The 72,089-nt window shown below is 38.4% G+C and overlaps 3 protein-coding genes across 4 annotated transcripts; 2 read left to right on the top strand and 1 right to left on the bottom strand.

Moving 5' to 3' along the window:
* Positions 1-22,135: 22,135 nt before the first annotated feature.
* Positions 22,136-37,388, bottom strand: adamts15a (ADAM metallopeptidase with thrombospondin type 1 motif, 15a). Its single transcript, XM_060862665.1, has 8 exons — positions 36,138-37,388; positions 30,624-30,756; positions 30,046-30,213; positions 27,641-27,927; positions 26,045-26,222; positions 25,641-25,816; positions 24,746-24,921; positions 22,136-24,334 (listed from the first exon to the last, which is right to left on the bottom strand). The coding sequence occupies exons 1-8, from the start codon at positions 37,086-37,088 to the stop codon at positions 23,527-23,529; spliced, it is 2,877 nt and encodes a 958-aa protein (XP_060718648.1). The 5' UTR covers positions 37,089-37,388; the 3' UTR covers positions 22,136-23,526.
* A 2,786-nt stretch (positions 37,389-40,174) lies between these two features.
* On the top strand, positions 40,175-52,791 carry adamts8a (ADAM metallopeptidase with thrombospondin type 1 motif, 8a). Its single transcript, XM_060863108.1, has 9 exons — positions 40,175-41,135; positions 42,799-43,038; positions 44,210-44,342; positions 44,852-45,019; positions 46,737-47,032; positions 48,808-48,994; positions 49,120-49,292; positions 49,497-49,672; positions 50,163-52,791. The coding sequence occupies exons 1-9, from the start codon at positions 40,419-40,421 to the stop codon at positions 50,896-50,898; spliced, it is 2,826 nt and encodes a 941-aa protein (XP_060719091.1). The 5' UTR covers positions 40,175-40,418; the 3' UTR covers positions 50,899-52,791.
* A 245-nt stretch (positions 52,792-53,036) lies between these two features.
* On the top strand, positions 53,037-68,241 carry zbtb44 (zinc finger and BTB domain containing 44). 2 transcript variants are annotated; one of them, XM_060862567.1, is made up of 6 exons: positions 53,037-53,366; positions 56,705-57,791; positions 58,556-58,640; positions 59,404-59,555; positions 59,864-59,947; positions 65,449-65,624. In XM_060862567.1, exons 2-6 carry the CDS (start codon positions 56,726-56,728, stop codon positions 65,472-65,474), a joined length of 1,413 nt encoding a protein of 470 aa, XP_060718550.1. In that variant the 5' UTR covers positions 53,037-53,366; positions 56,705-56,725; the 3' UTR covers positions 65,475-65,624. The 2 variants fall into 2 exon arrangements, with proteins under 2 accessions (XP_060718550.1, XP_060718549.1); XM_060862566.1 differs by having other exon boundaries at positions 53,040-53,366; positions 59,864-60,164; positions 65,449-68,241.
* Positions 68,242-72,089: the final 3,848 nt, after the last annotated feature.

Genomic DNA, 72,089 nt, shown 5'->3' with positions numbered 1-72,089 from the left:
ATTTAGTCTCAAGGCCAATGTAACAAAAAATAGCTGGTGTTTTGCCATGAATCCTTTTGTGTAGCTAACTATCTTTTCATAACTTTAAAGTACCTTGTCTAACATTCCATCCAGAAAGAACATTTTAGCTTTCATGCAAGATTACGGAAAAGATGTACAGTATCTTATCAGAATACATGCTTATTCTGTGTGAAATTATAAAATTAAATTGAATGATTTTTCCTTGGTCTAAACTAAAGAGACAAATAAATAAAAGCACAACATACAATGTTATCTGTATACAGAATGAAACAGAAAGGAATATAATAAATATACATATAGATATGGAAGGCATGGTGGCTTGTTGGCATATTTGCCCTACTCCTCAGAGTTGGGGGTTCAATTCCTGGCATGTTTGTACAGTTTGCATGTTCTCCCTGTGCCTCTGGGGTTTCCTACAGGTACTATGGTTTCCTACTCCAGTCTAAAGTTATGCATTGTAGGTTGATTGGCATCTCTAAATTGTCTGAAGTGTGTGAGTGTGTGTACCATGCTATAATCTGGCATTCCCAAGTTTCCTGGGATGGGGTTCAGTTTTCCTGAAGCAGTAGGATAAGCAGTGTAGAGAATGGACGGATGGATGGATGGATGGATGGATGGATGGATGGATAGATACTGTATACTGTAGATCTCCCTGCTCTCCATTGATCTTTGTATGGGGGATTATCCTTCACACAGGCTCAGGGTTAGTATATAATAGTTTTATACTTATTTATAGTGTGTGTGTACAGTATATATAGCCACTGGTCACCTTAATAAGAACATCTGCTCATTCATGTTATTATGCATTTAACCAATTATGTAGCATCATTGCAGTGCATAAAATCATTGAGACACAGGTGAAGAGCCATTGTTAATGTTTACCTCATAAATAAGTGGAGATATGAGATCTCAGTGATTGATATCTGTTTATGCTAAACTCTGTGCTGAAATTCAGTCAGTTCTGTTATAAAACAGACAGCTAAAATTCTTGTTATTGATGTCATTCTCTTAGGTCATTTAAATATTTTTAAAGGCTTGTCTGCTGTCATATGTACAAAGTGTGTAACTGCTTTGCTCTGTTTTGATAAAGTGAAGGCGCAGGACATTTTGACAGCCAGTATCTGATCACAAACTGAACTGATTGGGCTTACGTTCATTTTGCTGTAGCATGTAATCCCTATGGCATGTTCTACAGGCATGCTCATGTTTTTGCACATGCACGTACCCCTATGCAACACCCAGACATAATATAGAACAAAAACGGACTTCCATATACAGTACAGACATATTCTTTCTTTCTCTTACACAATCCTTTAAGCACACATGCATATACATCATCCACTAGCTAAAGAAAATAATCATACCGCACGTCACAGTTTAATGCAGCGTGGCTTGAGGCATTCCAGTGACAGGACAGCCATCTGTAACACATACACGCAGTACAAGTGCCAGTTTATAGGACTCATTGATTGCAGTATTGTGTGGTAGGTCTTGAAATGCTACAAGTAGCATGAAATATGGACCAAATCAACAGCATGTGAGGTCAATGTACTGTTTCAGGTTTTTTAATTGATGCTGTGACGGTTAAACTGTTAAAGACAAATAGTTAGTTTTAAAAGAAAAATACAGCCTAAAACCCTCACATGTTATGTGATATTCAGTAGAATCTTTTATTTTAAGTTTTATTTATTTTGGATTGAATTTCATAGGTTTTCACCATGACCTTGTTGGTCTATATGAACATTTCCTACATTACCCACAATGCTGTTTGACTTCCTGCTGATAGTAGCATCAATAAGATTTAGCTGAATTGATAAAGCTCAGATGTAGAGTGGTGGTTTTCCTTAAGGACTTAATAGGTATTACTACTGTATATACATGAAAAATATCAGAATTCACTGACCTGTCATGAGTAACATTCAGTTACAGATAATATACTTAAGAAAGGCTTTTACCTGGAAAAGTGATGTAGCAACATTCCAACTTTCTTAAAACTCATCTCTATCTACGGACAATACAACAGTCTGTGGATAAATAAAAAGTCATGAAAAAGAAGAACCTGCATACAGTATAATGAAAGTCTAAAGAACCCGATTTGTTGGGAACTCTTCAATTAAAGGTATTTGTAAATCAAGCTGAGAAAGCTGTCCATGGCCATGGGAATTACATATTACAGTACACTATAAATGTCGTGGCGACAGGGCTGGAAAAAAGTTGCTCAACGAAGAAAAAGAGTGCCTTAAACAGATGAAATTTGTGCCACAATATTGCCTGTACACATGTGGTCACAATTTCTTTTAGACATATCTGTAATGTTTCCGAGCCACGTATCTGACTTGCTATCGATTAAAAGAGAATTATATATATTTATGTACTACTAGGCCATACTTGGTCATACTTGGAGATGAAAACTTCTACGTTCACAGCTTTTGAAAGTACCATTATTTTATGCTTGTAACTAATCTATCCCAGGTGATGATACAGTGAGACAATGAGGTCATGGAATGTCCTAAGCATGATGAAGCAGTTAGTTAATGCGTTCCATGTAGCATCACTAATCTTCCAGAAAAAGTTCCCATGAGAAAGAACCGTATAGTATTACAACAGGCACCTGCAATCTCCGCAAGGCAAACAATCTTACATGAAACAGCATTTGGGAATGGTCTGGTCAAGTCCAAGTGTCAGAGGTGGAAAAATGTTATTAAGCAATTTACCTAAACTCTCAAAATGTCCTAGTTTGCACTGCAAAATTGTGGTTTTAATAATGTTTTCCTGTCAGTGTTTAATAACTCACTCCATCAAAATGTGTCTTAATGTGTACAGTAATCAAACAAAATAGCTAAATTAGTTGAGTCCAAGAAGCCAAAATTGCATCATAAAAATGACTCAAAGTATTGCCTGACGTTATGAGAATAAAATAACAGTGTGTTCCATTTCAAAATTGACATATCCAACAGTGCGTTTGTTTCATTTGTGATTTAATGTGTACAATGCAGCAGCTCTCCATAGTTCGGATCCAGGCGTGCTGTCGTCACAGACATTGTTTCCACATTACGCTTCACAATTCTCTGATTTTCTCATCTTCGATTTACATCCCACTCTGCCTCTCTTTCTGCATTATGCACATTTAACATCCGAGCATTTTCCATTCAGAAGCATTTGTCCTTGTTTGACATCCTTGCTATTTATGGGACTTTATTGGAATTTTCACTAGGTCATGGTTTAATTGATTCATTCTATGTAAACAAATGCATAAAAGTGGAACAGCATGGACAGGAATTTTGGGATAAATCATAGAAAGGGCTTTGGTTCAGGTAAGTTGTTATGTTGTGTAAAATATTATTAAAATGTATCTTTGACATGTATGTAATTAAGGGGAGGAAAAAGAATTGTCCCTCTGGTACTTTAAGTTAACACATGACATGTGACATTTACTGTATGACAATTTTAGTGCTTAATATTGATGAACCTGTTCTTGGCTGACAGTAGTGGATCCTGCTGTGAGTGAACAGGTGTGCATGAGTTCCTATAAAAGTAGGTGGTCAGTGTATACATATGTTATAGCTAGAAGCTAATTTGATACATACCAAGAAAAGAAAGAGGATAAGGGTCAAGAGAAGAAATGCTCTGCTGGCCTCAGTGTCTTTGGACCATCGTGGTAAAGTCAGTTTGGTAAAGATGGTGGCAGGAACCTGTTAAGAACCTCCTACGTGTCCTTCCTGTGGATGAATATACTTTTTTACAGTACTGTAGGTGAGGACCCTGGGACGGTAACAAAACAGTAGGTGAGGTTCTAAGGAAACTTAATGTCAGCAAGAGTTCGGTTTATGAAAAGAATCTGAGTTAGGGATTGTATTTACTTTCAAATGTTGACCTACTTGTAAAGTGATCTGTGGAAACTTAAACCCAAGTTGACCCAATCATATTTACAACTGTGTCATTTATTTCCATTTTGCCATGTGTGCATCATGACAATATATAAATTACCCCTCTGCAGTAGATATAATTTATCATTGTTGCAGATAAAACCTGTCATGAACCAGCAAATGTCAACAATTTGACCCCTGGGTCACTGCAACAGCAGTCATTAGTGTCTAACAAACACAGGAGGGGTAACATGCAGCCTAGAGGGATGCCTGTGCTTATAAACAAGGGGTTAGCGATTTTAGGCCCTGGTCCAAATGGAGTCCTTGGAGTCCTCAGTTTTCTGTCATCTACTGTAAGTCCACAAGGCCGTAGGGTGTCTATTTTTTTTCTTCATAAACCGTAAGTGAAGCCGTCTATTAAGGTAGACAGAGCAGTTGTCAATTAGAAAAAAAAGCACTGCTTTGCCATTATTTGCAAGGACCAGGTTTGTGTACAGCAAGGCAAGAAGGATGCAGTAATATTAAAAGATAAATGTTTGTTGTTTATTTAAATTGTTGTCCAGCAGCCATAGTTAATAGCTTAGAAATACTGTAAAAAGCTTCAAAAAATAAACAAATAAATACATTAATTAATTAATTGATTAATTAATTAAGCAATTAATTAATTACTTGATTTTTTAATTAACTTGGTCAATGTTTTTTTTTTTCTTTCTTTTTTTTATTGAGATTGATTTGTCTATGAAATTCTTTTGTTTCTGAAAACAAGTCTAAAATTCTTATGGGCAAAATGTAATATCCATAATTAATATGTACTACGCAGTGTACACACATAATTGATCCCACATGGCTGTGGGTATCTTGGATAGTAGCATATTCCTTTTAACGGTAATTTACATGGAAATAAGCTCTCGGAATGGCATGGATATAAATGCCAAATCCACTAAAGACATAATCCAAAGCCAGTCCTCTGTGTCGTCTTCTGAGAATTTGGAGCTCCAAAAGTGCCATAAACCCGTAACAAGGAAAACATCATAAAGCACAAGATCACTGTTTCAAACATTATAACGAATTAATTACACAGTTAGTGCCTTGTCAACAGATTCTTATATTTATGCAGTCAATTTATAGACAGTGGACAAGTTCCCATTACCATTCAATTTCATTAAATCATTTTAATTCTCATTTTAATTTAATTGAGCTCATTTTGATTTGTATAGCACTTTTAACAATAAACACTGTCACAAAGCAGATTTATAGAAATATTTAAATTCAGGATATGTGAGTTTTTGTCTCTCTATGAAAGAAATATTGAACATGTATTTGTGAGATATAGATACAGATATAAGAAAAATGTTTTGAAAGCTTGAAAAAAGTGTTAGGGAAGGTGATTGCTTGCTTGGTGATTTTTTTGTTTTCTCTTGACCATTTCCTTTTGAATTACTTCTCACGTTTTCTAACCCCTTAGATTCCTTTAACTTGCTCTGTCTTCTCCCACCATCATGTACATAGTTAGATCATTTATGTAAGAAAGAGACAGAGGACAGAATACATTTATCATAGCTGACTATTTGTTGCCTTTGCATTATATGCTAATTATACAGTAAAATGTATATTTACCATCGTTACCTAGTGCTGTATCCTTTCCTTTCCATGGGTTAGTTGGGAGTCAAAGGTTTTTAGTGCTTTACTGCAAATCAATGTATTCATTCATTCATTCATTCATTCATTCATTCATTCCTTGACACAATGACAATGATGACAATGACAATTTATTTATATAGCACAATTACTTACAACTTCTGTCGACCAATGTGCTTTCCATTAGGTAATTAAAAACAGAAAAACACACAACAAAACAAACAGAAAAATCATACAGATAACCCATCAACCATATGCTTTTGAAAATAAAAATGTCTTTAGCCTGGACTTGGACTTTAGCCTGGACCTGGACTAGGCTTGGCTAATGGACAGTGGCAAGACGTTCCAGAGCCTGGGGGCAGCAATCCAAAAACACGATCTCCCCTGCACTTACGCCTCGACTTTGGGGTAAACAATAGATCCTGGTTGGAAGACCAAAGGGATCTAGTGGGTTGATACGCAATCAATAACTCACTGAGATGGGGGGGGCAAACCATTTAGAGATGTATAAACGAGGAGCAAAACTTTAAAATCCACTCTGAAACAAACAGGCAACCAGTGTAGTGAGCGTAGAATAGGAGTAATATGATAGGAGTAATATGCTCCCTCTTTTATACCCCACAATGAATGAATCAATTCATTCATTCATTCATAATCTTTATGCTGGTTAGGATCACGATCCTCATGATCACAATCACAATCACGATCCCCAAATTAATATCCTAAACCACACTATTTCACATCCAAGCTCAAATACTCTCAATCTACCCCTTTTTGAGATATTTTGGTGTCAACCCAAAGTACACACAACATAGCTTAATTGTCTTTTGTTTTTTACAAAAATAATGTACAAAAATAACAGAATATTTTAAACAGACAAACTTTGCAGGCCTGATTCGATGCTTGGGGTCGTTGAGATGTTTGGAGTTTATCCAACGAACTTTCTGTCCGTCTGAAATTCACTGTCCGTGAATTTTTTACTTGTCTCCAGTAACAATATGACAGAAACAATACAACGTTGCTCCGTTCCTCTCGCTGTAGTAACAAGGGAGCCTCCAGAATATACACCAATTCAACGAATTTTGATTTGAAATTCTCATTCTCTCACAAAAGTACCATGTCAGATTATCTTGCTGACAATCTAAAAACCTGAGACTTTACAAAATTTTAAGTTAACCGAATTCAGATTTTTCACATCACAACTGCTCCATTAGCCCCCTAGCATCTCGCCTTGTGCTTCTCTCCCTTTTTTGGCACATGGGCTCTCTCTCATTGTACCCAGAGCATCTGGTTGTAACAGAAAATAATACATGAAAATAAACAAAAGCCTGCTTAATCAAATAAATTTTTCCAGAAAATGGCCACTCTGAAAGTAACAGTTTAGAAACGAAACAAAACACATGAACTTGACATTTTAAAAATATATATTTTAACCTTCCTGGAAAAGGCATAACAAAGCTGCCTGCACCTTCTGCACATTAAAATTTTCAACACTGTTTTCCTTCATCCTTCTGATCCATGTGGTTTTATGAAAAACCTGTATGTCGTCGTGAGCCTTTTTGCTCGCAAGACTGATAACAGTGTGACAAATCACTGTAACTTTTTATTAGAAACCATTATTTGCCCCTGAAGAGTTTGGTCTAATGAAAACCACCCCTGACCTGTACTTCCTTCAAAGGTCCAACTTTCCTGTACTATCAGGAGGCCTACTCGGGAGTTTCTAAGAACTTAAGAGCAAAGGGCAACAGTGAAAAAGTGACAGGGATTTGAGGAAAGTCAGAGCTTGTTGTTCATTGTACCATCTGATATTTCTGCCTTCTTAGAAGACCAAGATCTAACTGTATTCCTGTCATTCCAGTGTTAGTGTAAACCTGACCACTGAGTTTTTACACCACTTTTGCAGGATTATGGGTAAACATTTGGGAAGAGGTATGGTAGAGAAATTACTGGACACTACTGGACAATTAAAAGTTAATTTGCCATTCCTAAACAAATAATTTACTGCCTTATTTAACATTAACTTCTAATCAACTTCATTAATAAACTTAAGTATCACTTTATGTTATCACTTACTTTGTGACTGAAATAATAAGGTCACCAGTACAAGCTACTGAAATGAGGTTCAGATGAAGGTTTACTCTTCTTGATAAGGTAAAGGAGCCCAATCAAAGAGAACCACAATGTGGAACTGAGGCTTATTTGAATATTCCCTTGTCAGCCACCGGTGGAGCTGTTTGAGGTTAAACAAAGACCCTGAACAGACCCTGGACAGACCCAGGACCCATGGAGGTAAATCTCACAAATGACTTTGAAACAACAGGGGATCTTTTAGATGGAACCAGAATTTATGAGTGAGGATAAATAAGACAATTTCTCAGGCTTAAAACGGAAAAGGAAAGGATTGATAGTATTGGTGTATATGTTGATTATTTAGCATATTTTATTTATTATTAGAAAAGACATCAGTTAATGGGTGTTACTTTGTTAGTCTTAATTAATGTGCATAAATTGTGATGTACATTGTTTGTTCATGATAACTAATATTCAAAAGGTTAAGGGAACCATAAGGCAAATCATTATTAGCAATTCATAAGCTGTAACACTTTTTGCCATATTTGGAAATCCTTTTAACTCTTTAAAAGTGTATGTCGGGTTGTGCACTTCTGTACATGGTCATAGAAATGTAATGGTACCACTTGTGTCAGAAATAGTGTTGTGTTTCACATATCCCTTCTTGCTACCAAGGAAATGTCAGATCCTTACAGGTTAAATATACCATTTGTTATGCTCTGGTTTTCATAAATCAATGTCTATTTCTTTTTCAAGAATAAAACTACACCAAAATACTACTGAATATTAAATAATTATAAAAGTGTTTACATATTGTGTCGATTTATCGTTGCAGAATCTGTAGGCATGTTAGTTCATAGGAAAATGTGGAAATGAAAATCAAAGAAAACAAAGATCAGAATATTAATGAAATAACAGGAGGTACAATGAGACATAGACAAACTGAACTTCTGGCATAACTAGTACTAAGTATAACAAACCAGCCATTGCTAGGATGTCTGTTATGGTGCAAACGTAAGCACATGGTAAAGTGCATGTCCTCCCAGCGACACCAAAGGCAGGCCCCTTCTTTGGTCTATTTAAAGAGTTCGTGATTGGTTTTGCTGATAGGACGCAGGTGTCGGTAATCAGTGGAGACAGGGCGTTGGGTGCATGCTGCCAGGAACACATTTGTGATACATATGGAGCATTCAAAACTTCCATTGACTTCACTCACTTTTTCCATAACCGCTTTAGGTGAGGTGGGAATACACGCTGGTTGGACACCATGTACATACATATTTACACCTTTTATCCTTGTCCATCCACTTACTGGCAATTATTTGAGAGATGTCAGGAAACTGGAGAGCCTGGATGAAATCCACAAGAACAGTGGTTGATAATGTGAAATTCAGATAGACAGTCACCCAAGCGCAGGACTGAACTCAGGAGCCAGGAACTGTTAGGCGGCAACACTACCCACTGCGTCACCGAACCACCTTCAAAGCTTCCAGTATTTGTTTGAATGTTGGCCTGAATCCTCTTCATTGTCATAAAGCAGTGATGAATTGGCTACGTTCCCGAAGGGAGCCGTGATAGCCATATTGGGTGCTCTTACATAAGTTGGCTGTTCTAAAAGTGGAAAGGAACACAAACATGTTGGTTCAAAACACACGTCAGTATTTGAGACCATCCAAGAATGCTTGGCTTATTTCATCCTAAAACTATTGCAAAAGAGTTCTGTGTGTGTAATAAATTGAAACATAACTACAACACAAGGCAGTAATTGCATAACATTCTTTCTTTTTGGCACAAAAGTGAGGAATTAAGAAGATTATCTGTAGTGTTATGTTCGAAATTTATAGAATGATCCAGAACTTAGTGCCAATCATGTGCTTACTGGACTAAACCCTACAGAGCAACATGGTCACATTATAGGCAGCAGGGACAGGGATTTACTGATCATTTATGGCTGACTATAATTGAAGTTTACAATCAGGGAGGTGAAGGTTTTCAAAGTCCACAGGTGGTTTTGATAAAACTGAGAAATTTGCAGTGAGAATATTTTTCGTGTTTCCAAAACATCATTTCCTCAATAGCTGTTGTTTTATGATTTCAAATATTAAAAGTAATGTTTTAAATATTATTTTTATAAAGGCATTTCTAGAACACCTGCTACAAAAGGGCAAAAGTGTACTTTTGAGCGGTCATTAATGCACTGTGACAAACTGAACTGCTAAGAATTCTGTTTTGGAATAGTACCTTTTTAGAAGAACCACATATAATATGGTAAATAGTAATTATGCTACATATTTATGTATGATTTTATATAAATATATGGATATTATTGTGGCTCTGATTGACAGGCAAGACAGTAATACCATTCCCAGCCTGTACTATCACTGGGATTCAAATCTACAATCTCCTGGCAATAAGAACAGTGTGAAAAGTTTCTGCTGTGCTACACTTTAGCCAATTTGTAATAACTTTAAACCGTCTTTTTAAAATTTCTAGTTTTGAAATAACACCAGCAATGTTGAATAAGCTCTTATGGGGCTCAAATCTATAACTGAATAAACACTGGTAATAATTTATTAGTCTATTTAGCTACTCGAATGTGGTTTCATGTCATATTCACAAACAAACAAATAATTAATATTTAAAACAAAATAATTATGATTCAATTTGTATGAAATGGTAATCATTTGAAGGTTAAAATAACTCTCATGCGTTTTGTTTGTTTAAACTCCACTTACCTTTATATGGATAAACTTCATTCGAATAGCATCACCCTCACCTCACTTTGCATTCGCCCACTTTTTTTTTTTTTCGAAAGATCAAATTCATTCATCATTCATTCAACTGCGTGTGTAAATTCAACCTCAAGCACTCAATCTCTTTGTTGCACCATTACTGAGTAAAAGTGCTAATTTAACTGTTAGATATAGCTTGGCTTCTTCTTGCTTGCTTTAAATGATGAATCTGTGGTAAGTGAACAGCTGGAAGACACTAAGCACTGGGTGTTGGTTTACTTAAAGAGGGGAGGCCATGTAATTTAAGATTTTGATCGTTACAGTGAGGTTGTTTGGGTTTAAAAGAAGTTTGCATGCAAGTTCACAAGGGAATGTTTAAGGTTAAACCCGAACAGGGTGGGGTGTGTCCTAAATATGACTTTCTCTCTTTTAGCTGGATGAGTTCCATGTGTCTAACTGATTTACTGCCGTTACTTGTTTTGCTCTAATGTTAAAATGGCTACATGTTCTACATGGCCCTTTAACACCTTTTTGCTTATATGAAATACAGCAATCAGTTATTTGCTCAGTTATATTTACACTAGCTGGAATTCAAAGCTGTCAGATGCATTTAAAATTATTACCTGCTTTTGGCTATACATCTCAGAATAAGACGTGAATCTGACTCAAATTTACTGCCCGAAGTCTTTTCCGTTCTTTAGCAGCAGACTCTGCCAAGGTCTTATCAGCCAAATGAGGTGAGATTGAATGCAATCAGACCATATAGCTAGTATTATGATTGTTCCTTTTACATACAAGATAGTGAAGCTCAATCTTGGCTTCATTTTTAATATTTATGTTAACATCACTATTGCTTTTCATAATAATTTAGTCTATAATAAGTTAAACCATATCATATATTATGTAATCACTGATTTAGAACTAGTTGAAATGTGATACAACAGACAATGGTCCAGCTATGCACTTACAAGGCTAAAGGGATTTCAGCAAATGGATGTAATAGGGAAGAACCCACATTTTATCTTCTGCTACAAAGGTTTTGGGAGGTCCAATGGACAGAACATGATATCATAGTCCACAATAAAAATCTAGAGTGAGTATGCCAACATGAAAAGCAAGAACATTAGTGATAAAATGTGAAATACAGTACACAACCAGTATTTTTTTTTTTTTATCAGTTATGTGCAGAAAACATAAAGAAAGCTTTCATTGCTTTGCTTAAGATGTTTTATGGAAAACAATCAGCAGTGCATTGCTTTGTTAAGAATAAAGAGAATGTGAGCCATTGTTAAACGCAATCTACACTGCACCACTGCATTGCATTTCATGGTTTCCATTTTAATATTCATTTATGAGCAATCGTAACAGTAAAAGAATTAGCTGAATATAAGAATTAAATATTGTCTTTGCGTCAGCATTGCATTTCATGGTGAAGTGTGTTGTAGTTGTGGCACAAATGCAATGACTGTTCGATCACAGCCTTAATCTTAACTCGTATAAGTGTTCACCACCATTGATATGATTAATCTAAATTAGTTCTGGCGCAAGTTACCATCAGAAGTTACATTTGAATGGCATCCTCCTGTGTGCAATTTTAATTTGGAAAGACCCAGAGATTGTTATAGGACATACATAGACAAAAGGTCTGGGACAAAGTTCTGGATAAATATTAATCAGAGTGTGATTCTAAAAAATATTCAAACTTTGAACATCCAACAGAGAAGCATTGAATCTAATAACAAAAAAAATGGAAAGAAAATGATAAACCTCTGTCTAGATAAGGCCTTCCAACTCACTGGAGGTCAATAGAGGAACAACCAAGTGGCGAAGAGTAACTTTGTAGGAGATGGCGAAATCCACAGCTCAGATTTGTGAAGCTGTTCACATAACCATAACGTGCACACTCCACAAAGCTGGGTTATGGAAGAGTGGTGAGTCATATGAAATTCCATTTTGAAATTGCCAAAAAAGTAGATTGGAGACTCAGCAAACATGTGGGAAAAGGTTCTCTGGTCTGATGGCACCAAAACGGTTTGGCCTTTGCACACAGTGCAATGTTTAGTGGAAATCCAACACTGCTCATCTCCCTGAGAACATGATTCCCACAGTGAAGCATATTGGTGGTAGAATGATTTTAAACATTATCCTTGGCCTCTTGGTTAATTCTCTGACTAATGCCCTTCTAACCAAGTCTTGCTGCTCTGTGTAGTGGAGTGGTACCCATTTTTAATAGTAGATTTAATGGTGTAATTCATTCATTCATTCATTTTCTACCGCTTATCCGACCTACCTCGGGTCACGGGGAGCCTGTGCCTATCTCAGGCGTCATCGGGCATCAAGGCAGGATACACCCTGGACGGTGTGCCAACCCATCGCAGGGCACACACACACTCTCATTCACACACTACGGACAATTTTTCCAGAGATGCCAATCAACCTACCATGCATCTCTTTGGACCGGGGGAGGAAACCGGAGTACCCGGAGGAAACCCCCGAGGCACGGGGAGAACATGCAAACTCCACACACACAAGGCGGAGGCGGGAATCGAACCCCCAACCCTGGAGGTGTGAGGCGAACGTGCTAACCACTAAGCCACCGTGCCCCCTTAATGGTGTAATATTTAATGTTATATATTTATAACCCTGATTGATATTGAACAAAAGGATGTTTATTTGTTTTGATACCATCATGGTCTTCATAATGTTGTTCACTAGCAACAGGTATGAATTCCTACATAATCATAACTTTTCCATTTTTAAATAATTTTACAAACTATATCGAAGACACAATTGTGTAGTGTTACAAGTTGACATATTTTTTTCTTAATTAAACAATTACGTCCCGATTTTATTTACCGTTCAACTCATTTTATATTTTAACAGAAAAGAGCTGGATGCACCTATACAGTCCAATTTGCTGTTTACAAGTCACAGGGTTCATTAACTTTCCATACCGCAGGCTAATACTGTATGTGTGATGGAGCACAGTCCATGTCTGTTTGGCTTAGATGACCAAGCATAAACTGAACATTGTATAAAACATTTCTTTGTAAAAGTAAAGTCAAATGGTTTATTTGCATCTATAGTCATCTGGAAACAATAATATCTCTAGCCAAGAAAATTCTATGCAAATAAAGCCTGTGAGTTCTTTGGCGCAACATGAGAGACTCAGTGTCCTAACAAATGATTAATAGTTTTGCTTACCAAGCCTCCGTTTTTTTAGTTTCATACAATGAAGGATTTCCTGATGTTTTTAGTGTTTTTAATGCTGATATTCACAATCCTGTATTAAATGTTTCTTTGTTTTTTATAAGAAGTGCCCATAAAAATAATTATATTGTCCTTACTTACTCTTCTCTCCCGTCATTCAGTCAGAATTTGTTTAGTGCCTCCTGATTGTCTTGTGCTCCATTCAGAAGTAATAAATTGTGCATTACACTACTTGATTAAACACACATTAAGATGAATGGAGGATGAAAATACACACAGATGACAACATGTGTTTTGAATATGTGTGGATTGGCAACATAGCAGGAATTTTTTGGTTATTTTAATTGATGGCATTTGATATTCATCAGTTAAAAAAACCACCACAGAATCATCGCTGACATGGAGGTATTTTATCAGGCCGAGCAATTATGTTGTGTACTGCTATAGGTCCCTTTATCAAAAAAGAACATTAAATAATAGCTCTCAAAAAATAGACCTATACTAAACCGTAATCCATTATGTTGGTGTATAGTAGCTATAACTCACACATTCATACCTGGGCAACAATGTCATGTCATGTCATGTCGCTGCAGTTCTGGGAATGATCTACCACCCAAATATATGGTAGAGACCAGGGAGGTTAGCTATAAGTTAGGTGCAGATACAGACAGATAAATAACAAGATAACTTACCTACAGTAGGTCTTGCATTTGATTGTATTTTGATTATTATTAAAGAAACAGTATAAACTAAAGAAACAGCTCATTTAAGTATGACACAGTTCAAAATCTGTGTTTCAAAATGTTTAAAAATAAAACACCAAATTAAAGATAAAATCTCCAAAAAAAATAGGGATACAATATTTTAAAATACTGGTAAATATGGTTTATGCAGCAAATCTGATTCTTTCCTCTAAACAAATCTGACTTCAAGCACATTTTTAAACAAATCCAAGTTTATGATCTGTAATGTATTGGCATTTTATCTGGAGTGTATTTTGACCCAATCCAGAATAAAGTGGCTAATTAAGACAAATGAATGAATGAATGAATGAATGAATGAATGAATTAATTAATTAATTAAGTAATTAAGTAATTAATTAATTAATTAATTAATGAATATGCTGTTAAATCTATCTACATTAATTTATTTATAATACTGTCTTTCTTTTTTGACATGAATTATGATTGTATTATTGTGATCATTCTGGCTGTTAATTTTTCATTTCATGCTCCTTATTGGTCTGATCAAGATGGAAAAGAGTAGTATATTTTCCACAGCTTTTTGATGTTTGTACAGCAGACTTACATTAATCCATTCTTCATCTTGATTTATTATGTTCTTGAAAATCTGACTTCAAGGACACTTGCTTGTAGACAACCTAGCATTAATTCTTATAATTAGATAGCTGGTTTGAGAAGGAATTTCCATAACATCTCTGTTCATCTTTTTTATGCTTAAATCTCCCTGCATTCCTTTTTCATTTTGGGCATTTGTTTTATTACATATAGATTTTAGAACTGACTTTTAGAACTTTAGATTTTAGTCTGTATAAGGCATTGATGATATTCTTTAAATCTTGGAGCAATGCAGCTCTGCTGTTTATATGAGTATTGCTACAGTTAGAGGATATATTCCCAACCCACATCCCCCAAAAACCATCTCTATTCTCCTTCAAGATTTTTTTTTCCCTTGGTAATAAAAATTTCAGGCTTTGTGGACTGATGTGGCCAAAGCTCAGGCTGTCTCAACCCACAATCTGCAGAGAGAGATGTGATCCACGGAAAAACCCCAAACGCAAGCTTGCAAACTGACACAGCTGAAAGACATTTAATCAACATTTAATGGCTTTTAATGGCTGAGGGGTAGCATGTCCTGAATCTATAAACACAAATATACATATTAATGACAGTTTATTTGGGATGTTTATTGATCATATGACACTGCTTCTTATTCTGAATCGTTAATTTACTGTAAAATGTTGAGATGTTTTTAGGCTGGCCAATGTTTGTAACTGCAGGTGAGAGCCAAGAGCAAAACCATATCTCTTACATGGTTTCTCTCTAGCTTTGTCTAAGACGCATCTCTGTTCTTGGTAAACAAGTCTTATAGAATATTTATACAGCTAAAATGGGTTCAGTTTCATATAGTACTCGACTCGTTTGAAAATGTCCACATAAGCAACTAACCAGATTGATTTGTTTATGACTATAAATAACACAATTCAAAGTAGTTCACAATTCAATTTAAGTTCAATTCGATTCGATTCAATTTTAATTGTCTAGCACTTTGAACAAGGGGTATTGTCTCACTTAATTTACAAATCCACTCTTTAGCTCTGTTTAAGTGCACGCACTAGATTTTGGAGACTTTTGAACATTCAGCCACCAGAGCATTAGTGAGGTCAGGATCTGATATCAGGAAAGGTCAATATTCATCCCAAAGGTGTTCATTGAGGTTTAGGACATGGCTCTGTTCAGGACACTCAGGTTCTCCTTGGCAAAGCCTGTCTTCATGTGTTCACTTTGTGCACAGGGTGTTTTGTCATCCTGGAACAGTTTTGTGTATTTTAGTTCCAGTGAAGCAACAGTTTGAGGAAGATCCACATATGTGTTTAATGGTCAGTGGTCCAAAAAATGACTAACAATTCTTTACACATTTGCCTTTAAACAGTCTGATTTAATCATCTTATGGTATTATTTTATGTTTTTGGTTTACTAATTAGATTAAAAATGTTAGATAAAACACTCCCTTTTCAAGATAGCTCCCTATTGTCTAACACACTGGGATCAGACAATTGCAAGAGGCCGAAAACTACAGAATAGCTTATGTTTAGAAAATTACTACCATTTATTTCCTATAAGTTGATTAGATCTTCTGTAGTATTTTGTCAAGTACTTGGTATGGTCCATTGTAATACTGTGCTTGGCTGAATCTCCATCTAGACCAAGATCTACCAGCTGATGACTCCTTCCATATATTTAAGTCCTTCTACAACATGTTTTGGTTTCCAACTGTGGGTTCACAAACCCTTAGGGAATTGTGGTGGCATTGCAGATGTTTTGTGAGACCAGCAATGTTAAGCATTTGAAATATAGCACTTTTCTCTGCCTTACATGATTTGACTTGATAATGGTTACATTTTGCCAAAATGCTAACACATTCATTAATTATGTAGCTTTCTTGTTAGTTTCAATGTAGTTACTAAATAATAAGCAAAAATTACTAAGGGAGTTCAATGATGTAGGATAATGTCAGTCCAGTCTCTGTGTATTGAGTCTGATGGCTTGGGGGAAGAACACAGTCTTATCGTGAGGGCCTGGATGCTTCTGTGCCTTTTATCCAGACAGCAGGAAGGTGAAGAGTTTGTGTGAGAGGTGCATGGGGTCATCCACATTGCTTATAATTTTGTGGATGCAACATGTGGTGTAACCCAGTGATCATAACTTAAAGCACATTATACTGATTTTTTTCTTTTCAGCAAAGAGGCCAGCAACCCACAGTTCGAACTCCCTTGCAACATCTCTGTAAAGCAGGAAGTGGAAGGTCCTCAGCATACTAGGGAGTATACTGCACATTGCCGCCTGGAGACATACCAGATCACTCACTTATCGGTCACTTACTACATCACTAAATAAAGTGCTGCAATTTGAATGCAGTGCCACTGGCTGTCCTCATTTTATACAACCTGGAGATTTACAAATTAAACTGCTTGTGTACAGCTTGATAAATGAGATATAAGTAAAAATAAATAAATAAATAAAAAAAAGAACATATTATAAAGTGAAAAGAATCATGGCATAATAACGTGGGATTTATTGATAGGTTTGTTTTAATTTGAACTTGAAAAGAAAAGAAAAAAATTTGGTTTGAAAGAGCTGATAAAAATGGTTGGGAACCCATGCGGAGGAGCACCAGAGCCACCCAGCTGTTGGCAGATGATAGAGTCATTAGCTGTGTGTTTCTTCAGTGCCACTTTAACTCCTAATATGGATAGCATTCATTCTATCATATACACCAATCTCTCTCTCTCTCTCTCTCTCTCTCTCTCTCTCTCTCTCTTTCTCTCTCTCTCTCTCACTCTGTATTCTTTGGACACTGACCAATTTCACCTATACCCTGTTTTCTCAGTAGTCTTGTTAAAGTGTAACATCATCCTCATTCCTCTTTCCCTGACCTGCCTGACACTAAGCTTTCTTTACTGACCTTTTTCCAGAGCAGATTGAGTGAGTAAACTAGATTTAAGGTGTAAAACAGCACCATTTATTATAAAAGTGATGGGAACACATAGAACTTCAAATCTTTAGGTAAGCCCTGGCTTACTTTATCTATCTCCTGTAGCGAAGCAGGGAACATCAGCATACAGGTATGTGTGTATGTGTGGATTATTTGCTATCTTGTACCTTTACTGAACACTGTACATGTGTTTCCCTCATTTCCTGTAAAGAAAAAGAAAAGGGAAATGGGAATAAATACAAACACATTTAAATATATCTAATATTAATCTTGAATTTTTGTATTATATTAATCATTAAATTAACTTTTTGTTTTAGGTTTATGTTCTGTAAAGCTGCTTTGAGACAATGACCATTGTTAAAAGCACTATACAAATAAATTTGAATTTGAATACTGCACATCAATGGTCATTTTTTTCTACATGATATCTTTTTTTTTTTTTATCTTTATTGATTAATGACCAAAGGAAGGCTTCCAATAATAAACCAATGAAGATTTGTGAGAAGTTTGAGTGGACATGTCTAAAAAAAAAAGCACACATCTTGCACACATAGTTATCAAGCACGGCTTTGACGCATGATGTTATTATCATGGTGTTATGGATACCACACACTAGAGGACAACTAAAAATGAAACAGGACAGAACATGCTGTTGTTAATGGAAAAGAACAGCTTGCTATAACCCATGGTGTTTAATTGGCTGTTGTTTTACAGAATGTTCTTTTTGTGGTATTAGTTGAAATGTATATTAGAAGTACACTGGAAGGCTGTGAGTTCTCTGTTATTATGTCATGCATTATTACAATAATACGGCTACTTACGAAATTCAATAGAAAGTCCAAAGTCATACCCTATGATGTCGGATTTGGCACTTGATATAAGATTAAGTAAGATTAATATGTTGATCAACATGAACAAGAAATCTTATCTTAGTGGTTTTGACAAACATTTTCTGTCATAATTTTAGCATGTCACAAAACACTGCACAAGTTTTATATTCTTTAGTAGCCACAAAGACAGTAAAACCAAGCCTAGGGCCATTAATACAGGTTGATGATTATAGAGACTCCATAGTAAATTATTAGATCTGCTTCATTTAACAAACTGCCAATGCTAACATGTTATTATGGGAATATACAAAGCAGAAACAGAATTACAAAAACTATGTGACAAACCGTAGTCTAATTGTAAATGGAGTGTACTTTTCCTAAACACATCTTTGGCATAAGCCATGGTCATAAACACTCGCAGAACAGAAAATAATTATAGTACCAGTCAGCCATGAACCAAGAAGCTCATTGAAACCATGCCTGGTAAATGAAAAACACTACTGATGTTTTAGTATTTCCACTAAGATTTTCATCATGGCCATCTAGGCAGAATGTATGCACACTTTTGCAAGCACCAAACATCAAACCTAGTACCTTGAAACAATTTATCCTGAATTGAGTATTTAAACTAATTTCCCTAAAAACATGTATTGCATCAAAACCATTTTCTGTAGACCACCTTTCATTTGCAGGCCACCTTTGTTGTGGAACTTCTGAGGCATCCATATCTTATTATTTTGCGCAATAATTCAGAACCAGATGTAGACATGTGTGGATGTTGTGTATGGTACAGTACACCAGTTTTTGGCTTTGTGTTGTTTTCCGTTTCTTGTGGACCACACATGTGAAATTTCAAAGTGAGGGTTGTGACTCTGTGCCGAGGGATTTTCCTGCAGGTCAGCCATGTTGCTGGGCCAAAAGAAAACATAAATCTGGAAAACCCAAGAACAGAGTAGAAGACAGCCAGAGAAACTGAGTTGGACTTTGTGGTGCCTGCTGAATTGTTTCAGTTTGTGTTGAGGTTACTTTATTGGATGGGAATAATTCTCCTTTTGGGTTTGTGAGTTTATTTTTCTAAAGCCTCCCTCCAGGTAAAGCTTCAAACTGTATGTGTGCCATCATAAACCACATGGTAAAGAAACGTATTCTTGGCACACACTTTTAAGATGTAATGTAATTTACAATGTAATTTATATATGCACAGTCAAATCAAAGAACCCAAGGGGAAATCCCTCATCAAAATAGCACATAATATAAAGAAATACTAGAAAGGAAAGTTTTAAATAAAGGAAATGACCATATCAAGTGTTTTTGGGAATGGTGAGGCATTTCCTATATATGTGAGTCATACCTTTCCACCAATTAAGTAATCAAGTGAGTCAAGTGAACTCGTGAGACTTCCGGCTCCTTTGCGTCAAGCTTACTTCCTCTGTGCAATTTTCCAAATCAAATTGTACCAAATACTGCCATTAGAAACCCAGGATTTCTGGACCTGTGATTTGAGCTTCATTAGTAAGCTTATATGCTCCATGTGCTTTATAAAGAGATAGGGTTACAATAAAAGCGAGACGAAATGACAAAAAAATGTCATCAGGGTTTGGCCACCCAAACGGTACCCACATGTAGCACTCTTTGTTAAATGCCCTGGTTGACTTTCAAGAAAGAATAGAAACACACTCTAAATGTTCACCATATTTTAAGGTTTACCATTGCTCTATCTCTGCTAACTGCTCCAGTGGCTGGAGGTTGTACAGTATATATTGGGTACAGATCAATAATTTGTGGTGTTACATAGACAAAATTTGAAATCTCTTGAGGACGTCCAAACTGAATTTAGCATATGGAGGTGTACTTGTTACCCAATATGTAATGTGTTATGTGTTCCTTCTTTAGCATATTGTTATTTAGTATAGTATAATATATAGTAGAATATGGTGGTCTTAACTGGTTGGGAGTATAGACTACTACTGCATCTGATCTTTTAGTCCAGCCTATAGTGGTTATTCTTTTGTCCTTTGACAGAGCTCTTTCCACTTTTTGTACAGTAAACCTTAAAATCTAGGAGGATTAAAAGAAATGTGTGTACAGATAATGGTGAAAGAGGAAATATGACACAAACCAAGAAGAGTGAGCTTGTATTTCCCCTTTATTCCCCTAGCGATTCTCTGCCTTCACACACCACCACCACCAACACCCACCCTTCTATCCTGTCTTCGCTGGCAGGCACATTGGCAATTTCTACCTTGTTTCACATTGTCTCAGGATATGAGTAACATGGCAGGGAAATAAAGAAAGAAAGGGATGTTATGAGAAAGAAGTGAGGCAAATTGCACCAAATGGGGTAAAGAGCACCACCACCCCTACCCTTCATCTTCCTGAGGGAGCCCACAGATGAGATCACAGATGTAAATGACTTACCTGGCTTGTAGCTCTGACTCGCTAGTATTATAAGTTTAGTCTCTAAAACTAGATACAGATTCGAAAATGTGTTCAGTGAGGATCTATGTTTTACATGGGTCTTGTCTTTTAACAGTCTTTTCGAACTGTTTACAGGGGTGCAATGCATTGGGTAGCATTGCTGCTGCACAGCAAGTTGGAACCTAAACTTGGGTTACAGTTTGTGTTGTTCCTGGTTTCAGATTGGCTATTTGCACTGGACTGGCATCCCATTTAGGGTGTTTTTCTGCCACACATCCCTGGATCCATTCTGACCCTCACTAGGATAAAGCAGTCACTAAAGATGGTTCACAGAGAATATCTGCAGTTTATTGATATCAGTTTAAAGCAAACATAGATTACTGTTAGCGCTAGCAATAAAAAGCACTCAGGAAGTATGATAGCATGCGAAAAGCAAAGAAAATCGCAGATACGGTTGAAAGAAAGAAATCCAGCATCTGTTCTAGCTGTATTTTTTCCAATATTTCCATCCAATCTTAAGTATGTTTGCTGATATAAAACATTTTTGGCATCTGATATTACAGTGCTTTTGGTGGATAAGTAATACTTCCAATCCAATAATGTTCCACTACACATAATGTTCAGGCTTAACGCTGTTTTTTTTTTTTCTTTTTTTTCAGCCCAATGGCTATATATACCCTAATGAAGTCTCACTGCCTTATAAGGCCTGAGATAGTGAGCAAAGAGCGGCTGCATTCTATGGCTTGAAATTTGGTCCACATGATCTTTCTCTCACTTTCCATCACTCCCTCCCTTCCTCTTTCCTTCCAGTCAAGGAGTAGCCTTTGAACAGTCTCAGTTCCTGATTCATGGGAATGCTGAAGGAAACTACTGTAAATGGAAAATGATACAGAAAAAAGCACAATGTGTCCCACACAGGGACCCTTAAAGTGATGTGAGTTTTTTCCAGCACATGGCATATAATCTATTGTTCTTGGTGTAAGAAAAGCCACCATACAATTGTGTCAAGATGTTAAGCTGAAGACTCATCACCTAGTAATCGCTTCTGGTTTTGAGCCCATGAGGTAAGTCTTAAAATATATTTCACACAGGAGAAAACACACAGGAAGCAGTGTGATAAAGCATCTCGTTAGTACATGTTTTATTTGGAATAAATACCTTAAAGTCATGACAATTCAAAATGCCAGCGTAAAAAAATACATAAAATAGAAAGGTATTTACAGGATTTATTTGTGCACAGCTAGATGGATGTATACATGGTATACAAGGCAGCCCATGCAGGACGTTGAACTCTTTTGCTGTACTAAAGTGCAAAAGAAAAAAAAATGGATAAAACATTCCAAGTCACATAGGAGCCATCTTTTAGATGGACAATATGGTCACTCCAAAGAACCTCACACGCATCTTGTTATCTTTTCACTGTATTATGCATTACATGAATTTACACTGTGTACAAAAAAAAAAAACAGTTTACCAGGTTGGCATCCGGCACAAAAGTGTGCCTTGTGGCATAAGCCATCAAAAGTCTTTGCTATAATAATAACTTAGTTACTGTACCAGACAGGGCTTGATTATAGCAGCTGCACCTCTGTCTCACTGGAAAGAGAGGATAAAATAAAAACGAATGAGATGTTGACTAAATGAGATAAAAAAAATAAAAAGAAAAACTGTCTTTGAGGCACAGTTTGAAGAATGAACAGAGCTGGACATTATGGGCCTGGACACTAACTGTCTCACCCTGAACTATAGAAAAATAGATGACCTAATTTTGACATTTAGGAGAAAGGTTAATATGCTAATATTGAAATATAACCGATTCAGTTGGAATATTTTTCTTTAGCTTTTCTGTATGTCTATCACCATTTAGTGATCCCATACCTTACTTTAAAAGGCTTGAAAGTTCTAGTCACTAAGAAATAGCTATGAATTGACAGAACAAAATAAGGGCTTGGATAGAATCAACAAATTTCTGCTGCTCCAGTGCTCTGGCATTCTCTCAATGTTTTTTTTTTTTATGCCAGGAATATTTAAATAGACAACAGAAATAATTCATGTTTTCAAATCATAATGGTAAATGATCAAAGAAGTAAACCATACTCTAGATGAAACTTGAACTCAGTCTCTCTCCAGACACTCTGAAACCTTGTGAGGCATTAACACAAGAGGGATCTAAGGAGGACATGCAGTACAAGGGCGATTTCTGTGCTACTTTTTCAACTCTGTGGAATGTTTAAGCCTGAAAGATGATCGCCATTTAAGTTAGCCTATATGGCAATATTGCTTTACAAGGTATTGTTTCTCTCTGTTTTATAAGTTTTTTTTTCTTCATGTCTCTTCCCTTTTGCAGGCAAGACAAAAAAAAAAAACACAAGATGCACCAGAACAAATAAAGTTCCAGATCGTTTAACTTTTAAATGTTCTTCGTTTGTTGAGTATATCATTTATCAAAGTGAAAAGTCCATGAAAGGAGATAACATGAAAGGTAAAGTACTGTGGGAAAAGGAATCATTGGCAGGGTTTTAACGAACAAAAGTCTAACTCTTGTGGCTTTTTAATGCTCCCGCAGTGATCCCTGGGAAGCACCATACCCATCTCTGTGGCACAGCGGAGTGGCCGTCGTTTGAAGCCTTTGCCACAGGTCTTGGAACAGGAGGACCAGTCACCTATATGCCATACTGGGCATGGATCACCACAAGCCCGTAATGCACTGGGCCTTTTGACTGGATCACAGTCCATTCCAGGAGCTCCATCTCCTCTTAGACATTGTACCAATCTCCTCTGGAGACCATTTCCACAGGTCACCGAGCACCCGTCCCACCCAGTAGCCACCCACTTCCCAGGAGGTGGAGCCTCCTTGACATAGGGAGGGGAAATCTTTTTATTGAGGGGATCAGCTTCTTTGCCAAGTTCTCCCTCCTCAATGAGAATGCTGTTTTCTGCCAGAGTCCTGCCCTCCTTCTTTAACACCTTGTCCTCCTTGGATTCTCGTTTGATATAGAAGGAATAGCGGATGCGTGGAGGTGTTAAGTGGCCCACAGACAGCACCTCCACTGTTAAAGCTTCCCCCAGTGGTCTTACAGCCTGCAGTGTCTCTGATTGGCCACTGGTGCCGCTGTAGCGCAAGAGGCTGCCACGCACTAGGATGTCCCGCTCCACCGCTGACACTACGTAGTTACCATTAAGAAGGTACTCGCCTCGGCTGTTCTTGACAGCCAAGTAGTTGTCATCATTTACCATTCCCTTATAGCCACGCTGGCGGATGTCAATATTGGATGCACCCACTGGCAGCATGACGACAAAGTTGTAGCCGTGACTAAGAGAAAAAGGTGGAAGAAAATAAGATTAGGGTTTTAACAAAACTGCTGATTTTACACACTATTTATAAGACTGCACACACAAATTAGTGCTCTTTAGTTTGCTAAGAAATTATGAAATTAAGATAAAGCCAATATGAAGGAATGTGATTTGTCTTTGTTTTGTACCACAATTTCATTTAGGACTTTTAGTTTGGCCTGTATTTTATAAACGTTCCTGTCTAAAATATTTCCTGTCTCAATGTTTGTTGTAAATTGTAAGGACAGAAACATGTGAAGGCATGTTCATGATCTGGACATTTTTTGACCTACATTAACCACATGACATTTGACTTCTAAGGAATATCAGCAAATATGATCGGAACACAGGCTACAAACATAACTTTAAATGCTTCTTTACGGGAACTTACATGGGTTTCGTGAAGAGGCCAGATATCTTCTTGCAGCTCTTATTGTCTCCTCCACAGACGCCACACTTGTCAAACTTCTTGCTGGAGCCAAGTTTACCGTCACAGCCTGCTTTGCTACATTTGCCCTGAACACAGACTCCTGAAGAATCAGGAGAACATGGAGTCCCATCTACAACCTACAAATAAACAGCAGAAAAGACTGTGTGCTTAATGAGTGTTACTATATAGTATAATGCTGATTATACAGTTTCTAAATCTATAAGGAGCAGTAACGTAACATGGAACACGGCTTTTACTTTAATAAATGACTTATTTTCTGCATTCTTTCTCAGGCGCTGTATTTTGTGGTTTATGTTTGTGAGAGAGTAACTGCCTAGTCCTGCTATGCCTCGTGATTCTGTGGAGGCTCAAGCCACACCTCTGTATCTCACCCCCAGATTAACCTCTTGTCTCTTACTATCTTTTCCCTAATTCTTTTTTCTCCATCCACAGTGACAGCTATGAGAAACACAAGGCAATCACTGGACGGTCATAACCTTCAACATTCACCCCAGTCAATGTTTTCTGTCACTTATCTACATTTACAAAATATTCCTGTACTAATTATTTCAATGCTTTCTTACAAAAATAGTTATAGCTCTAGAGTTTTATATGTAAATTTAAAAAAAAACAAAAAACAAAACAAAAAACATTTAAAACACATAAGAGAAAAGTTTCGAATTTTAGAGCCATGAAATGTGTCCTTCAAAACATCTACAATGAAACACAGATGTGGTTTCTTTTGGTTCTTCCACCCACATCCAATGTAGTTCATCTATTTAAGGCTTCCAGACTTTTTACCATGTAAACCAGGGAATGTTAAGAATGAAATTAATAATAAGCCTGTATTTCTCACCTTGGGAGCAAGGACATAGAAGTAGCCTGTGCCATTTGCCCTGCATATCAGTTTACACTGGTCTTTAGGAGAGACGCCCGAGTACTTTGGGACCCACACCACAGAGGGTGCCAGGCGGTTGGTGTTCAGACTGAAGCCATTGAAAGCCTCACACTGCTCCTCTCTGTAACTCTTCCCTGTGTGAAATACATGTAAGAAAAGAAGAGATATAGTTCTTTCTAAAAACCAAACAAATGGCAGTTCCTAAGTGCTGTCTGTTACCAGGCAACTGATCATGACTGGAAAAAATTCAAAGCAAAGAAAACTCAAATGGAATTTATTGCTGGACAGGTACAATCGAAAGACAGAAATATAATATATTGAGAAGATTTAAAGCTGCTTGAGATGCATTAAAAAGTGCTTGCCTGTGTCTGGGCATGGTGTGAGGTTGCAGGACCGGTACTTCACCCTTACTCCTTGGCAGTATTTGCCCCCATTGTCTGGAACCGGATTATTGCACTCTCTCTTTGCCAGCTGCACTCCACCACCACATGTCCTGGAGCAAGGCCCAAATGTCCCCCATTTACCCCACTTTCCATCCACCTAGGGAACAAGACGAGAGAGAGAGAGAGAGAGAGAGAGAGAGAGAGAGAGAGAGAGAGAGAGAAAGAGTCAAATTGTCAGTTGATCAGAATGCGGTGTAAGATGAGAAGTGTTGCTTTGCATCATAAAAGATGCCCATAAAAGTGCATTTAGCCTGCATGTAAACAATGACTAATCCATGTCAACAGAGTATAAAGTGTGATCATAAGGTGTATGAAATCTTCAACATATACACAATATGATAAGATTGTTTCAATCTGTTACAGTATGTTGGTGGGAAAAACATACAGCTGTTTCTGCTGCTAAACATGTAAGAGCAGGCAAAGTCCTTTTTTTGTGCTAAGGTCACATTTATGCACATCAGCATGATTCTCCTTCAAATACACTATATGGCCATGTGTCCAAGGTATGTTGACACATGACCATGACACCTATATGTAGTTCCTCCCCAAAAAGTTGGTATCACACAATTTTCTAAAATGTCTTTGGATACTGTAGCATTACAATTTCTCTTCACTGGAACTAATTTATTTCTGATTTGTCCAAGTCATGATTTGCTAAGGTTGGAGTGGAAGAACTCAACCTCACTGAAAAAGCCATTGGAATGAACTAAAACATTTACTGTGCCCCAGGCCTTTTCACTGACATTAGTGCTTGGCCTCATTAATGGTCTTGTGGCTGAATGGACCAAAAATTCCCACTAAAATCTCTCCCAAATAAATGGAGGGACTAAATGTTCGGTTTGACTGACATCTGAGTCAGGTTTTAATAAACTTCTGGCCATATAGTGTATGCATAATATGTCAACACGCTATTTTACCACGTTCTTATCCATTCTAACATGTTCTTTAAATTCTTTTTCTTATCTTTTCCCAATTTCGACTCTATCAGGTTCCATCACTTTTTAATCTAGCTTTCCCACTCTTTCCCATCTCTTACAGTATATATTACATGATGTCTGCAAACTAACTAACTATTTGGCTAAATTGCATTTTTATCCAAATTGGATTGCGATTTTTCAGGACGAACTTGTCCACGTTCACAGGGGACGAGAGCTCACTGAAAGATTTGGTGAGATGTAAATAACGGCAGTCATGTGTTAGCCATCTTTGAACAGCCACCAGTTCAACATCTATGGGAGATTTTGGACTAATAAAGGGAATAGCTTTTGAGAGAAGGTTTTTTTGTCCCTAGAGTACAGTTCCAGATTTGTAGAAATTCATCCAAGGCATAGTGAAGCTGATCTGGTAGCTTATCATGACCAAACACTGAAGAAACTTTATGTTGTGTGGTTATGTGCAGTATGCAGTGCATTAGTGGGTTGATGTACGGTATACAATGCATTACTATGTTTATATACAGTGTACAGTTCATTACTGTGTGTACAGTATATGTCCGTGTGTTGTCGCTTGACTCACCTTTGGCCTGGTGACCTCGTGTGTCTCTATGCAAACCCCGCGCATACACAGCAAGCCCTCGCCACACGCTGTGCCATCTGCCCAGGGAAAGTGGCGTGTCTGACAGACAGGCTGACCTCGGGTCTTGCCTGTACACCACAGCCGCTGACAGGGTGCCTGCATTAGTGGACATGGCTTCGAACCAGCTCCAAATGACAGTTCACACTGCTTCTCTAGACCATATGACGCTCCAGGAAGAACGTCAGGTAGCGTCAAGGGTTTCTCAGGCTGATCCAATAAGCAATCACCTGTAGGGTTTAATGACAACATGGTGTCATGGATGATTTCTGGAAATGTTATCTGGGCTGTTGAGTTCCATAACTTTTTAAACTTTGTGTTTTATTTCATGTTGTTCTTTTGATTTTTTAATCAAAGTAAACTTTAGGATGGAAAATCCTATTAAGTCATGTCAGAATTCTAAAGTTTATTAAAAAGATTACTTTGTCCTCTCAACATTTAATGGGAAATAAGTATAGCTTTGGATACGTTATACTGTATATGCCCCAATTAACATAAACAGGATTGTGATTTTTTTTTTCATACCAAGCATTATTCACTAACGCTGTTGATATTATCTGAGAGAGAAGTTTGACCAAATGACATAGAACTTTAAGATTTGTTTGACTCATTTTTAGATTCATCACATCTGTATGTGTTTGTTTAAATGATGAAGTCTGAGAGATGTATTAGTCTGTGAGAGTCTGGGGAACCCAAAGCTCCAATTGTAAACTGTCTAATCAGTAAAGCACACAAACACTTCAGCACTGTTTGTATTTTTCCTTTCTATACTTGTAGTGTGTGTGTGTGTGTGTGTGTGTGTGTGTGTGTGTGTGTGTGTGTGTACTCGACAGTGACATCTGCCTCTTTGAGGAAACTCATGCGATCGGAGACTAAACATCAGCATAACATATTGCAACATACATACAAAATCATACGACTGTATATTATTATTAAAATGTCACCGAATTTACTTGGTTTATATGCCTCTTAATAATAGAGAGCTCTGTTTGTTACTTTGTTAACAGGGAAGATTTATTTTAACAGAATTAAAAAAAAGGAAAGGATTAAATCCTCTCATTTTTTTCCATCATCTGTGCTGCTTGTTCTTGGCCACGAACGCCACATTGAACTGTTTTTTACAATGCTGTTTCTCTCTCTGCCTAGTCAAAAGAATATTTCACATCCACACACACGATAGCACCTTGACCATATATCTTATTTTGTGCTTGTGTTATTAACTGTGTATTTGTCTTTGCACCGTGACATTTTTTTTATTTATTTGTTCATCTTCAGTCGGCATTACATCCTGTTCGAATCGAGGTGGATGCAGAGAGTCTCGTAGTCTGTATAAGACACTATAATGCACACACATTCACACTCATTCACACCTAGGAACAATTTAGCATAGCCATTCCATATGCTGGCATGTTTTTAGGAAGGAGGAAGCTACATATTCCCTCTTAATATACTCCTGGGTTTGAAAGAGTGTGTGAAGGATATCCTGCAATGAATAAATGCAAACTAATGCAATTTATTTTTTTTATTATTTCTGTTTCTAACATGCATTGCTGACATCAGAAACCTGTACAGTTATGTCGTATAAAGGTTTTTGCCATTACGGGAGTGAAATCTGACCCAAACATCTGTCTGAACACAGGATCTTGTTTTACCTATAATCCTATGACAGCCAGACCACACTGGGCTGTGTGTTCTAAAGCCTGTCTAATCTCAGTGAAGTGGTCTGGATGTCTGCCTGTAAAACACTTCAACGACTTTGTGGAACATCAACTGCCATTTCCCCAGAGGCAGATTTTGCTTTGGTTAGCATGGCATATATATGCCGCCCTGACCACGTTGTATGCATTAAGGAACACTTTAATGCATATTTCTGTATGATACGAGTATGTGCACTTTACCAATTTGGAACGTGTAGATTAATGTAAACATCATCCATCACTATTAATGTAAACATAGGCTGCAAATAGCTACAGTAGAAGGACATGAACTTTGGATTTTCTTTTTTTTTTTTACTGTATACATGGTTTTATGGTAACCACCAGGCTCAGTGATTTCTAACTTTGGCAAAGTTACAATTATAGTCAAATGTCCAATAAGCCAAATGTCCCAAACTCTAGTTATTCCTGTATATTCAAATTCACTGAATATGTTAAATGGGTACTGACATGTATGTAGCTTTTATAAACACACGTATATCAGGACTAATTACAGAAGGTTTGGGTCACCATTAGCAACATCCAAATTTTTGTGTTTTATGTCCATTTATGTCCAGGAATATTACTACAGAGGTCTATAAATGTTTCTGTAAATAGATATATGAACAGATAACCTGTGCTGTTCTGACTTACCGTGTCCACTGTCCAGGAAGTCTGTTATGATTGCAGCACTGCATGGTGACCATGGGCTGGTGCGGTTTATCCGGATCAGTGTCGGTGACATCATATGATTGTCCTGAAGCTTTCCGAATACATCCTCACATGCCTTCACATTATCATGGGGCATGTTAAATACATGGCCTGTAAAAAAAACAAAAAAAGAGAATTTTGCGTTCCTTTTCCTGTGCCAGTTGAGTCTGAATTATCTGGAAACCTCGAATAAACCAGTTCTGATTTTTTTTCAATAACATTGCTGCTCTCAAGTAATTATCATGTCAATCAAGCCACAGTTATGTGAATCATGCTGCCTCTAGTACTGTACCTCCAGCACATCTAGCAACTCTCCTTCATTTCCTCAACTGGCCTCGTAAACTTTACCGAGTTGGAGCTTCCTGCATGAAAATAATCAACTTCGAAATAGAGCTCATCATCTTACCTTGGCTGTTTCTCAAGTATCTACAGATGAGCCATAAACTTATATATAACTTATATACCTACTTGTTCTTTGGATATTCAGCACACATTTGTAGACAGTAGGCTTGTATACTAACCAAGCTCGTGAGCAGTGGTAAATGCAGATGGCAAGCCATCATCTTCGATCACTGAGCAGCTCCTTTTTGGGTCACACATTGTGCCAACATCCGCCATGCCCAGAGTGTCACACGTGGAAGCTCCACACAGATCCTGCATCACATAATGAGAATCAAATCAACTTGAGAAATTAGATCGAAACCTTGAGCGTGGATAATTGGAAGATTGTTTGTATATCTAAAAGTCAGGTTCCAGAAAATATAAACGTACACTTACAAGCCAGTTTATTAGGAACATCATAAAAATAATGGAAAGGAAACATATCCAATCTGCACCGTGGGGACTCGGGGGAAGTCGTGGCCTAATGGTTAGAGCGTCTGACTCCTAACCCTAAGGTTGTGGGTTCAAGTCTCGTGCCGGCCGTGCCCTTGAGGTTATGAACAAATAAGGTTGTTCTGATAACAAACGATGGTCCTTCCCAGTATTAGTACGGTGTTCCTAATAGTGGCTGGTGAGAGTATATTCAGAGATATTCCAGTGGAATTGTTTTTTTTTTTAAATCTGCACATTCTGTCACATTTAAAATAGAACTTATTTTCTTTAGAATGTTACAGGTGAATGAAACAATGCTTAAAGAAAAACAATATGGGGAAAAGATCTCAAACAAAAAAAAATTGAAGTTAAATGACTGCCTTCTTGTGACTTGCGACCAAACGGTTAGGTATTGAAGCAATATTGAAGTCGCACTCATGTGGTTATGCTGAATGTCGGCACAGCTGTGATTTGCTGCAGACACGAGCCAGCAGGGTGAGTGCTATAGATTTTAAGCCAAATATTATATTCCTGAAAAGTATCATGTCCAATGATGATGTCGTTTGCCATGTCCACTGATGATGTCGTTTGCCATGTCCACTGATGATGGCCGCAAGTGATAAGTCGAAAATATAGAAATATTGGAATTCTGCACAACCAATGAAAATAGTGGACCACACTTACTGTAATTGTTGTATACAAGTGAATAATCACAAACACATAAGTAATGTAATCTTGCATCCCAGTCTGCAGAAAGGCCCCAAGGTCATGCAAATGGGATTACTAAAACGATGAGACTACCAAAAGGGTCATCCTTGATACATGAGTAGCATAGCATTGCTGATGCAATGACCAAAATAATCTTTAAAAAGGCATGCATTTGTTCGTGGATTCTCTTAAGTGCTTTTGATTCACCAGGAGATATTCCAGATGCACAGTTAAAGATTCTCTTGAGTTTCAGGGCTACATGAGGTAACACTTGCAATAAAATGCAGTGCTGTAGGCCAAGGAAAAGACGTTTTCAGCTGACCTATATTTTGCTACCACAAATTTTAGAACACATTTGTATTTTCTGTAGTCACTTTACCACACTGATTATATATCCTGTAGTGATATTCCCAAACTTCAAGGAAAATAACATTTACGATGCATAATAATGTAGACTAGATAAAAATATTATAGTTAGTATTAGCAATGACGCATCTGAAAACAGTAGAAGTCTTTATCCAGAGAAAGTCGGATTTCACAGCATGCTCTAAATTAAAGATAGACAGAGATTTGTTTCACGAGTGCTGATATGTTGCTGGATTAGCAATTTTAAGGTATGGTCAGTCATTAAGGAGTGAGATCCCAAATCAGTGTGACAAACTGTTTGTGAGCTGCAGTTGTTGACCGCTGAAAACCAAAGCATATGTGGGTATGTGAGAGGGACGACGGTTATTACCAAAATCTCAGGACAGAGAGGATTTAAGGAAGGAAAGAAGAAAAGCCTTTTTTTTCCCTTTTATGTAACAAGTGTATGTTTTGTAACTGTAACCCAGTACTTCGTTCTGCTTCCTCGTGTGTGAATGGTGAGGAGCTGCACTGTTAGCTCTGTTAGCACCGTTAGCACCGTTAGCTGTTAACGAAATCAAAAATTCCTTCTGAAAATCAGTGTCTAATGGCTTTGGGGAGTTTTGTAGAAGTTGCATACTGTACCTACACAATAGATGTGGTATAGTAGATATTACTACTATTGTTGTACACCAACAGTGCTGAAACAATTAAGAGCTATATGGCAAACTGGGCTTTATGGGTACATATCAATAAATCTTGTGGAAATGAGGATTTAGATTAATTTTTTGAATTTATTAGGTTATAATTGTCAGCTTATGACGCCATGAAATCCCTTAATGGGTAAAATCATGGCTAGACATCCTTAGAAGGAAGGGTGTAAGTGCCTCTGCGCTTCCCGTATTTTTTCTTCTGCCCACGCCGGAGTATTTCCTTCAATTCTAAATTCATGTCTAAATGAGTCACATTGAGCCTAGTAACAAGTATACACAAAACAGTTCAAAATGGGAACTTAATTCGATTACTAAAGAATATGATGCCTTGCGGCGGTGTGCGGTTAGGGGAGCTGTCAGTGCCATGGAGAAATATGACAGTTTCAGGCTACCCAGAAATGAAATGTTCACTTTCACAGCAGACAAGTGCTTGATGACGTATTACACTCATAAAATAAACTATACACCATCCTATTTAGAAGTGGATGCCTGTCTAGGTTTAACAGGATGTGCTCAAGTTAACATGAAAAGTTTATGCAACAAGTTGTGGGTGAATGCTCCTTTAACCTGTGTGGTTAAGGGCCAGTGAGTAACGCTAAGCTGAGGTCAGTTGAATTCTTGTGGTTTTTTTAATGCCACTCTTCCTCCACCACTTCTCTAAAGGATCTGGTGAAAGCTCGCTATCACCGCTACAACTGAATAGAAGGGATGATTTTTTTCTTTCCTGACCTAATTTAGTGCAAGTGGATTATTTACTATTCAAGAAGCACTAGGGTGTTGAGCCACAAGCAAATGTCGAGATACTGTACCATGGGCACGCTCAGGACATTTTTAGGTGGCTCTGGACTTACCAAGAACCATCTCCCACCCTACCTACCACACAGACAATGCCATTATGGCTTATAGTCACAGTTAAGGTTTATGGTTCTTGGTTTTTGGTCACAGTTTTTTGTTTGTTTTTCGTCCGTTACACAGTGCACTTGCATCTGCCTGAACACGCGTCCAAATAATGCCCCTATTACTCTAATGCTAATAAAAAGACTGCTTAAAAAGGAACATACTCCTGCAAATATGACATAAATTGAGTCCTCTGAGCTCATTGCCTTCTACTTAAATGGGTTCTGGAGCTTAATAAATCTGTTGTGAGTCACCACTGAAATGGTAAGATGACATATTCCCCATGTTTTTTACATCACGCTCCAACAGGGTCAAAGAATCTCTATGGAAATCCCCCTTATTATACAATACTAGTAATAGATTATATGAAGAATGCTGGCAAATCTAAAAGAAAGTGTTTTCTGTGAAAGTGTTTCAATGTGCCAGCTAAGCTTAGTTTACACTGTGCTAATTATTCAGCACTCGGAACTTTTACAAACTTTACAAATATGCGTTTATCTCAGCTATGGAAAAACACTGCTTCTGGAAAATAAACAGTCAGTTTTTTACAAGTCATAACTGTTCCAAGTGCACTACATGCACATGGAGAAATTACTTAAGTATGAATTGTTTGAAAAAAGCATCCACTTTCTGTAGCAGTTATCACTACACTGTTTCTGGAGAGATCCCACCCTACAAAACAGGGATCACCAAGCAGGAATAGTGAGCAGTGCTGTGTTAGATTCTCCCTTAACCACAGACCCAGCTGGGAATGATCAGAGGCCTTCATTCCAGATACACTCACCTCCCTTCGCTCATGTCTTAAATGGATCTAAGTGGTAGCTACAGACAGAAATTGTCACAGTTCATTTTAACCTGATAAAATTTACTAAATTATGTAGAAGTTGCAGTGCTTGCAAACGGCCAATAAAAGAAATCACACTCTACACTGGCTGAAGAGCGTAGACGAATCTGAGAAAGGATGTTGTTCTAAAAGTGCTGGTGGAAAAATGGGAATAACGGAAGAAATGTTGCAGAGCCCCAGAGAGTGACTTTCCCCATGCTGCAGCTGGAAAGGGCTTCTACAGCAGGTGGGCCTTGACAAGGTGGGATTTAGGGGTCTCTCTTCCTCTCTCTTGCTCTTAGGTAATGGAAAACAGGCTTTTTCTAAGGAGATGGGTGAATGGGCAAAGGAGACATAGGAGAGGAGGTATCAGATCATTCCCAGCTGGAAGTGTGGTTCCAAGATGATCCCCTAGAAAGGACATTTCTTCTTATTTTTTATACAAAAGCCAGATTCCCCTACTTGTACACAGTCAATAAGCCAGAAACTTATTTGCTTGACTGTATTATGATCAATATATTTACACTTTTATATAAAGTCTTGATTTCTATGTGGAGAAAATTATGAAAATGTAAATGAAAAAGTTATAACATAAGTTTTCCTTTAACGTCACAGGAATGACATAAGGCATTAACTAGTGTGTGAAAAGTGCAGTGTATCAGATTGCATGTTGGAGTTCTCAGAGGAGCCAAATCTTGGCTCTCGTCAATTTCTGTTTAAGTCGTTCCTGGAGTAATGTCTCACCAGATTGTACAGATTTGAAAGCCTGAACTAGCTAGACTATCCACTGAACTTTGGATCCATGTTTATATACATAAGCTCACACTACTAATCAATAGTGTCTCTCTCCTTTATGGACCAAAAATGATTTCTTGAAACAAAAATGGCTTTGTCTTCAAACGGCAATGAGTGCCACTAATAGAAAAAAGAAGGAAGGAACTATCTGCACCTGGGCTCTGACACTTTGCTGTCTCTCAACGATAAAGAAATCTACTCAGGCCACGTGTGACTCAGGCACTCAGTTAGGGGAAAAACTTTGGTGTGTGAAGGACTGGCTGAGTGCCCGCACATGTGGGCGTTCCTGAGCAACAGCTGACACTGAATGCTGACTCCAGTTTGGGTTTGTTAAGGGTGAATCAGTGCAAAGCATGTGTTTGCTTCAATACAAAAACTGAAGAGATTGACGTCTTGAACACTGCTGTGCATGCAAACAGGCATAGATATGAATGAGCAGCCATATGAACATATGCTTAATGGCTGTCCTGTACACATATCTGAAAAGTGGAGCATGCATAATATATAAAGTACATTCAGTTCTAACACATGATATATTGGTATTTTGTGTCCCTAAAGGTGTACAATCAGTTCAACAGTCAGTTCCCAACAGGGGTACTAACCTGCATTGATAAGTGACCCTTAATAGAATGTCATTAACCTAAAGGTTGACCCTGGAGGACAGGAGATTAGGCTGGTGTTTGTGTCCATTTATACAACATTGTGCAACAGAGAAAATACTCACTTGATTAGACTGGATTTAGTTTTGATGTTTCTTTCTTGACTGAAACTAGATGGACTCAAACTAGATTATTTGTTGGAGTTTTTCACTCAATGTAATGCATGAACTTAAAGAATAGTTCAAAGGTGATATTAAGTCACATATAGGAAGCAAGTTCACAAAATGATTACACACCAACTGACATGACTGCTAGTATCCGTTCAGTACAAATTTGCCTCACCTCTTTGGTGAACAGGATGGCGGTGTCCCAATACTCCGGATGCTTGTCGCTGTTCTTGTTCATCCTCTTTTGCCACGTGCAGAAATTGCGCAAGGTCATGGCTGCGTTACTGGTCACCTTGGGCCCTTTATCCTCGTCGGTAATCACCAGGAACTTGACCACCACGATGTTAATGGGGTTCATAATGCTTGGATGTTTGTAGAGTCGAGACGCGACTGCCATGAGTGTAAGCACGTAATGCCTCAGATCATCAGCGTGGAAATTGGCCATGGATTCGTCAGCCACTACAAGTGTCTCCACGTACCGGGGCACCGATGCGAATCGCTTGAGCCGACTCCTCTGTACGGTGGTTTTATCACCTGCATTGGCTTCTTCGGAGCGTTTAAACTTTTCCAGGAAGCGTGCGACGTCTGGAGTTGGGCCACCGTCCACTCCACATCGCGCCGTGACGTTGAGTCCAAGCTCGGCGTTGGCGCGTCGCCGCAGTAGATGCGCGCTCTCCACGCTCCGGCGCGCACCCAAAGACACTGGATCGTCAGTTGCAGGACTGACAAAATACTCCCAGCCGTCGTAGCCAAACGCGCCACGCAGGCCGTCGCACAGGCTGAGAGCCGCGTAAGAGAGTGGATCCGAATTCACGGTGCCAGCGTAGAAACAGCGCCGCAGGTCCGCGCGCTCGGAGCTAAGTGGCATGCCCAACGTGGAAAACGTGGGTGCGATGAAGCTAGAATCCATGTGCAAGTCGAGCACAAAATCCTGCCCAAACGCACTTATTTGGAAAGCCTCTTTTTTCGGCGGTGCGCTCATTTCAGAGCCGACGAAGTTGTTATTTGCATAGTCATGATTATCCACCCTGACAGGTTCGCACAGCTGACTCTGCATAGAGCGCGCAAGTTTGCAACTCACAAGTAAAACGTTCACAAAAAGCACAACCCTTTTGAATAAAAACATGGCTGCATGCAAAATGCTAGATGTCTTCGGATGGGCAGGATGGACAGGACGCAATATGTATAGGGGAAATGAACCACTTAAAGCTTTTTTTTAATCAGGGCTTTCAAGAATAATCCGAATAACTTAGACGAACTAAAATGTTGCTTGCGAGCGTTCGATCCATTCCCTTCTTTAGCCTGGATGCGCAAGCGTCCTTCCGCGTGCGCCGGCTTTATGCGCGCAGGTCATGTGTAAACAGCGAGTCCCTGTCACCGGAGCTTTTGTGGAAGGTCTTCGGTTGCGCTGATTGGCTACAGCTCTCTGCTCGCGACACCACTGTAACGCGCAACCCGTGAGTAATGATGCGGCTTCCCTCCCACTTCGCGTGTTCGCGCGCTCTTGCAGCCATGTGGAAAGTGGTGAGAATAAAGATAACCTTACTATACACTTGAAACATGCCAAACATTATTCTACCACACTAGTAAGTAAAATAAACGTCACACCATATATGGATATTTTATATTGACATACAATTTAGCACGGCACAATGTGATCTAAGGTTGCAATATTATTTATATTGGTGTTTTTTTGTCATCAGAATGTTTAAAATGAGTTTTGGTGGCTGTTATATAAGCTTTTACATTACTCTGATATCGAAACATGCAGTGGATGAGCTACAACAGCAGAAAACATCAGGCTCCACTCTTGGAAGCCAACAAGAATATGAAGCTATCATGGGCACAGACTCAAGTAAACTGGCCTTTTTCCAGTCTTCAGCTGTACGGTTTTAGTGAGACTGTGCTAGTTGGCTTTTTTTGTTTTTTTTTTATGGTTTTTGATTTGTTTTGTGTTTTGTTGTTGTTGTTGTTGTTTTTTCACACCATTCTGTGCAAACTCTAGAGATTTGCGTGTTAAAACATTAGGAGGTTTCTGAAAAAAACCCAAATTAGCCCTTCTAGTACCAATATCTATACTATGATCAAAGTCACAGAGATCAAGCTTGTGAAAATGAACTGAAGCTCTTGTTCTGCATTTGCATGATTTATTTATCTGTTTGTTTGTTTAAATGCATTAGATGGCTGCCACATGACTGGCTGATACGTTAGTGGTTGGAATGTGTTAGTCAATAGGTTAGTGTATGTGCGCTCCATCCCTTGTCATTCGTTTTTACTGTCTGTGTGATATATAAATGGATTTTCATTTTTCTTCGTCACATAAGATATCTTATTAATATGGTTTTAAATATAATATAGGGTTTGGAAATAGTCAGAGAATTTGTTTTGGTTAATAGGACACTTGAACATATGCATATTGTGATCAACTACTCCAGCTTTGAACTTTACTCACAAACCACTTTCAGGAACCACTTTAAGCTGGTCAGGGTTGCAGATGAACCAGAGCCGATCCCAGGAACACTGTTAATGAGGAAGGAATACACTCTGCATGGAACGCCAGTCTGCAGGCCACAATGCACACACACATCCATATCTAGGAGAAATTTATCCTAGCAAACCCATCTACTAATGATAGGTGGAATAAACACTACAGAACTTGGAGAAAACAAACATGGACGTTGGAAGATCAATCAAGAAATCTCCACACAGAAAGTAACCCAAGCCTGAGTCAGCAATGCTCCCCACTGCACCACCACACCATCTATTTAGTGTTAACCTTCTGTAGACTGCTGTGTATAAAACTTCATATGGTTCACAAACTCTCAATGATCACAATGGCTGAGTGCTTGAGACAACAAGAACAACAAATTAGTAATTCAATCTGGGAAAATGAGCAATATGTCAGAAACAAAGTACAGAAATTATTTTCATGAAAAATGACACTCATAATTAAAGGTCAGACCTTGATTGTTAATCTAGTAGAATAACTTAAGGTTCTTTTTGAACCTTATAACTAATAATCTAGAATCCTTTATAACGGGCCCTGAACCCTTAACTGTACAAACTGTTTTGAAAACGCCTTAAAGAACCCTGTTCCACATGTTGATTAAAACCTCTAGATGTAATTGAATTGTATGCATCTGTTCACAATGCAACCAAGATAAAATATGCTGAAGCTTGTGCATGTAGAGTCTTTGTTATACAAACGTGCCATCTGGTGGTGAACAAACCCGAGATAGAACTTGAGCTAAACATTTCCTGATGCTTTAATGACAATGGATATCAATGATCTTTTGTTGTTTTCTCCTGACAGGTAAATGAGCTTGTTTTGCTTTTTTTTTGTTGCCAAAAAAAACAATATTTTGTTTGCTTGTTTTGTTCATTTAGTTTATTTATTTTTACCATTTATTTAGTAAGAAGCGTTCAAAAGCAGAAAGCCACAGTAAAAATGGTGCAGTGGCGCCTCCTACTGGATGTTTGATAATCCTTAGATAATCGTAATCCAAATGTTTACAAAGTAAAGTGCGTTGCTTCCCAGACTCCCAGGGTCCATCCTAAACTTCGTGCCAAATCTATTTTGTTTTCATGCATCCTCTAATTTTAACTGCAGTCTATTGAAGCAGTTTGTTATTTTATACTCTCATAGGCAGGCATTTTATTAATAACAATAATTAATTGAATTGATCAATTGTTTAATTTGCATGTGTTCTCTTTCTTTCTTTCTTTCTTTCTTTCTTTCTTTCTTTCTTCTTTCATAGCCTAACCTGCAATAACTTTGTATTGTTCAAACTATTGTTTAAATCACCTTCATTCCATAGATGAGTAGCTGTGAGTGAATGACTGTGTGTCTTACAGCCAGTCATTCGCACCACTATAAACTTGTCTGAGCTGTAACTGTGCCAAATAATATATTTTGGTCCAAGGCCATTTTTTTCCAGCCCATTATGATTAAAAATAGCCTAATTTGCGGGAAACATTTCGGTCGGGAAACACTATCACTGGGGTAAAACATTCCACGCACCAGAGCACTGTGTGTGTGTGTGTGTGAGTGAGTGTGCAGTCGGGTAATAATAGGTAGCATTGCACTGTTCAAAAGGGGGCGTGGCCGGGAGTCCCCATTGGATCGGCGCACTCACGGACCGCGAGAGTATCGGAAATAAACCGCGCAAGTTCAATAAGATTGCGCGTGTATAAATACCACCGACAAGGACGCGCACACACACTGAGTGCACACAAGTCGAATAGCGTTTACCTCAATAGCGACCTCATGTTCCAAAGTGTCGCTTTGGTCTTTTGTGTGAATGGGCACGGGGCAGTTTGTTTCAACTCGAACCGGTGATTTCTGTTAGTTTTATCACGTGCAATTATCTGATTTTGTTCAAATTTTCTGTTTTTGCATTTCTATTTGAACGTAAGTAGAGGATTAAGTTTTGGTATTTTGTCTGACAGTATTTGTATGTCACCAGTAACCATGATTTTCACCGTACATTTCATCTTGGCCACTGTTCTGTTCGCTGGACATCTGAAATGCAATAGTGTGGATTTGGACGAGACTGAGACAAGACCTGTCAAAGTTTCTTTAAGGAGAAATGGCCTCTGGGGACAAGAGAACTGGGAGGTTTTCCAAATTAAGGCGTTCGGGCAGGTTTTCATGCTGTACCTGAAGCCGGATGACAGTTTCATGGCTCCTACGTTACACGTTCAGCGCGTAAAAGTGAAACATCTCTCGGCTGTTACGAACGTCTCCGGGCATGAGCGCGTCCTGGAGGATGTACTGCCTGATCCCAGACACAGCGAGAACGATCTCAGGAGCTGTTTCCACACGGGAACAGTAAATAAGGACGAGGAGTCGCTGGTCTCCGTCAGTCTCTGTCGTGGCATCCGGGGAACTTTTGTAACGCGCGGTCAAGAATACTTCATTGAACCGGTCGGTGCGCGTAATGGAGACGCCAGGAGAACTTTCTCTCAGCCTCACGTAGTTAAAAGGCGCGTGTTCTCCAGAAAGCACGGTGTCGAGGCAGAGGAAGAGGATAACAGTTACGTGATGCAGACTACAGAATATGAACAAAAAGACCAAAAACGTGAACGGAGGTTCGTGTCAGCAGCCCGGTTCATCGAGACCCTGGTGGTGGCGGACGCTTCCATGACGCGTTTCTATGGAGATGAGATCAAGGTAGTGGCAGTTCTTTTCTAATAAGGGTTCTTTAATAACACAATAACCTGAACCCACCTGCGCTAAGACGCCTTCCTTTTATCAGCTACTGTTAAAGCATTAAACTGGTGTAATCCATATAATATTAACACTGATTTTAAGTTGGATTAAGTCGCTTGACGGAAAAATAGTGCCGTGGGCTGCGCATATGTGATCCGTTACCGTAAAATTCTGTTTAAAATTCGTGTTAATAATAAACACGTCTTCATGTTTTCCGTTTCAACTGAGATATGACACAGATTCCAAGAAACGATTCGTTCCGCGTGGGCGGAAGCAAAGAGCAATGCGTAATGGAGACGAAGCTCGCGCGAGGAAACCGGGCAGAACCTATGATACATATCACAAACAGCATACCGTAACTAATACACTTCCACATTAATGTGCTTGTCCTGTGAGCTTCATATCTGTTTGCCCATATTTTTTTTTTTTTATTTTATTTTGAGTGGCACAGTGTCACAATCCCAAATGCACGCTTCTACCACACACTACTTTTAATTTTAGACACAATATAACCCTCCAGTCTGCGGAATAAAAGTCAACTTTTCCTGCTCTTCCTCATCTGCTTTGTGCAACTGCCAAGTCTAATGCTCGTTCCCTGACTGTTTACTAAAACTGCTGTTCTTTGCGTGAATAAGACCACAAGATCCAGTCATGTTTATCATCTCAGACTTTGCACACAAAGTATGTGATCACAAATGTTTACCATGCTTCTAGTTTTGTTGATAGTGTTTTACCATCATTATGTCTCCCTGTAAACAGAGGATGCAGGGAAGAATTTTTTTCAAAGTAGGCTGTTGATACTTCCAAATTGTGTGCAGACAACTTAAGATGATTGCTGGATAAAAATAATTGCTTATATGGTGCCTGTATTTTCCCTTAAGAGATAACATTAAGAACTTACATTACATGATAATTTTAGGGTCACCTTGTTGTCATTCATCTTCCCAACAGTGAATGGGTTATATTGGGAAACATTCTCAAATCTTTTTATCTTTAGTATGTTTTATTCTGCTCAGGGTTGTGGGGAGGCTCACATCTCAGGAACACAATGTATTAGGAATACAAAGAGAATGCAAAGCTGAATAGCTGTGCCTTACACACACATTCACTCATTAATTCACACCCAGAGCAATTCAGCATAGCCAATAAATCTACCATCGCGTTTTAGGTAGGTGGAAGGAAACTGGAGAACCTGGAGGAAACCCACATGGACACAGAAAGAACATGCTCAATAACAATGCTTCTTGTTTCAGATTGATGGCAGAATTAGTCTCTTAAACTGTGTTATTATTAAATGTGAGATTTACATCTGCTGTGATATGATAAAGAAAGGCAAAAACTCAAGATACCTATGAAATAAAAATGCTGGCATTAGAGACTGGAGTTAGATACAGCACCATCTGGAAGAGAGGGGAGGCCAAGAGGAGTTTGTTTTTGAGCCATTTCCACCCATTTTATTGACAGAAAAAAAACAAAAACAGATGAGTTATATCTAAACATTTGACTTCAAGAGGCTTGTAGATTTTAGTGGCTGTACTGATACTCATCAGCTGTACATTACTTGAACCTTCAAAAAAACTAAATTGTAACTGACCTACTATAATTTTCTGCTTTTTCTCTGTAGCATTACCTATTAACTGTAATGGGGATGGCTGCAAAACTGTTCGGCCACCCTAGCATTAAGAACGCAGTGAGTCTAGTAGTGGTCAAGATGTTGGTGGTGGAGGATGAGGATGTTGGACCCGGAGTGTCCAGAAATGGCGGAATGACCCTACGCAATTTCTGCAACTGGCAACAGCTCTTTAACCCAGCGAGTCCACGCCACCCTGAGCACTACGACACAGCCATTTTGTTCACTAGGGAGGTGAGCCATTCTCTCTTTTTTAAACTTGGCACATGTGAAAAACTTTTCAAACCAATATTTTACTTTAACATGAACCCGTGTTGTGTATCTACCCAAATGTAACCACTTTATCCTAGCCAGCCCACCAGAGTACCCTGCACACACAATTTAGAGTAGCTGATAAAACAGGCATGCATTTGAGTTGTGTGAAAAAAACTAGAGAACTCTGAGAAAGCCAACATGGAGACTGTGAGAATCCAAGGTCCACAAAACTGGTACAATGGTGACGCTGGAGCTGTGAAGCAGCAGCACTAGTCTCTGTGCCACCATACTGCCCTAATTCCTCGATTACTCTCTTTATCTGGTAGGCAGTAATGCTGTGGACTAATTTGTTTATTTATTATTGATATTATCAGGGACATTTAATTACGTGTTGGGAGGGACAATAAATAGTGGTATTATTAGTAGTATTGTGATACTAAACAAATGTATCATAAACAATGGATAGCTGCAATCATCCTAAACATTTTATTAATTGCAATCATTTGATCGTTAAGATGCTCAAATACAGGAAAATATTTTGCAGAATTTTGACCACATGGCTCATCAGACAGCACCTTCTTAGGTCAAAATAATGTAGCATGAGTGAGACTTTACTTCTGCCAAGTACAGAAGGTTACTAGTAAAATAGCTGAACCTAAAGCTGATGTTTGGCCAGACACCCTGTTTTTAAAAACAAGAGAATTCATGTTTGTCTCAGTTGCATGTGTCAGATGTCTAGCAGATTCAAAGCTGTCGCTACGTTTACTTTTTCTGTAGAGTCCTCCTTAATGGACAAGGTTGCTCAAGTCACTGGGGGCACACATTTGAGATAGGACCTGGTTTTGGAAGAGTGCAGACCAGCCATCACACAGTTAAATATCCTCCCTCAGTCTTTTTAGTCTGCCAATGTATTTGCTTCATTTTACGATGGAAACACTGACAAATATGTTTTGCTGGCAAGAGCCTACTTGGGGGGAAAAGGTCTGTCTGGAACTAATGGAGCGATGTCTGGATATCAGTGTTTGAAATCTGTCCCTCCTCTCCTCTCTTCTCCAACATGTTTCTTTTCGATCCTCTGGTTGTTTCTTAACCTGTCCATCTTCATTTTGAATAACTTATCTACTCTGCGCTTTTTTGTTTGCCCTTCCAGGATATATGTGGACATCAGCATTGTGACACCCTTGGTGTAGCTGATGTGGGAACCATGTGTGACCCCAAAAGAAGCTGTTCAGTCATTGAGGACAACGGCCTTCAGGCAGCCTTCACTGTGTCACATGAGCTCGGTACAGGTCACATACATACAGACACATGCACACACACAAATGCCACCAAATTCCACCCCATGCCTCCGTCTGACATCTCACGCCCGCTGAGTGTCTGGACCAGAGTGGACGGCCCAAATTTAGACTTAGCCATTCATTAACGTGTCTCTAACAGTCTCAGCTTCACTTGAACAGTTTCCATGATCATATTTGCGCCATTACAGAATGACCAAGCTGTAATGGCTTAAGGGAATATTTTTATTCCATTAGATCACCTTAATTGCAAAGCTGTTGGATTTAAGTTCCCAGTAAGTATGTCAGAGATAATTATGTGCGCATAAAAAACGTATTTCCAAACAACATGCAGTTTTAGTAGAAGCTGTGCTAAACAGGCAGTTTATGTGGTTGTGAGATATTCCTCGGACGCAGATTGCTGCTTTAAAATTTATACAAAAAAAATCCATATTCATACATCGCAGTGTCACAAAACTTAGACATAAACTGTTTCTCTTCTCTTTATCTCCTCCTAGGCCATGTACTAAGCATGCCACACGACGACTCCAAAACCTGTGAGAAATTCTTTGGTGAAATTGATGGACACCACTTAATGGCTCCCTTCTTTGTCCACCTCAACAAGACACTTCCCTGGTCACCATGTAGTGCTCTTTACATCACAGAGTTCTTCGACAATGGGCACGGTATGACCTCATACTGATCTCATCCTGTTTACATACAATTTCACAGACATCAGCCAGTGTAGATAAGCATTAAGCAAAACAAATTTGTCTGAGGTTTGTTTTTCTATAGAATTTTTCTTTGCATGTCTAAATGCAGCTTGTGCTAATACGCTAACTGAAAACAATGAAAGTTAAATGAAATGCACACTGGTGAATGATGATGTTTGAAGGGGGTATGACTCTGTTTTTACTTGATGAATACGTCTTTAATAGGGTGTCCGTTAAGGGGTTAGAATGCTATGAGCAATTTCTGTTTTTTTATGGTATAATAACACGCTAGATTATTTAAGTGGACACAAGACTGAGAAACAGCGTTCTAAGTATGTGTGAAAACGAGGTCTATTTTAAAATGATATGGCTCCTTTAAAATGAGGTTTTCAGTAGTCCTTTGATTTTTGGCACAAGTTCAGGTCCTAGTTCATCATGATCCAGAGAAAAAAACACTATCATTCAGTAACCATTTCAAGACAGTTATCCTAAACTTGAGGGGACCTCCCAAAACCTGAAGTTGTCATTATTTAGTTAAAGGAAACCTGCCACAGAAAACAAGCAGCGCAGTGGAAATCTATAAAATGGAGGTCTCTGTTTTACAAGTTTAATCACACTTTTTTCATACGTCTATTCTGCCTTTACTTGCTCCCTTACCACTAATAACAGACCTGAAAAACCACACTGTGTAATTTTGCTGAGAATGTAAAAACTAACCACCTATGTTCAGTATGCCCTCTTTTTTCATTTCTTTCTCTCTGGGTGTTTTTTTTTTGCCCTCACCACAATGTAATGTAGTCAGGTGACAGACACATGCCAGGCATGTCTGATATTGTTGCAGGAATCTGTTCAAGGTTTCCCATGTTTACTGTCTGTACAATCTCCTAGAGGAGTACCTCATACTCCAGTCTTGCATTCCCACATTGCCAGAAAAAGAGATCAGCGCATTGAAAAATAGCAAACATATTTTTGCCCGAGATTGATTTATCTGTCCGAATTTCAGTCTGAGCTCCGCTTCCTTGTGTCATCCTCGGTGACTCACACATTCTAGCTTTAATAGCTGTTTTCTCGCACTCAAACGCTGCTATTGGCAGGAACAGGCTGCCTCTACTGAACTTGGTGTCGCCACAGGTATAAAGAACACTAATAAAACGGCAAGCTTTAAATTTGTAAAATTGTTTTATTTATACGAGCTGTAAAATGACTGGTGAAAAGAGTCGAGTTTACTGAAGAATCCAAGTACATGTACAGAGTCTGGCAGTTTAAACCCTCTAGAATATAGCATTTGATTATATATGAGATATACGTGAGATATGATGGAATTGGGTTATATAGAGCTGTGTAATCGGCTGAAGTACATTCAACTGGAGCTGCATCATTATAGGTTACACAATGGAAATTTCCAGCTGAGACCATTTTGACGCACATCATGAAAATACTTCCCTCGAGCTACAATTCTGCACACCTGTTTACTCCGAATAAGACGTTTCAGCAAACCTAACTTACAGATGCTAGTGCTGCTGTGATTTCAGTGAATGGTGGATAAAAGAACAGACCAGCTGAACCGTATAATTAACTCTTCTGCTTTGTGTATAATGGCATGTGTAGTTTATTGAGACATCAGTGTAAATTTTTTAAGTGTTCATTTTGTGTGCGCTTGTGTGTGTGTGTGTGTACTTTCTGTCTTTAGGTGACTGTTTACTGGACATGCCAGACCAGACTATTCCCTTAAAGGATGAGCCGCTGGGCTACGTGTTTGGTCTGGACCGTCAGTGCCAGCAAGCTTTCGGGGAGGAGTTTTCCCGCTGCCCAAATGCCCCAGAGGACCAAGCATGCATCCAGTTATGGTGTCGTGAAGAGGGCAAAATACAGTGTACTACCCGTAACGGGAGCCTTCCCTGGGCCGATGGCACACCCTGTGGTGAAGACTGGAGCTGCCATAGGGGTGTGTGTCTCTCAAGCATATTGGCAGAAAAACGAGAGGAGGTATGTGCAACATAATTTGTATACGACTCATTTTGATTCAACTGAACAAAAATTCTAGTAATTGCTAAATTATTGGCTTTCAGACACAAATCCCTACATGGACAATGCTATCTTTATGTAACTGTATTGTTATTACTACTCTGATTCTTCAGTGTCTGTAAAGGTACCACAAGCTCTTTTACTGATTCAAACACTACATCAAATTAAGATCACAGTTTGCCCAGTCAGATATATCTAGCATAATGTTTAGGTGCTTGGACAATGAGTCAGACTTTTCAATTTTAGAAGTCCGACTGCTGCCATTGGAGCACTTCCGGGGCTTTCTCAGAACTTTCTCAAAAATAGTCAAACTACTTAAAACCTAGTTCCTGACTGACAGATAATCCTGTAGCCAGAGAGATAGAGAAAAGCAACAACTGGCAGGAGTGACAGTGAGAGAAAGAGCGAGAGAAAGAGAGAGAGTGTAAAATTGTGGGATGTGGTAGCATAGTGGTTAAGGTGTTGGGCTACCAATCGGAAGGCTGTGAGTTCTGGATAAGGGCGTCTGCTAAATGCTGTAAATGTGAAAAGTTGGATGGCTGCATCAACAGAATACTACTTTGGGTTCCACTCCTGTCAGCCAGGAACAGGAATCTGAGGCTTCCATGGGCATTGACTTGATTAAAGATCACCTGGTCCTTTGTCATTCTTCAACAGTCCAGTTTTGGCCCATGATAGCCTGGGATTTTTTTGCTTCGATGACAGAAGTTTAACATGTGGTCTTCTCCTGACATGCTTTATTATTTGAGTTACTATAGGCTTCCTGCCAGCTCAATCCATTCTGGTCCTTCTCCTCTGATTTATCTATTTAACAAGGTGTTTCAGCCTCCAGAATCTATAGTCACTGGATGTTTTGTGAAAATCAAAAGAAGATAGTAGTAGTTTCTGAAATATTTAAACCAGCCCATCTAGTACGAACAACAGTGACAACCAAGTCACAGCGATTCCATGTTTTCTTTATTCTGATGGGTGATGTGAACATCACTGAAGCTCTTGAGCTGTATCTTTGTGATGTTTTGAATTGCTGCCACATGATTGGCTGAAAAGATTATAATATATGTGTGTGAAAAGGTTTTGGCCCCCTTCCTGATTTTTTTTACACTTTTTCACACAGAGCCATGTGGGTTTGGATTTTGTTTTTACATAATAATAAAAACTGTTTAATTGTGTTATCTTTGATTTTATATATATATATATATATATATATATATATATATATATATATATATATATATATATATATACTGTGGTGTTATTTTTGTGCACGTTTGTCACACTTTAATGTTTCAGATCATCAAACAAATTTAAATATTAATCAAAGATAACACAATTTTTTATTAGGAACATATATATATATATATATATATATATATATATATATATATATATATATATATATATATATATATATATATATATATGTATATATATATGTTCCTAAGAAAATGGACACTAATTGTATATGTCAATAGGAATGTAAAGTTGATGTTTACAGATGTTTACAGTGTTTACTACAGTTTTGCATTTTATACTTATAATATATGCATTAGAAATTCAAGCCTGGATAATTTGATAAATGAATTATGTAAAAAGTGCTGTTATCTAGCCTTGTGTGAACTACACTACTGCTTAGTTACATGCTTTTCACATGTCACTTACCTAATTATAGTTCCCTAGATCCCTGCTTATTGAAAGTGAGGCATAGATGAGACATTATTTATTTTCTCGTGTTTCAGGAACCAGTCAATGGTAGCTGGGGTCCGTGGGGTACCTGGGGTCCGTGCTCTCGGACGTGTGGCGGTGGTGTTGAGTTTTCTCGTCGTGAGTGCACTGATCCAGTGCCACGAAATGGAGGATCATACTGCATGGGTCAGAGAGTAAAATACCAATCCTGCAACATACAGACCTGCCCAGAAAATCATGGTAGCATTTTATAAACACAATACTCCTACTCTCTCTTAAAAAAAATTAGAAATGCTTTTTAGGTACTATATTATATATCTTGTTTGGGGTTTATTGGCTTATTAATAGTCTTTTTAATTCCACAGGTAAGAGCTTCAGAGAGGAACAGTGTGAGAAATACAACAGTGATCGTTACTTGGACATGCATGGTAAAATAAAGCAGTGGATCCCAAAGTATGCTGGTGTTTCACCCAGGGATCGATGCAAACTTTTCTGCAGAGCCAAACACAGCAATGAATTTAAAGTCTTTGAAGCCAAGGTGTAGATTTCTTATTAATATTGTTTACATTTTTACATGTTTTAATAGATTACATGTTATAAAGCATTGATGATATTTTTGCACTCTACCAAACTATTAGAGTCTAGTACTCTATTTCCATAATAGTGATATTGTGCAGATTACAGTTGCTTGTTTTTTTGTATTTTTAAGTGTGAACACTTAAAACCATCTGTTGTTGATCAGGTTGTGGATGGTACAGCCTGTGGTCCAGATACCATGTCTATTTGCGTCCAGGGACAATGCATCAAGGCTGGCTGTGACCACATCATAGGCTCCAATCGTAAGCTGGACAAGTGTGGTGTCTGTGGTGGAGATGGGGCAAGTTGCAGAAAAATTAGTGGCACTCTAAACAAAGCTATGTAAGTGAGGAAAATCTCTTCAAATATTGCAAGATTTGAACACATACGATAGATAATCGAGTCTACACATCTATAAAATTCCATCTTTTTCCACCCATAATGTGAAATGACATCATATAAAAATGAAATGAAAACAACCCAGAAACATTTTTACAGAAAAATACAAAATATAAAAAACTTACATTAATTGTAAGTTTAATGAGCTGTAAAAAGCACCTCTTTTATAATTAGGGATGTGGCTATGTTCGAATTCAAATCTCATGTTCAATGGTAATCATCATACAGCGAATGATGTTTTCATCGAAAATTATTCTTATTAGCCCTAAATAAAGATCAGCAATAAAAATAGTACTAATTCAAAATGTGCCAAGCAGATCAATTCATTTATATATGTTGTAATTTCACATTGGAAAAGGTGTAAAATGTTCTGTCATGATTTATCTTGTTACTGGTATGAAGTTCTTTTACAAAAAGTATAATATTTTTACAGCTTTGGATACAATGATATAATTACCATTCCTGCTGGGGCCACCAACATCGATGTCAAGCAGCGTAGCCACAATGGCATCAAGCATGATGGTAATTACCTGGCAGTAAAGGCAGAGGATGAAACCTACATTCTAAATGGGAATTATTCAGTATCGACCGCTGAACAGGACATTTCAGTACGTGGTGCTGTCCTTCGATACAGTGGCTCGTCCACTACCCTGGAGCGGCTTCTCAGCTTCCATGTACTCCAGCAAACCATCACCATCCAGCTGCTGTCAACAGTAGGTGACACCTCACCTCCCAGGGTTAAATACACCTTCTACCTGCCTCGTGACCTACCCTTTAGCAAGCCAGACGCAGAGAGGAGCCTTTTCCCACATGTCATCCAGCCATTCGGAGGAGCCGAATGGGTCCTGGGTGAATGGTCCGAGTGCTCAAAGAGCTGTGGTGCCGGCTGGTCCAGGAGGAGTGTTGAGTGTCAGGACAGAACAGGATCCCTGTCGTTCTCATGCAACATTGAACTGCGGCCAACCGACATCCGACCGTGTGGTGACATGCCCTGTCCTCTATGGCAGATGGGACAATGGTCAGCCTGCTCTCGGACTTGCGGCACCGGTGAGCGGCAGCGCAGTGTACTGTGCATAGACTACACAGGCAAGACTGTGGAGCCTGGGAAGTGCAACCCAGATAAGAGGCCAGAGCCGGTTTCTTCAGAGTGCTTTTATCAGGACTGCTAAAACAGAATGATCCCTGCAACAAAGAAAAGGGTCAAGTGTTGGCAGAGGTTTAAGATCCACAGGGCAGGTAATGGATGAGAGAGAGCTATTAACACAACAATCTTCCTTTTAAACGGGAAGCTGACCATGCTTCAAAAGAATTTGTACCATACAAAATGGGTACAGAAATCACCTGTCAAGCCTAATAACGGCATTATACCTGAGGTTTCATCTATATGATTAATTCTCATTCTTATTCGTATTCTTCTATTTTATATTTTAATCATTTAAACACTATTTAATACATTTTCCTGCCCCATTGAGATCTACCTCAAACCATAAGAATGTAAGAATGTTGTAATACTAAAGGAAAGGATTCTGTTTTAAACTTTTACTACAATGGAATGTTACCTTTGCAAAAACCTGCTGAATTTTATTCAGATAATACTGGTCAAATACCTCCGTTTTTAATGCATTTCAGACCACATCAGACTGATATATTATTTAACTGAGTGGAAATTTCAAGCTACCTGAGACATGAACATACCGGCTTCACAAGTCAGAGTGTTCCTCTCTTTAGGCTTAGTCCAAATCCATCTGCCTTTTTAGTAGATAATTCTTCATACACATGCTTATTATTCACATGTTTAATTTATTTGCCAGTTTGTATTCTATAAAATTGTGTTTATTATTTGTTAACACGTCTCATAATTTAATGCTGGGTATTATGATATAAAATATTTCAGATTTACGCATTTCAACACTGGAATTTAGTACAGTCCTTAGCCACATAGGGATAAACAAACATTATATAGGCCAATGTGAGAGCTGTTGAATAGTGAGGGCATTTAATGTCTTAGTATCTGCTTTTAACGTTTGTCTGCTTTCTTTTCAAATTATCGAGCTGCTTTGCAGTTTGTAACGGTTAACTGGCTCAATCTAGACAATAAACTTTTTTTTTTTTTAATACAGCCAGGCCATCATACTGTTGTAAACAACCGTGTTAAGATATGGCCTTGATGTTTTCTAAAGCCACGTTTCACTGTGTTTTATATCACTATCCTCTGTTACACAAAACATACGAATGTATACATAAATGCAAATCCCTCTTGAGAAAAATATTTTCTATATTGTATGAGTAGAAAAGGAAAATCCGAGACTAGTCTTATGAAGTAATGTAGAGCAAAGAGACTGATGACCCTGCTCAACTGAATAAAAGGTTATTTTTCAGTAAAAGGTAAAAAAAAAAATTAGTTCTAAATCTGTGAGCTAAAAATATTGTGTATTAAAGCCGTAATAAACTCAACGATAGACAGTATATATTAAATTAAATTATACAACAGTTTGATTGGAGTTCAACAGCAGTGGTACATTGTACTGTGTCTATCATTCCACTTGTCGGTATTCAATACATACATTTCTAATTCTAGCAATCATTTGTTACCTAAACCTGTTACTGCGGGCTGTAAGTTACACGTTGAAATGCGGCAGTTTATCCAGCTTATTTTTGTTAACAAAAATAAACAAAATAAGTGATATTTCTTAAAAGTTTGCCTCTCTGTGGTTAGGACCCCCCCCCAAAAAAAAAAAAAAAAAAAAAACGAAAAAAAAAAAAACGAAAACAAATGCATACGGCCCCAATTTAAACGTGTTATTCCCAAGATCTGTATTTATTCTGAATATGATGTTCTGAAATTATGTAGATCTGAAACTAGAGCATTCTCTCTATCCCTTCAGTGAAGGTCTTTATGATGCTATTGTTATAGCTTCCTTTTTAAGGTATTTATTTTTTTTCTAACTTAAAACACCCACTTGTGTTTTATTTCTTGTTGCTGTTGTCTGTCCTATATATCTGAAATAATTCATTAAATGTGTCTGAACATGTTCAGTGTGTTGTTTTATTTGGTGTGATGCCTAAATAAAACCAGACCATGCTCAGTAAAAAAAAAAAAAATCTTTGTTTTATTAGCATACAGTTTGCTCTGTTCAGATGTCCTTTACTGGTGAAAACGTTGACTGATAATGTTTTCCTGTCTACATACATAAAATTAGGATTAAATGAAAGTAAAACATGGTTCCACATCCAAGGTTGTGCAGTTCAAACAGGAGCTAGCTGGAAGTTAGCCAGAGCCTTTTGGGCTCGTCAGTCAAAGTAGATATCCTGAGGGCTACGCGAAAGGCATGCTGGGATTGAAGATGTAAACATCAACTGGCCCAGAAAAGGAGCTGCAGCTCCAATACGTAACGATTTGTATACAGGGTACATTTCCAAAGACTTTTCTCGGTACAAGTTATAGCGGTTAGTTACGACGTACAGGAATGTCACGTTTTCCCTGAAGAAAAAAGGAGAGAACTCCTGTTGAAACCGCAATGTTACCACCGAGGAACTAGCGAGCTCGTGCTAACATGGATAGCTCGCTGGTTAGCTTCATGCTAACGTAACATTTTTTTTGATAAACCATCGTGTTTACGCTGCTTTCGTTTAAAAGGTGAGTAAATTAGACGTTAGTATATCCTGCACGTCAAGTGTCGTTGCTGGGCCGTGAAAAGAATACGACTATTACTGGTCGGCGTCACACAACGTTACTAGCCTGGCAAGCTAACGAGTTAGCCAGCCAGCCAGCCAGCTAGTTAGTTAGTTAGTTAGTTAGTTAAAGGAGATTGTTGATGCATGTAGCACTTTTACGTAATATTTCGTGAGACACTTACCAGTAAATTAACACACAGGAGTTTGGTTATTTTATAGGAATTTAAAATAATTCCTGGTGATTTTTTATAGGAATGAAGTAGTTTTATTTGAAGTAGCGTCGCCTTAAGCGAGGATTAAACAAACTACGAAATGAGGAGGTGCTAGAAATAATAAATATTCGTAAACGAGCTTTGAAAACCAGCTCGTTGATCTGAGTGAAGCTCGTGCTGTTTTGTCTAGAGGCAAGTTTACTGTTCAGGATCAGCGCATAAACAAAAGCAGCTCGCGCACAGAGCCACGCCCCTTCAACTTTCCCTAAGCAGGCCTTTCTCACAAGAGCTCAGTTCACAAGTTAGGAATTTAAGAGCTCTGATTTCAGCACATTTCTGTCATTTGTAACTGCTTTGCTTATTTGTGTCCTATTTGGCATGTCTTATTAAACCATCCTGTACAGGTCATGATAAAAGAGTAATGTTGTGTTATTTTGTCAACTTCTCACTGTGACCTTGTCAGAAACGATTACACTATAGATGTCGTGTTATAATACTTATATAAGTATGGATTTATTAGCACACTGTATTAATTCTAGTGTGTTTGGACCGGTAAGACAGTTTATGCCACCTGTTGCCATTGGGGTTGCAAAATTCCGGGAATTTTTAAGGCTGGAAACTTTCCATGGGAATTAACGGGAATATATGGAAATAAACTGGGAATTTAAAAAAAAAAAATGCAGAGTTGCCTATAACAAGGAACTTAAATGTAGTTAAAAAAAAGAAAATCTTAACAGCATAATTTTGTTTAAAACAACAAGATTTCATGCAATTGATGTATGATGTTTATTTATGTTTATTACAATTATTAAGTTTATGTTTATTACAAGCATAATTATGTTTATTATGCTTTTGTGTTACTCAATGGAATAATCAATTAAAGTTCTACATACAATTAAATCAGTCAAGACGTCATTTTTAAAATTTGTATTACCTTGCATGCATGTCTGCTTATGACCAAACAAAATGTTTATTTAGATTTGTATATCATATAGTTTATATAAATTTCCAATTAATTCCCATAAATTCTTGTAAATTTCCATAAATTCCCATAAAGTTTCCAATTTTGAATATTTCCAAAATTCCCCAGATTATGTTCCCGTGGAAAGTTTCCGGAAATTTACCGGAAACTTTCTGCCCCTTTGCAACCCTAGTTGCCATCTGTATATCTGAGGATGGTGCCTTATACCCCCCTAGTACCATTGGTGAAATGTTGAATCTGACTGGTCCACAGATTTTGGTCCATTTTCTATAACAGCAGCTTTAACAGAACTGCTGCCTGTAATTAACATTTCTATTACCAGTTGTTCTGATCTGTAATTATTTCTAGAATAATAGCTCATCTACGAGACCTTGCCAAAGCAGATACTTCACATAATTGATGTTTTTGTACCTGCACAAGTGATGAAATAAGAGAGGAAGTGACTGTTTATAGCTGTTGTGAGGCAAATGATGTTTTTTGGGGTTTTTTTTTTGAATGTTCAAAGCATTAAATGTAACTATAAACAGCTAAATGACATTCATTTACATTTACAGCATTTGGCAGATGCCCTTATCCAGAGCGACGTACATAAGTGCTTAAATCTCTATCATTGGATACATTAATGCTGGCTCACTAGGTTACATACTTACCTTCAGTAAGAGAATAAGTTCAGTATTTCAGTATTCAGTAATAGAATAAGTAATAGACATTCAGTAATAGAATAAGTTGTAATTGTTTGCAACTTTCTGCAGTTTTAGAAGAAAACACTTCAGGATAACTTCATAGTGGTAATGTCACTCCAACCCATCACTGGTTTCTATTTAATTTATGGCCAATCTGTGGTCTTTACTTTGTACGTGTGTATTAGCTGGTTATCTGTCTTTGTAAAATAATCTCATTTGTAGTTTATTAAAACAGCTTGGTTTGATATCGTTATGAAATCTGATACAAATATCACAGCAATGAATATAGGCCATTAACTGATACTGACCCAATATTGTCAACCTCTCAATAAGTTATGCAAAACATCAGAGTTGGGATTAAAATGGACTTTAAGACAAGTTGTATCCTGGATGTACAAGCAAGGTGAATTGTCAATCAACTAAAACAGTCATAACATAAAATATACTTCAGAATTGTCCCAGAACAGCATTCAGTGCAATCCTGTTCCACACTATTATATACCTTTCATTATCTGTAGTGTAGGAAAACTTTTATATCATTATGATGTTGAATTTGTGTACACTTTATCTGTTAGTTTTCCCCCTCAGAATCAGGCATTCTTTGTCTACTAGGCTACTACATGTCTTTCTGCACACAAATATTAGCATGTCAGTGTAGGCCCTCGCTCAGTTAATGTTCATCTGACTCAGTGATTCTAAACAGATCTTAATATCACTGTTCTACAGTTTATTTATACAATTACAGAATCTCCATGTTGCACATTCCACAAAACGTAGTCATGGTAGAGGGTCCGTGTTTTCCCTTAGCGTCATACACATTCCAGTTTGAGGGCACTGTAAATCTCCCTCGCCCTCCCTCTCTCTCTTTTTTCCTCTCTCTAGGATATGCTTGTTAGGGCTAGATTGTAAGATGGCTCTTCAGACTTGTCGGTGTGTTCGGACATTTGTTGTTTTTTTTGTTTTGTTTTGTTTTTCAAAAATGTGTCTTGCTTGGCTCATGTTATAATCTTATATTTTGGTGTTTATAGTCTGTTGTCCCTCGTCTTATTCCAATGCATTAGAATTCCTGGTCATTTTATTAACTTAAACAATTATTTGAATGAACTTTAAGAACAAGCACATGTTAGTCACACGTGGCGTATTGTGTTGTTGCCCCGTTGAGTGAAAAGAGCTAAAACAGCACTCTGAGAGGTGTCGGGTTTGGAAAGAATTTAATGAGATAATAGTTGGGTTTTGATTTAAAACATAAAGCTGTGGGTAAGGTCAAGCTCAGATAGAATGTTTGTAGTATTTTTCTTGTAAATGAAGAAAATCGGCATTGTTGTTGCCATTGATTTCTTTCAAGTGAAGTAATATTTGGCAGCTGGCATTTATTTTGTATCTTAAATAAACTGTTTTATGTACATCTCTTTCTGTCTCCAAGGAAATCCATCCTTAATCGGTGATGAAGATGGGAGTGAAGACGTTTACCCACAACTCAGCCAGTCATAGCCAAGAGCTGTTGGACAAGCTCAATGCGTTGCGCAGCGAAGGCCACTTCTGCGATGTTACTATTCGTGTTCAGGGCCAGCTATTCTCTGCCCACAAGGTGGTGCTGGCTTGTTGCAGCGACTTCCTCAAAGCTAAGCTCTCTGGGAAACCAAGTGATGACGAGTCCAGCACGGAGGACAATAAGGCAGTTCTGGATCTTCACCATGTTACCGTAGCAGGCTTTGCGCCACTGCTGGAATATGCTTACACATCCACTCTGTCTATCAGCACAGAGAACATCATCGATGTCCTAGCTGCAGCCAGCTACATGCAGATGTTTGCAGTGGCCAACACCTGCTCGGAATTCATGAAGTCCAGCATCTTGTGGAACTCGTCACCAGCTTCCAACAATACTTCCACTCTTCACCGGCCGCAGGAAGCTCCAGAAGGTGCCACGACTTGCACTTTGACTCCACTGGATGCCCTATCACCCTCGCCCGTATCTTCAGAATGCAGTGCACCCGAGCGGCCTGTGCCTGTGTGCCGTGAATCACGTCGCAAACGCAAAGGCTTCGCCAGCCCGCAACCGACCTCCTCTTCCTCACCACAAGTCCCAAATCCTTCGCCTTCATCGTCTTCCTTCCCAGAGAGCTCTGCTCAGACCTTGGAATCTTCCCTCGCTTTTTCTTGGACATATCCATTTGGTGTAGACCGTCGCTTTACTTCAGAAAAGGCCAAACTTCCTGAGGGGTTGCTGGAGTCTAGTGGAGCATCCGGACAAGACGGAGGCAGTCGGGCACTGGTGGAGTACTTGTCCTGCGAGGGCCCTCGGGCACTGGGTGTGGGTGGGACGGCTGTGGTAGAGGAGGAAGAGGAGGATGTGCAAGTGAAGGTGGAGAGGCTAAGCGACGAAGAGGCACACGAAGAGGCATCACAGCCAGTCAGCGCTTCACACAGCTCACTGACCGACCAGCAAACTGTGCCTGGCAGTGAGCACACCCAGGAGGATCTGCTCATCAGCCCTCAGTCTTCATCCATAGGTAGGATACTATTGGTGGCTCCTTGTCTTTTTATATAATTGGCCTGCTTATAAGGATTTGTTTAAAAGTGTACTCACAAGCACTCCTTCTGTGTCAGGGTCAGCACACCTTGATTTAATAAGTGACGATTTATTAAGCTGATCATTTTTATCAGTATCTTTTTATCATATTTAGAATCTGTTGACATTTTTGTTTTAATTAAAGTATGGAAATGGAAAATGAAACAATAGGAAAGCTTGTTGGCACGTTGGAAGGGGATTGTTTGTCTTTTGTGTTTGTTCTCTTGCTTTTTTGTGCTGATCATGGCAAAAATGTGACGGCAACCAAAATCCACATCAACAAATCATCGTAATCAACAAAGTCCATGGTAATGATTAATAATCGCAGCCCTAAATAAAGACAGAAGGATTTGTTGATGGCAGAGAACCAGGTCAAAGCAAGCAAATCTTTTAAAGCCAGTAGTGAAGTCAGTGTCTTTTGTAGTCTTTTGTCATGATTTAAAGTTATCATTGAGCAGCATTAGGGTTACAAATTGAGAGGAAAACAAGAATATAAATATATCATTTAAACGAAAATTGGTTACCTGATTTTTGTCTAAAGCTTCTTTTGAAATGGGATTCCTGATGTCAAATGATTCATTGATTTATGTCTTTAACCCTTCGCCGTTACTTATTTGTCTGCATTTTGCGGTCTTTTCCTTTTTATTTAGTTTTACTTATTTTATCATAGAAGATATGAAAACAAGTGACTGTATGCTTTCATAGGCTCCATGGATGAGGGGGTGACCGAGGGCCTCCAGTCCATCCAGGGCACCCCAAACACTACTGGCCACATGGAGGAGGACGAAAGGTACAGCTGCTTTTCAGGATCGCAGCGCTTTTAAAAAGTATCATTTTACGATGTCGCACTTTTACAATTTTCTTTAAAAAAACAAACAAACCTTAGACGTCTACAATTTTTCATCCTTTTCCGTCTCCATCATCTACTTATTTATAAGTAGAGGTGGCTTATGCAGTGTTGTCGTGGCTATTAGACTTTGGCAAGATTTGTTGCCAAAGGACCAGAAGCTAGTTGGCTAGCTGTCTGGAAAGTTCTTGGCTCCTGAACGTTGTAGAGACACAGGGGGAAAAGACACACGGAGTGTCGTGGTGCAAAACAAAAGGGAGAAGAAACGAAGCACAGCTGTATCGCTTTGAAAATGGACTTTTTATTTTTGTAGGATAATTTGATCTGCCTGAGTAAACTTGTGATGTGTTGGTCTGAAACCTCTCTGGGCTGCAATTTGTGGAAATTTGGAAGTAGACAGTGTCGGTATAAAACACTGTCAAGTTGCCAAATCAAACGATTTGCCAATAACCCTTTAGTCATTATTAATAGATTCTTTGTTAGACATGCACACCGTTTGTAAACCTGCGTGGTGGCATCTTGTTTAAGGAGTTTAGCTTGAACATTTAGCTAACGAAAGTATATTTTTAATACTTTATATCCAATGTTCTTGTATCACAAACACTTGTCTGACTATGCTCATTGTTCTCACAACTCCTTGTTTCTGTGGTGTCCTGTGTTTTTTCTTTCTTTTCTCGCTTTCCTCTCTTTCTTTACTGTCCTGTAGGCTGGAAAATGTCCAGTACCCTTACCACCTGTACATCAGCCCTTCCACACGCCCGGGACATAATGGGCCCGAGCGGCCGTTCCAGTGCCCCACATGCGGAGTCCGTTTTACTCGCATCCAGAACCTTAAGCAGCACATGCTCATCCACTCAGGTGAGAGCAAGAGCCTCAGCTCTTATCTTACTTTCAGGACAATTTCATCTCCTAGAAAATGCTTGGTTTGCTTTTGGCCCCAATCCCCTTTAGGGCTGTTTTTGAATCTAATCTATTTAAAGGAAACAAAAATGAAGTATTTTTTAACGTGTTCTGCCTTACTCCCTTTCTTTGCCGGTATTGCGGTTTTCTTTAGAGGAGAACTGCTACAGTCCATACATGCATAATGCAGATAAAAGCTTGGTTTGGTAACTGTCAAAATATGAATCTGTGGGCTTTCTTGTGACTGCTGACCGTTTGCTCGACAGGCATTAAGCCGTTCCAGTGCGACCGCTGTGGGAAAAAGTTCACACGGGCCTACTCCCTAAAGATGCACCGTCTGAAGCATGAAGGTAAACGCTGTTTCCGGTGCCAGATCTGTAGCGCCACATTCACATCCTTCGGTGAATATAAGCACCACATGAGGGTGTCCCGCCACATCATCCGCAAGCCTCGGATTTACGAGTGCAAAACGTGCGGCGCCATGTTTACCAACTCCGGCAATTTAATCGTACACCTGAGGAGTCTGAACCATGAGGCATCAGAGCTAGCAAACTACTTCCAGACCAGGTGAGGAGGAGTAACGTAATTAGAAATGTCTGTGCGAACAGAAACACCAATGCAGGCGTAGCTAGTCACGAGGATTCAAAATGGCTATGATTAAGGCGCTACATGTCATTAGACTAAAACAAGATTGGTACACACAGAGATGAACAATTTCATCTTTCCTGTATAAAGTCCCAGTATTTGAAGTGGAAAAGCGGTTTGTTCCTTTTCACGCTCCTTAATTATTCTGCAGTCACTCACTTTTTTTTGACGAGGATCAGCGCTGCTCATCGGGTTTGTGATTTAGTTTTTTGCTCTGCGACATGGCACGCGTTTTTTGCATTTTATTCTTTTGATCTTCCCAATTATTCCATATTCCATCGTGTCGTGCGCGTCCCAAAAAATGGTGTTCGAAAAAAAATCACTCGTGCTTTTCAGGCGTAGTCGTCCACTTCATTTCCAGCATGCAGATCTCTATTTATAAAACTGATATAATGAAACAGTTATGTCTTGTATTTCCAGATGGTGGTTGTGAAAGGTTCTTAAATATGGGCTTTATTAGGAAACGAGTCACTGTAAAGGGCAGCACTGGAGGAAGGAAGAAAACCGTACCATATTTGAAGGACTCGGTTACATACAAGGGTGTGAAAGAGAGAATGTACACGGACAACTATTGTAAACCAATTCTTCAGAGCTTAGTGGTGGCCTAAGAAAAGACCACTCATTACAACCAGTCTATTAATCCTGATCTAGCATCCTCATTAGGTTCATGGAAATGTTGAGTCCTCAGTTCCTAAACCACAAACATCTACTCTTTCGTCACCCATTCCTCTCTCTCCATCATTCTCTCCCTGTCCTATCTGTGTGTATTCCAGCGCAAATAAACAACGTTAGAGCTGAACAAGCCTGAAAGAATGAGGCAATAATTTGGCACTCTTTCAAGATATGAACCAAAGGCGTCCAAAGAGAGAGTGAATACTGGCAGAGAGTATGGCTTCAATTTGTGTTGAGGGGCATGTTTTTCTGTTGCAATAACGAGAGCCAGCCACCGACTACCTCGTACCAGTCCATCAACCGGAAAGGCAGAAGGCAGAGAGCAGTGGATTTGAATCCTTAACAGCAAATTGGATTTCTTAGCGATGTTAGGATAGCAGTGACAAAATGCTGTAGTGATCTTGTTATAGTTATTAGAAATGTCTTCTTATGGTTATGTTCTAGTTTTCATTAATGCTTTGACACTAGAGCAAACAGACGAGTTTGTCGTTTATATGTAGACCAAGTGTAATCCATGCATTAATCATTTATAGAGCAATATTAATTGTTAAAACCATTCATCAGATGATAAAAAACAGTTCGTCCTCAGTAATTTTGGCATGCTCACAGAATTGCTATTTAAACAGCAGATCGCAGTTGAAATACTCAGATAATATGTACATGTATAGGATAGGGGAATAAAACCAAACCTGTAGTATAACGTGCTCTAATGTTTCCTTCCTCTCCTACTCATTTAGAAATTGTATTTTTTGTAAAAAAAAAAAAAAAAATATCAGTCTTAATACAAGATCTACATAATATATGATTACGAACTAATGTATTAAAGGTGGGGTCTCCGTTGTTTGAAAGCCGATGTTGACATTTGAAATCACCAAAACAAACATGGCCCTAAACCAAATGGGTCCCACCCCTGTATTGATAGCTCCGCCCACACATGCATGTAACCCAGGCAACTAATGGAAAGAAATGTGTCTTTATCATAGCTGAAGGGAAGAACAATACAATTGTAGATAAACAAACAAGCAAAAATGACACAAGCATAATCGTGCAAAGGACGACATATATTAGTTCTGTGTAACAAAGCAAAAGCAACGTTGCTCACCTATCGAGAAGGAAAAAAGCGCCTCGGCGTCTTTAGTAAAGTTGGCCGCATATTCACAGATTGGAGTTTCCAGAGTCAATAAATCCTGAGCTAAACGCTGTTACTACACAAAACACGGTTGTAGCTGCGTCTCTACATTACTATGATAGAAAAGAGGTGTTATTTGTGTAGTAACAGCGTTTAGCTCAGGAGTTATTGACTCAGGAAACTCCAATCTGTGAATATGTGGCCAACTTCCTGCTCCTTCAGTTCTCTCCAGCGCTGGAAAGCTGATCCTATATCAACACGGTCCTACTTCTTGCCTTATCGTAAGCCTTTCTTCGCTTTCTTTCTTTGTTTTTATCCTCCATGTCAATGTTAAAACCGCTTTCTGCTAATGTCACAAATGCGCACTGAACACTCTCTCCGCCCATATTGACAAGACCCGCCCCTTTCTTCTCATTAGCTACATGTTAGTTTTGTATTAATTTTGTTTGTCAGCCCGACTCGGTTTTCTGAAGCATTTCTCAAACAACGGAGACCTTTAAAAGATGCATTATTTTTAACCAAAAAACCTATAGCCATTGATATGTTGAACTTTCCATAAAGAGATGTTTAGTGAATTTAGCATTTATGGAAGGATTTGTGGGTGTCAGCACATCGTAACTGCTAGTAAGTCTTCTGCCAAGGAAGACACTTCAGGACCGATGATTGATGCGCTTTCTGGTTTCTCAGTAACATGACATTGTGCATTTTTCGTATTATTAACTTCAAGAGAAAGAAAAAGTGAGGCTGGACAGGGACTAACTGTTTATACTGCTTCCAACACACGTTTAACATGAGCAAAGCATACTAGGTCATTTTACACCAATCAGCCATTAAAGCCACTGACATATTATATAAGGAGGCAGTGTGGGAGGCAGGAAAAATGGGCAAGCTGAATGATCTCAGTCGCTTTGGTAAAGGCCAAATAGCGATGGCGAGATAACTAGGTCAGTGCTTCTCCAAAACAGCAGGTCTTTGCAGTGGTGTTGTCCCAGTATGCAGTTGTTGGTACCTACCATTAATTGACACAAGGAAAGACAACCAGTGACAGGGTGATGGGTGCCCAAGGCTCAATGATGTGTGTGAGGACTGACAGGTAACCCGTCTGGTCCAATCGCACAACTGTAGCATAAATTGCTAAGACAGACTGAAAGGTGGCAGAACACACATCCCAGCTTGCCTTTCATGGTGCCCAGTAGCCACAGACCAGGTAGAATGTCCGTGCTGACCCTTGTACACTACAGAACGCCCCTACAATGGGTGCTTGAGCAGCAAAAAAAGGCGGTCTGAATCTTTTACATCATGTAGACGGTCTGGGGTTCGTGTGCATCACTTACCTGGGTAGGAAATTATACCAGGATGGACTACAGGAAGAAGGCAAGCCGTCTTGTTTCTTGCATTCATGTGGATGTTACTTTGACAAGTACCACCTACCTAGACATTGTTGCACTCCAATTACACACCTTCATGACCGTGGTATGCCCTAATCACTGTAACGTTTTTCAGCAGGATATCGTACCCTGCTACACTGCAAAAATTGTCAGAATAGCCTCCAAATGACATTTCTCAATCCGATCAAGCATCTGTGTGATGTGGTGGACAAACAGGTCCAAAGCATGGAGGCCCACTTCACAACTTACAGTTCATACTGTAAACAATCTGCTAATGTCTTTGTGCCAGATGGTTGGTAGTACAAGGGGATCTACACAATATTAGGCAGGTGGTTTTCATGTTATGGTTTCAACATGAAATACACATCAAACGGGGAGCATTTAACTTTCTGTATAACACCAGAATGTACTCTGTATAAGATGCCATAGCATTTCATCTTGATAAAATTTGTCACCATTTCACGCTGGGTTTAGACCGCACTTGCATTGAAACATTCAATTCTGCTCCTATCTTGCCTTATTACCTTATTGCCTTATAAACATGCATTGTCACTTTATATAATCACAAAGTTCATTAATCCAAATCAATTTAATTTCTGTGTTCTGTAACTGCTAGATGTACAAGCCCATCTAAAAATAAGTGGAACGGCAAGGCCAATTCTTTTGTTTTTGCTATGCACCGAAGACGCTTGAGCCTCAGATAAAATGACGAATCTGAGATAATGGTTCAGCATTTCAGCTTTCATTTCCTGATTTTTACACCTAGATGTGTTTAGCATCATATAACATGTTACCTTTGGTGGCTTACCACCCAGGATTTAGGTGCAAAAGTATAGTAAATATAATAAGCAATTCTTCATATTTGGTTGCGTCTCCGATGCTTGCAGTAACTATATCAAACGGTACACGCTCACATCACCAAACTGCTGCTTTTTACAGCTTATTTCAGTCGTTTTAGATCCCTTCAGTCATACAGTACATGCTCATTTGGGATAAGGTCTGATGATTGACTTTCCCTGTTTAAAATCTCCCACTGTTTTCCTTGATGAAGTCCTTATTTGTGTTGGTGGTGTGTTTCGGGTCATTGTTCTTAATGCATGATGAAGCTCATTGGAGGCATTTCTCTGTAAACTGACAGACAAAATGTTTCTGTTGACATCTAACGTCATTCTGCTGCTACTACCACGAGTTCCATCATCAATAAAGATTGGCGTTGCAGAAGCAGCCATGCAGGCCAAGCCATGACGCAACCTCCAAGGTGTTTGAACGAGAAATGAGCTTGTTAGTTTATTTATGAGCAGATTGCATCTTTCTCCTTTCTACACTTTGCCCCTTCCGTCACTTATCAACCTTTATTATAGGTTAATCTTGGTTTCAGTACTTTAGTGGCTCGTCTCTGTGTATCAATGTGAATTACAAGCTGACTTGCTGATTCTTAGTGCTAATGAATGTGTTGCATTTTTGATATGGTCTCTATTTCTGCTCCTGAATAACACATGCACTCTTCAACACATCTAGTTCCAGTTGCAAATAACAGGAAATGAAAAATGGAATACTGATTTGTTGTTTCATATTCGTTTGTTGATTGTAAACGCAAATATCTTCAATTTATAGAGGCGGGGGAAAAAAGGCCAAGCAGCCACATCCTTGCTGCTCCAATACTTTTGGAAGGGATTATAAATCTAGTTCTGCATAGAACTGGTAAAAAAGAAAATCAGCTCCGCATCTGCATATGAGGGAACCACAAACCTTGTGGTGTGGATCATGATGCTAATAATTCCCCTTGTTTTAACAAAAAGGTTGAGATACTTTGGGGAATCTGAGCTAATATAAACCCTGCTAACCTCTAAAAGCAGATGATGGCTGATGAAAATGCTTGATAAGATCTTCTCTGATAGCCTATTACCTGTCTGCTAGCGATTATCCAAAATTAGGCTTTAAAATTGCAATGAATTTGATCTACAGTGTCATTTTCGAAACGAATCGGTATTTAACTTTCTGTGCTCTGTTCCCCCAGTGAGTTCCTCCTCCCAGACTACTTGAGCCACATGCAGGAGGAAGAGGAGGAGAACCTGGCCCATTTTGAGATGACCGAACAAGCCTTTGACGTCGCCGCCGCCACCTCCTCCTCCTCTTCTTCCGTACAAACTCCAGTCATCTCCCAGGTCTCCTCAACCATGAACCATGACTCCCGACCCTCTGCCTGCATTTCCCAGAATTCACCAGGCTCAAGAGTTGGCCACGGGAGTGAGGACGGAACAGCAGGGGAGGAGGCAAAAAATGCTGTCACCTCGTTACCAGAGCCGGAGCAAGAGGAAAGGGAGAAAGATGGCGAGGGACAGAATCAAAAGAAAGCTCTTGTGTCAATTACAATCGAATGAGAAGCATTCCATTTAATTCTTTTGGAATTTGTGTATGTATTTTACAGATCTTGTGGCCTGAATCAGTATATAATGCTAAAGAAATAAAGTGAACACTGGACTCTGCGTGGAGAATGCAAGTTGGAATACTTATTATAGTTGACTTTTTTTCAAAGCTTCATATGTAGTCCGGAAAAGTTCTTTATAGGAATGTTATTCTTTTCAGTTGCTTTATATAGGAACATAAGGTTATATGTAGTGGTTGTTTTAAAAAGTCATTTATTCTGAAATTCAGACATTGTAAGCTTGAAATGTTTAAACATTGTTTTTAACTGTCCTGTAATTGATTTTCTTTTTTTTTTTTCCTTCCCCTGAAGCTTTATCAACTAAATGTTGACCCTCTATGAGGCCATATGTCAAAGAATATTGTGTACGAGTCAAAAGCTGTGAGATGATTACACCTTCGCCTTATTCAGTCAAGCTGGATCGTGCTAGACGAAGTGTAGGGAAAGTTTTTGGTTTTGTTTTGTTTTGTTCTTTTCGTCCCTTTGAAGCAATTTGCTTAGTCTCATAAAGCAGAGCAGTTTAACTGTAGCACACTGCAGCCTGAACTTTTGAGGCTAACAAGCTGAAATGTGAAAGACCGTGCTACTATTTCATCTTCATTCTTCTGCAGCAGAAGCAGTCCAGTACAATGTGCCGTTTAGCCTAATTTTTAAAACATAAGCTTAGACTCCATTTAAGGGATCCTTCCTTGGTGGTGTCTCCTTTCTAACTGAGTAAATTTCCTGAATTTGTCGTGATTTTTACACAGGATTTTTCAGCGTTGAATTGTATTTGGGGTAAGGAAGTAAGAGATGTTAAAAATCACCCACTATCTCAACAAAGCCTCTCGTTTATTTTCTACTGTATGTCATGCTGCTAGATTTTGACAGCTGTGCCTCACAACTAGAAACCATTAGAATAAGAATTTCCTGTAAGGATTTCAATACATGAAACGTTGAGAAAAATGGAAGAAAAGTGATGCTTCCTTTCCCCAATGGCTGTATATGTTTGCTCAGTTGCACCGAGCAGTGACATTTTTCTCCATGACTATAGTCAACTAATATCGTTTCAGTACAATCTGTGAGACATGACACGACAAAATTGTGAAAGCTGTATGTAGCACTTGCTCAATTCGGTCATTAGCAAACACACAGTAGTTTTTCCTCCCCCTTATATTTGACATTGCACAAGGCAATCATTTGGCCAAAAGCTGCTCCATGTGACCTTCTCAATAAACCAATCATATGCATTGTGCAATATCCAGCTTTTAGATAACACCCATGTTTCCAAATGTGGCTAAAAATGTTATTATTCGTTATTATTATAACGAATATTATACATCGTTATTATTATTGTAAATGTTTATATTGTTTCGTCAAGGCTTATAAACAGTTAATAAATTCAACGACAAATAATTAGCAGGACATTTTCAAACAATTCGATTTATTTAGAAGGAATTTTTAAAGCCCTTTTTTTTGAACACCAGATCCTTTTTATTCATGCAGTGCACTTCATTTACAAGAAATGAAAGAAACAAACAAAAAAATAAAAGCGTGTTACTATATAGGACGCAGTGTTTGATGGCATCTTGATGGTGGTCAGTATACTGACTAAATACATTCAGTAAAACCCTGCTTCCTCTATCTCACCAGGGCTTTTGTGGTAGGTTCAAACGCCAGTGTCTAGTCTGAGTGTTCATAGTGATGCATTTTCCAACACAGTATTGCCTTCTGTATCTGCTTTCTTTTTGTGGTATCTGCATGTTGTCCCGGTCTAAACAAAATAAGAGCAAAATTAACATAGCATGGGTTGATTTTATTTGTTGGATGTTTTGGATGTGTGTGGAACTAAAGTTTTTATGTAAAATATTCAAACTTATGTGTCTGAAATGTTTCAACAGAGAGAAAACTTGGTGTTTTGATGGTCATGATACTCTTTCTGATCCTGCATAAATAATACAAGTCACCTAAGTGAAATTTTGTACATTTCTTATAGCAATGTGAGTATGAATTGTTATTTGACTTGAGCCTTGTAGTGTCTGCTTTTGTGACGATGTCTTAATGGTATTTACTCTTTGTTTTATTACTTTTTTCGTATCTTGTGCCTTGGATATTAAATCTGTAGTATATTTTAATGGCTAAAACATACATTGATATGAATTCATACCATTTTGTAGACAGAATGCTGGTAGACTTATAATGTAGCTAGTGATCGAAAATATTTTTTGAAGTGCTATATTATTGGTTTAATATGTGTGCTTGTGTTTATTTTGATAATGACAAATGTACCTTTATTGTTTTGTACCTTTTTGGTGGTCCTTATGCCAAGACAGATTTGCTGAATGATGTTTTGTAAAGTCAGCAAGTTGCAACTGAATTAAATGGTTACACCCTACCACTCCAAAATATGGCTTTTTCTTTGTTGTATGTCAATACTGATTTTATCTGCAGGGAGTATCTGTTGTACCAGTTTGTTTGTTTTTTACATTTGGCAGATGCCCTTATCCAAGAGTGACTTGCAATCATTTTTATACAACTCAACAATTCAGGGTTAAGGACCTTGCACTCATCAGTATTAGCTTGGTGTGACCTGGGATTCAAACTAACACCCTTCCTATCAGTAGTCCAACACATTAACCACTAGGCTACCACATACCATACAGAGCCTGGGTTCCATTGAGACAAGAGTTGTGAATACCTTGCAGATATTTTACTGAATACACCAGAATGTGTGGAGAACTTAAAATCCTAAGCTTATAATTGGGGGAAAAAAAAAAAAACATTCACTTTTAAAACTCATAGCCCCACTTTAAGGTTAGAAGATGAGATACCGTGCCACCATCTAATAGCCTACATGGATCTGACGACAAATGTAATAGCTCAGCATACTGAGAGAGAGAGAGACTCGAGACGAAATACTTCATAATGAATACTGTCCAGCTGCACAAACAGATGAGAGGAAAAAACTCGAGCTCTAACTTTGCCTTGGCTTTCAAGATAAGGTTTAAGTGACACAGCGCGTTGGTCATGGACTCCAAGCACCTGCTTGTAATTGTGTGTCCTTTCGTTTCTGTAACCTACGTCAGCCCAGAAAGTGAAAAGGAATGATGAGTCTGGTATGCTTCAATAAACAGGTCAGAATCTGAAGATATATCAGAGAATTAAATAGCGAAGTCATTGTGGATATATTGAACACTGAATTCTTAATAGATGAATTAAGAAGGAACATTTTATCGTTGTTTTTTTTTTTTTTTTTTTTGATAAATATTTGGACAGCTACAGCCTGCATTATATTTAAAAAATTAAGTTATATTAAAGTATGCACTAAAAATGGTCCCATACTTGCTTGGCTCACTCCACCAGTTATATAACCCCGGGCAACAACCTACCAAGACCAAGGCAGCAGGCTTATGATGGCTACTAGACTCCCCAAAATGATGCATTTAGACAACTCTGAGAAGAATCACAGATATGTGCAAAACATAAGTTGTGTCAAGTATTCAATGTTGAGATAATGGTGCAGGGAACAGCTTGACCGAGTTAGTCCAGAACTTGCAGATGAGCATAAAATCCATTTATGTCTCTAAATCATAGTAGTTAGTAAATGCATTCTTGTTGTGATGATTTTGCTAATTTTGCATTGATCTGTCCTCAGCTAATGAAGTTTTTTGAATGAATAGTTTCTATCGAGTTTCTAAGATTATATACAGAACAACTAGGAGAATTCACTGAGATAAAAATGAATCTAGATCAGAATGTCAGCTTTCATTACCTGATATTTAATACTTGATTTTGTTAAACAACTTGGAATGTGGCATCTTTCATTTAAACACCCATTTTTCAAGTGATCAATTAGCTCTGAGTGTTTACTCTTTGTTTGAGCCCTGGTTTTCATCATTGAAGATTGTATTTGTTGGTAAAAAGGATAAACATGAGAGAAAAGCAAACCATTGTGATGCTGGGAAAACCGAGCCGTTGCACAAGCAATGATACAACAATTAGGAATGTCATGAAAAAGCAAGAATCCACTGGTGTTCTAACAGGCAGACATTGAATAGATCAGCCAATAGAAACAACAGTTGATGATGACAAAAACATTGTGAGAGCTGTAAAGAAAACCTCCACAAAAATATAGTGACATCACTAGCAACTTCCACACTGGCAGGGTGAAGGTATCAGAATTTACCATTCTAAGAAGACTCTGAGAGCAGAAATACAACATACAAGATGCAAACTACTCATCAGCAGTAACAGTCAAAAGGCCAAATTGGAATTCACGATGAAATACAGAGATGAGTTCTGGAAAAGGTTCTCGAACCAAGATTATAGAGAAGGTCATAGACATATCAGCTCAGGATCCAAAATATACAAGCTCACTGGTCAAGCATGATGGAGGTTGTGTCATGGCTTGGACTCACATGGTACAGACGAACCCATTTTTATTTATGATGCAACTCATGATGGTGGCAGACAGAAACATTCTGTTTGATAATTATATCAGGAGGAACTTCATCATCCAGGAAGATAATGATCCCAAACACAATGCCAACACAGCAACAGAGGAAAAAGTGGAAAGGTTAAGTCTGGCCAAGTCAATCACCAGCCCTTATCCCAATCAAACATTCCCAAAAACAAAAAAGAAACAACAACAACTAAAAGAAGCTGCAGCACAAGCCTGAAAAAAAAAAAGAATGCAACATTTATGTGATCAGTGGGTCACCAGCTTGGTGCATTTTGCTCATCTAAACATTGGGTGTTCATTCACTGAAGCTGCTGTATTCTAAATAATTTAAAACATCTAGATGTAACTATCAGGAAATTAAAGCTGAGACCATATTCATTGATTGTTAAGAAACCCAAAGGTCTAGAAATATATGTAATTTATTAATGAATGAATGAATTAAATACTTAATTAATTACTCAAATACCCGAATAAATATGTAAATAATGAATGAATGAATGAATTAATTAATTAATTAAATACGTAAATAAGTTAATAAATTAATAAATAAATATTTGGCCCAGTATTTTCAGAAGGAAAAATGAGTCCAGTTCTTTTTGTGTACTATAAGGCACCTTATGACCATTATAGATTGTTTCACCATCAAATAGTTACTGCAGTTCATGCTTCTCTTCCTGTCTGGACTTTGTGTGGAGAAGGTTTTCACAGCAGGTGACTACAGCCTGCATCTTGTAAAGAGGAATTATTATCACACATTGTGCAACAACCCATATGTTATTCATTCATTCATTCATTCATTTTCTAACGCTTATCCGAACTACCTCGGGTCACGGGGAGCAGGCATCAAGGCAGGATACACCCTGAACGGAGTGCCAACCCATCGCTGGGCACACACACTCTCATTCACTCACGCTCTCACACACTACAGACAATTTTCCAGAGATGCCAATCAACCTACCATGCATGTCTTTGGACCGGGGGAGGAAACCGGAGTACCCGGAGGAAACCCCCGAGGCACGGGGAGAACATGCAAACTCCACACACACAAGGCGGAGGTGTGTGTGTACAGTGTTCTTGCAACAATGACTGCCATTGCAACAGGACTGTTTCATCACCTCAATTAATTTACCATGTTCATTTATCCACAACAATCTATGGTGGCCTTGCAGTCTGGTGGAAACATCTAATAAAAGTTCCAGGTTGGAGGCCAAGAAAAGCATGTCTTCTATCAAACATGGCCCTATTAAACAGAGCAGACACATGACCAGATGTAAGCAAAAGTGCCTGTGAGCACTGGAAACAGTGTGTTCTCTTTGTTTTTGGCAAACATCTTTCACTTGTTAAAGCTCTAGATAATCATTTGACATGCAACTTTAGTGTCCTAGTTAGTTTGGCTTAAAATTTATCTAAATTGCATTACAAAAGCCTCAGAAATTCACAGAAGGTCTTAAACATCATTAAAACTGGATTAGAAATTTAAAAATCCAATAGAAATTTAGGATTTTAAAAATTTAATAGAAATAGGAAGAAATCTAAAATCTATAATTCCAGCAAACCTTATCAAACACAGCTGATTTGGGTCAATTAGTAAAATTCATTTGTTTTTCATGGTTAGCTCAACTATTTTGTTCCAACACTGATAGTGGATTTGGCTTCCTTTGGCACAAAGGAACATACACATGTCCACCTGTGCAGGATTAGGCTCAGGGCCCGCAGTACAATGTTAGGCTATGTCAATAGTAGGACATACCAGGACATCTAGAGAGAGTCGACAAGCAAACACAGTGAATAA

Source organism: Tachysurus vachellii, chromosome 26, assembly GCF_030014155.1.
Source record: "Tachysurus vachellii isolate PV-2020 chromosome 26, HZAU_Pvac_v1, whole genome shotgun sequence".
Taxonomy (NCBI): Eukaryota; Metazoa; Chordata; class Actinopteri; order Siluriformes; family Bagridae; genus Tachysurus; species Tachysurus vachellii.
Note: the sequence above shows the minus strand (reverse complement) of the source record. Positions and strands in the feature narration are given on the sequence as shown.

What these genes read in the sequence shown, in the direction of transcription:
- adamts15a (XM_060862665.1), bottom strand. Translation starts at nt 37,088, where the DNA reads ATGTTTTTATTCAAAAGGGTTGTGCTTTTTGTGAACGTTTTACTTGTG. An exon ending in TCTATGTCCTTGCTCCCAAG is followed by an intron (nt 24,922 to 25,640) that starts GTGAGAAATACA and finishes GTTTATTTGTAG; the next exon opens with GTTGTAGATGGGACTCCATG. An exon ending in GGCCTCTTCACGAAACCCAT is followed by an intron (nt 24,335 to 24,745) that starts GTAAGTTCCCGT and finishes TTTTTCTCTTAG; the next exon opens with TCACGGCTACAACTTTGTCG.
- adamts8a (XM_060863108.1), top strand. Translation starts at nt 40,419, where the DNA reads ATGTCACCAGTAACCATGATTTTCACCGTACATTTCATCTTGGCCACT. An exon ending in CCATTTTGTTCACTAGGGAG is followed by an intron (nt 43,039 to 44,209) that starts GTGAGCCATTCT and finishes TTGCCCTTCCAG; the next exon opens with GATATATGTGGACATCAGCA. An exon ending in GACCTGCCCAGAAAATCATG is followed by an intron (nt 48,995 to 49,119) that starts GTAGCATTTTAT and finishes TTAATTCCACAG; the next exon opens with GTAAGAGCTTCAGAGAGGAA.
- zbtb44 (XM_060862566.1), top strand. Translation starts at nt 56,726, where the DNA reads ATGAAGATGGGAGTGAAGACGTTTACCCACAACTCAGCCAGTCATAGC. An exon ending in CCCTCAGTCTTCATCCATAG is followed by an intron (nt 57,792 to 58,555) that starts GTAGGATACTAT and finishes ATGCTTTCATAG; the next exon opens with GCTCCATGGATGAGGGGGTG. An exon ending in CACATGGAGGAGGACGAAAG is followed by an intron (nt 58,641 to 59,403) that starts GTACAGCTGCTT and finishes ACTGTCCTGTAG; the next exon opens with GCTGGAAAATGTCCAGTACC.